This window comes from Ambystoma mexicanum, chromosome 5p, assembly GCF_040938575.1.
Source record: "Ambystoma mexicanum isolate Mex_15411 chromosome 5p, UKY_AmexF1_1, whole genome shotgun sequence".
In the NCBI taxonomy this organism is placed as follows: Eukaryota; Metazoa; Chordata; class Amphibia; order Caudata; family Ambystomatidae; genus Ambystoma; species Ambystoma mexicanum.
In genome coordinates, this window is record NC_090930.1 from 748,278,211 (window position 1) to 748,350,299 (window position 72,089).

The 72,089-nt window shown below is 44.5% G+C and overlaps 1 non-coding gene across 1 annotated transcript; it reads right to left on the bottom strand.

The window, feature by feature from the left end:
- Positions 1 to 47,346: 47,346 nt before the first annotated feature.
- On the bottom strand, positions 47,347 to 47,505 carry LOC138481816 (U1 spliceosomal RNA). The gene has a single exon (XR_011274426.1). It is a non-coding gene; the product is annotated as a U1 spliceosomal RNA (small nuclear RNA).
- Positions 47,506 to 72,089: the final 24,584 nt, after the last annotated feature.

Sequence of the window (72,089 nt, forward strand, 5' to 3'; positions counted from 1 at the left end):
GACATTCGAAGATGGAAGAACAGAGGACAAATGCAGTGATCAGTGTTATCACCAGACGGATGGGAAAACAGAGTGGTGATCTGCAGAACCTGGGTGTTCATTGGTTTTTACAAACCTGCCATTGACATAGTGCAGAATGGCTGCAAGCCATTGTGGCCAAGACTTGCTAAACTACTGACTTGGGTCCAAGATAGAGGAGGACCCTTGCAGATAGTGCCTTTGGAAAGTTCAAAGTTGTGCTTCAGAAATAATGGCACAAGAAAAGTTGGAGAGAATCAGAACTGTGGTCGAATCTTTGACGTTCCAGGAATGATACATGGTACAGCAGTTATGATTGATCATTATTGGGCTTGTGGATCCAGGGAATACATGAAGCTACCCAAGGATTGGGGAGGACGATGCTCATTAGTGAATGTCCATGTTCCAGCATTGGCGATTCCAAAAACGGACCTACACCTGGACAGTTTCGCAAATGCAGATGCTCACCTGAGGAGAAAGAGATCTGCAGAGCTGATAAAGAGGATGAAGAAGGAGAATTATTTCTCAGCTAAGTCAATAGAGGCTTTTGACTCCATTCCATATGAGCATAGGCTGTTTAGCTAGACCTCATCAGTGTTCACCTTAATTTTCATGCCGACAATCCAGGTTGGAGCAAATACAAAGTGACTTCAAATCACCAGATTGCTACAGACAATGAACACAACTATAAAGGGATTAAATGCAATCAGAGAGGAGATGAGAGTCATAAGACTGAGGACTCTTCAGTACAGATATGTTTTGGACATGATTACAGCAATGGATGGCGGTGTTTGTACAAAAATCGGAGAATCATGTTGCACACTATACCTTCTTATGACGACGACAATGGAACCCTGACAGAGGCCATAGACATTCTGACAAAGCTCCATGGTCAGATGATAGACGGATTAGAAGACATTGCTGATGACAGCTGGTTTGGGTCATCTTCTCTTGGATTCCACAATGGATGGCATACATGTTCAAGTTTCTTGGAACACTGATCGTGTTTGTGTTGCTTGGATTTTGTGTAATCAAGATAATCTCACAATGTAAGAAGACAGCAAAGAAATCCATAGGGATGAAGATCATGATCAATGTCGAATCAGAATGGAAATCCAGAGACCTGACAGATGAATAAATCAGAGACTTTGAGAAGGCCAGTATCCATGCACCTGAGGGGACAAAGTTCCTGTATCCAAGGAATCACAAGAAGTATGTAGGAAAATGGATCTACTGGAGTCCAAGTGGACAATGTAGTCTCATGACATGGAACAAAGATGAGCATGTTAAATCAGCTGGATGTCTGAAATGAGTCATAAAGATGTGGATCCCAAAGTAGCTGTTCATCAGACCTAAATGCCTGGATGTGAAGGATGATGAGAGAGTGGTTGATAAATCGCCCAGAGGGGGGAGTGTTGAGGAGGAGCCAAGTACCCCTACCTCAACCGTTCTGCCCCTTTTACCTGTATGTTGGAAACCAGAGTATGTGACATATACAGAACAGTTGAACCAACAAAGGGCAGAGTATGGACTTTGTGCGGTACAAGTGAAATTACCGACAGCAAAGAGACTCCTGGAGGCAAGGTTCCCATTGAGAAAACCCTACCTGCATACAAGAAAATATGATGGTCATTTGAATGAAATCCCAGAAGAAGCAGAGCCGATAAACGGCAAAGAAGAATGGTAAAGTCACCAACCATCACCAGTGTACATCACACAGAGCTGAGATGACGTTTATAGAAGAAATGCAGAGACCAGATAATGCAGATTTTCTATAAGCATCAAGAAAATATCAAGGATAAGTGATTTCTTGGGATCAAGGTGAAGAAGCTTATGCCACAGAAACAGATGAAAACATTGAGTCATTTTACATGTGTACAGATGCAAAAGAAATTCAAGCAGGTGAAGGAATCTTAAGGCTGGCTTTATAGTGAATAGATTGCTGCAAGCACCAATATATATATATACATATATATATATGGAAAAGTGAAGGATGGATGTTTCCACTACGCAATATAACAATGCTGGACAGTAGCAAGAAGGCCTCACTTCTCGTGTGTCGCAGTTAAAAAGCAAAAAAAAGTGAATCTCAACAGACGAGGCTGGATGAGCCAAGAAGCCAAGGTCTTATCAAACTGAAGTAAACTGACATTGGATACAAATCGTGTGAAAGAACAAAACTCCTGTTCAGAAGGCATGAACATAACAAGGAAGATGTCAGAGGTTTATTAAAAAATAGTATTAAATACACCAAAACACTCAATTCCATGGTCTCTAGTTCCATGGAAGCGTGAAGTTGGACGAAGACCTAAGCATGAAGGCGGACCGTGCTTCTCGCTCCCTAAATTTCTCAGAACTAAGAACACCATCAAGGCCGAGCTTCAAAGGCCTAATTGAAAGTAGACCACTGAGGTGATGACGGATTGATATGCTAATTGATGGTAAGCAATGGTTAAAGCAAGCTCACCAGCATCTGGATGGCCAGCCTATATGCTACTAGACGTAGATGAAAAAGTATTGACAGAGGTTAGAATGCCAACCAATTGTAGAGGGTCGTGTATGTAGGGGTCCTATAGTTGTGTAAACCAATGGGACGTTGTATTTAGTGATGTTCATAATGGTAATTTTTGGGTAGGGCTAACTTGCCCACCTGATGTTGAATAACCAATCACATATTCACACTTTTTTTGCCTAGTATGGATCGTATACGTAGATGTTCACTCAGAGCCAATCACCCATACTCGTAGGTTTTTGTAGTTTGCCACATAGGATGATGTTAGTACATACGTAGGTTAATGTCATTGATGACGAATTTTCCTTATAAGATCTCAGTTTTTAAAATGTTTGAGTAAGAGGATTGAGTGAGTTTATTGATGTTCGTTATGCTCCCTGTTTTAGATAATTGATATTAAAACAGTCTTCCTTTTGCCAACTACCTGGGTCATTTCGATTATTGATGTATGAATAAAAATCTGCATCCCCATTCCATCTCACAGGGTAACTGCTACTCGTCAAAGGTGCTGGCATATCCAGTTCATCCCCGTCTGCAAAGGACGAGAGCCTGTAGGGCTCCTTAAGTAGGGAAAAAGAGCAGCAACCAGAAAGGCACCAGGTGGGCGGGGCTTGCTAAGTGGGGAAAAAGAGCAGCAACCAGGAAGCACCAGGTGGGCGGGTCTTAGGCTAGGTGACCAAGACCAACTTGCACCTGCTCTCCATCTGCAAAGGAAAAGAGGCTGGAGGGCTCCTTAAATAGGGAAAAAGAGCGGCAACCAGGAAGGCACCAGGTAAGCGGGGCTTGCTAAGTGAGGAAAAAGAGTGGCAACCAGGGAGGCACCAGGTGGGCGGGGCTTGCTAAGTGGGGAAAAAGAGCAGCAACCAGGAAGGCACCAGGTGGGTGGGGCTTAGGCCAGGTGACCAAGACCCATTTGCATGTGCTCCCCATCTGCAAATGAAAAGAGGCTGGAGGGCTCCTTAAGTAGGGAAAAAGAGCAGTAACCAGGAAGGCAGCAGGTGGGAAGGGCTTGGTAAGTGGGAAAAAGAGAGGCATCCAGGAATGCACCAGGTGAGCGGGGCTTAGGGCAGGTGACCAAGACCCACTTGCACCTGCTCCCATCTACAACGGAAAAGATGCTGGAGTGCTCCTTAAGTAGGGAAAAAGAGCGGCAACCAGGAAAGTACCAGGTGGGTGGGGCTTGCTAAGTGGGAAAAAAGGAAGCCTCAGCAGTCTCATTTAATCCATTTGAACTCATACATGTACAAAATGTGCGTAGCGTGCCCTTTTCCTTTGTGTGCCTTCTATGGGTCTCGCAATTCCCCTGGCTGCCGCTCCTCTACTATAGGGAGTTCCCTTCAAAACAAAATAACAGAGAGCACTTTAATAAACTATGTTAAATGCTTGACCACATCTGTCTTGAGTCAAACATGACATGTTGTATTCAACATAAGGAAACAAATATATAGCAGTCTAGATGAATGTGCGCTGAGTAAAATAGTGCAAGTTCTGAATGATCACAGTGTCACTTCATACACAAATTGCTAAAGGTTCTGTAATTTCCACTTACCTTAAGAAACATACTCTGTTTTCCTAAATGCAGCCACTCTACTGGACGCCATCCCAGGTGTGTGTATAATGCCCAAAGCACTGGCTGTGCAATCATGTGATGATTACGGTGCATAGTAACAACTGGTGCGCTGAAAATTAATCTGCCTTCTACCAATGATTACCCTAATGGTTGCCGTTCGACGTGAGCCAAAAAGTAAAGCAAAAAAGGGAAGCAGAATGTGTCTTACAAGGTAAAATGCATATCTCTGAAAGTTGAAAAGATCCTTTCAAATATTTTTCAATTCGTATAACTGTACTCCATGATGCCGCTTCTGCCCCAAGTGCATATTGTGCCAGTTGTTTTGTCCAAGGGAATTTAACCTGATGCAGCAAACATCAAAACATTCAACTGGCAACATTCAAATGACAGTAGAGTGAATGCACATTCTATCTGTGGGCAAATGGCGTATGGAATATAATACCTGCCAAATAGCCGCTTACAAGGAGAAATGATGATGGTAATGGCTGGACCAATCAAAGGCACCCTAAAGGATGCCATTCAGCCCTAGAATTGAGACCATCATTCAATGCACCCAAATTGTGCATCCAATGTGGTTCCCTCAAATCTAATGCCCTTTCTAGGGATTATGCATCTACATCTTGTAATTTATCTACAAACCACCATGCAAACTCATCTGCGCTGTGTCCCATTGACATATAATGTTCAACTAAAGAGGTTGTGGGATTGTGGGTCCTTGACTGGGAAGTGTGCTCTGTAATTTGTGTGCGGATTTGTCTAGTTGTTTTACCCATGTATAGCTTTTCACACAGGCACTTAATAACATAAATCACGCTGTGACTTCTACAGTTACTGTGGAATCGAAATGTCAACTCATTGGTGTTGACTACCATGCTGTGCTGCATGATGGCAAATCTGCACACCGAATAACCCCCACATGGGTGGTGTCCCAAGATCGGTGGCATATCCCACATGGAGTGCAGATACCTCGCAATAAGTGTTTGTTTGTCTGCCTTGACTAACATTTGCTTTACATTTTTTCCTCTTTTGATTGCATATAGAGGGGGCTGCAGATTGTGTTTGGAGAATTGAACAATATTCCTATTTTTGGTATTGAGTTTATTGTTGCTCAAGGAGCAGAATGTACTAAAGACATCAGTTTAGCATCTTTCTCAGGAGTTGATGTCCTGTTTGCTTTTTCCAGAAGGTTTCCTCTGTGAAGGTGGTTAGCCCGCTCCCTGGTTTGCCTCAAGATGTGATGTGGATAGCCACGTGCTGAAAACCTATTTTCCATGCTGTCAGCTTCATTGTTGAATTCGTTTAGTCTAGTGTAACTGCGGCAAATTCGTAAGAATTGGCCGAATGGTATATTTTGTCTGAGCGCTTTCGGATGGTAGCTACTATGATGCAAAGTGGCATTTCGGTCCATTGATTTTCTAAATAGACCTGATTCCAGTTTACCTTCTGTTGAACTTAATCTAATAAGAGATGACAATATGATCCATGTAACTGGTACAGTGCAGATTTAGATTCTGGGCATTGATCCACAAAAGAAAAGCTTCAATATTGCCCAATCTCATGTCCCATATGTGAAACATGTAACCTATGTACCTTTTGTAACATTTAATGTCTGCTGATAAGGGATAACATACAGATCTTCAAATGTGGCCATACAAAAATTGGCCAAATTGGGGGCAAACACTGCCCCCATCGCCAAACCCTTTGTTTGTAGAAAGTAATTGCTTTTGAATCAGAAATAATTCTTGTTTAAAGCAATCTCAAGGAGGGCTACTTTGAACATGGTGTGAACCGTGTGTGGAGTCAGACGGGTATCTAAAAAGTCCTGACAAACTCGAACGGCTTCTCCATACAATGATTCTACATTCAAGGTGACTAAAAGTTCATGTTGAGAATCAAAATTCCACCCCTCAACCAGTACAATGATATCTCTGGAGTCTGCCAACAATGCCGGGGTGGTCATGACTAAGGGTTTAAAAAATATATTTGCCTATGGGTTCAAGTATTGAACCACATAGAGAAACAATCAGTTGACCAGGCGGGTTATTTCACATCTTTGTGAATTTTTGGAAAGATGCAAAACAAGCGATTCTACTTTTGATGAGATTCAAAAAAGTATATTCTTTGTCCGTTAAAACACCCAGCTCCTTGCCTTTTTTGGTGATGTCCAAAATCTGCAGCTCTATGGAGTGTAGCGAATGGTGTTGATACTTATCATCCCATGCTTAAAAAAGCATGGGTTGATAAGTATCAACACCATTCAGATTTATCAAAACCACAGCAAAAAAAGTATATGGCCCGTCAGATTGATTCTGCAAAGTTTGGTGAGGGATCGTGCAGGGCTGGGGGGCAAAGGTATGGGGAGGACCCAAAATGTGTGGTTTTTCCCATAGATGCAATGGAAAATAATTTGTTAATCCCTACAGACCAAACAGGAAGGATTTTCACCAAATTTGTGGCAGGAGCAACAGCTTGGTCCCAAAGGCATGCTTTTATACATTTTGTGTAAATCGGTCCAGTCATTTTTTTAATGGGCAAAAATTTGGTTAGAAAAAAGTTTGTGATATCTGGGTTTGGGGTGTGGACTCACTTCCCTGTTCGGTTTGTGGACGGGCCTCCAATTAGCCCAGAGGGCGGCCTGAGGTCCGCGGACATCGGACGCGCCCACTGATTGGATGGTGAAAAGCATGAGGTGCGTCAGATTTTTTGAAATGTCGCCTTGTTGGATTCACAGACAACCTCTGGTGCCTGCAGACAGCGCGTTAAAAACATATTAAAACACAACATTGCACTTTAAGGGACTGTTTATTAAAATCTATTTAATGTGTGATTTTATCAGTGATGTCATCATCATGCCCTGGGTGTTAGTCTTAGCAGTGCACAGTGGTGGCAGGAGTTATGGTTGCTTAGCTTACCATAACTGGTGAATTTTTGATGTTTTTCGATTTTACTTGTAACCATAACATCCTTTCAACAATGTTTTTTCATTGAATTTCATAGGATTTTTAATAGTTTTTAATAGTGCAACTTAAGCATAACATCCCTTTAACAAAGTTTTTTCAGTGAATGTGCACTGCTATATACTACATTTACTTAGACAAGAATCTAATGAATGTTGTGTATGTATTAATATCCAAATATGTATGCTTGCATCATAATATACTGTCTCTCTACTTGTGGTGTTACCCAGGGGTCAAACCTTTCTCCCTTGCTCTTCAACCACTACCTGGCACCTCATGCCCAATGCATTGCTGCTTTCTGCTCCAATTTTCAGTGTTATGTGGATGACACCCACCTCTCTTTCAGGCTCCCCTCAGCCACCTCTGTTCCTTCTCTCATACCAGACTGTCTGACCCCAATTCAGTAATGGTGTGCTGCCAACGATCTCTGCCTTGATGCCAGTAAAACTGAGATCCTCCTCATCAGGGCAACTGCTCCCTCCTTTCCTCTCTCTCTGTGGCCGCCCACTCTAGGTCCTCTTCCTGCTCCTTCCTGTGAGGCTAAGAACCTTGGTGTGATCTTCAAATCCGCCATTTCATTCTCTCCTCACATCTCCGAAATTTCTAAGAAGTCAAACTATCAGCTGCACCTCCTCAGAGGTATTCTTCCTTTTCTCGCTTTCCCCCAGAAGCTCACTGTCTCCAGAGACCTAGTCTTCTCTAGGCTGGACTACTGTAACAACCTCTTTCTAAATATCCCTGACTCTACTCTTCATTCTTTACAACTTATCCAGAACAGGACTGCGAGGCTTGTCCTTGGCCTCAAACCCAAGGATCGTATCTCTTCTGCTCTGAAATCTCTTCACTGGCTGCCTGTGGGTGCAAGTATCAACTTCAAGACCCTTTGCATCGTCCACAAGGCTTTCTGGGGCCTGGGACCGCACAGCCTCCAACTTTCTCTTCCTAAACATCTTCCTTCTGAAGCTCTCCGATCATCCACCTCCACCTCTTTGAGGGTCATACATTTCTCTAAGCAGAGAGGGGGAGGCAGATCTCTCTCCTCGGCTGGGGCCTATCTCTGGAACAGCCTCCCAGCCTCTCTCAAATTTGAGCAGAACCACCTCTGGTTCTGGAAGCAACTTGAGTCCTTCTTTTTCACTTCCACTTTCTCTCTCCCTCTCCCCTGCTGATGTCCCTGACTGCTCCATGTACTGGTCACTTGGCTACCCTATGAACTCGGGCACAGGCTCCTGCATGTCCAGTTGCCCTTGCACTGCCTCCGGGCTCCCTCAGCACTTAATGGTCTGTATCTGCAACCCTACAGTCTTTGTATTGTTGTTTATTCATTTATAGAGCGCACCAGGCCCGTAGGCATCTGGGCGCATTACAGATTTCGTAGTTAAATATCACATAGACATGAAAGAACATATACATACAGAACATTTTATGAAACAGCTATGTAAATATTTACAGTAGATATGTTACATTAATTACAGTTTCTTGCTTTGATATGATGTGCAAGGTTAGGTACAGGAATGCATGCACGTGAGGTCACAGGTCTTGGGAGTGCAGCCAACACTTCACATTAATCTTGAAAGAGTGGGAAGGGAGAAATGGCTCTTAATGAGCCAGTGATAGAGTTACATAATTGTGCAGCCAAGACTGGAAAGCTAGAGCCGCCTGTTTTTTTTTTAAGTTTCAAATTGGATATTCCGAGGCTATTGGATTGTGCTTTTCTGATAGGCCGTTCTGAGGTGTATTTGGTAAATCTGTCAGTGAGGTATACTGGAGCCTTGTTGGAGAGACATTTGTGAATAAGGTTAAGTGATTTGAACTTAATTCTGTTGTTTATGGAGAGCCAGTTGGTGGAGCGTCTCATGTGGGAGATATGCTGTGTTTTGAGGATGCCTAGAGCTGATCTTAAGGTGTTGTTTTGGAATGTCTGGAGTTTATTTGTATTGCGTTTACTGGTGCCCAAATAGAGGGCATTACAATAGTTCACCTTGGAGAGGATTACGGCCCTCACAATCGTTATACAGCTTTCTGTAGACAGGAAAGGTTTGCATGCATGAATCAATTTACACTTGTAGCTAGTAGCAGAGGCTGTGGCGTTGATTTGTTTACTGAGATTGAGTGCATAGTCCATGTAGAAGACTCATTAGAGACTTTAATCTTAATTCTGTCAATGATGACAGAGTTGTATTGGGGAGAGAGTTTAGTCAGCCTGTTAGGGGACCCCATGATTAAGAGCTCTGTCTTTTCAAACCATAGGTGGCCATCCATGTTTGTATAATTAAGTAGATTTTGTTAATCATGGATACATCTTTGTCATAGTCTCCTTGGATGGGGATGAGAATATGGGTGTCATCAGCATAGTTTGTGTATGAAACATCCAGATTGTCAAGTATGTCGAAAAGGGGCTTTGTAAATATATTATACAGGGTTCGGGAGACACAGGACTCTGCATGTAATAGTTACTGGGTCTGCTGCGGATGAAGGTGAGAAGACTCTCATGGATCTGTTATCCAGAAAGGAGCTTATCCATGTGGTGACTTCGGTGGAGAAGTGGGCGGCTGTTTTGAGGTGGTGCACAGGATATTATGGTCAACCAGGTCAAACACGACGAATAAGTCCAGAAGGATAAGAATGGAGGCTTCTCCTTTGTGTTTCCGGTTGTCTAGTGGGTTCTTCAGGTCAATGAGGGCAGTCTCTGTCCCATGTCTAGGCCTGAAACCTGATTGGCGAGTGCCCAATAGGTTGTTAATCTCAAGATAGGCTTGAATCTGAAGATATGAAGCTTTATCAAGGATTTTAAGAAGGAAGGGTACGGTTGTGATTGGTCTGTAGTTGATGGGAATGCTGGGGTCTAAGTTAGATTTTTTTTTTTTTTAAACTTCCGTTTTTATTGGCATTTTAAATTTTACAAATAAGCAAACAAGGAAAAAGAACAGTGGATCCCCCTCCCGCCCCACCCCTGGATTCCCCCCCTTCCCCGTGTCCAGTTCAGTGTATTCATCTTGGGAGACTCGCGGAGATGCCTCCGTCTCCCTTGTCATAGAGTTGTTGCGATGCATAACCACTACATCAGTTGGCTGGCTTCTGCCATTCCCCAGGTCCTGGGGCCCCAAGTTTGGTTGACCTTCAAAAGGGGGTCAATCCCCTCATCTCCAGGGTGGGGGGTCTCTCAATGGGTTCAGTGCACATCCCATCCCCAGGATTGCTGGACACCCGACCAGTCCGTGAGGAATGAGCTAGTTTTGTCATTTACCATGGCTGTCAATTTGTCCATCAAAAACATATTTTTGACCTTTTTCAGCCAGTCCTCCTTCGAGGGAGCCTCCGGACTTTTCCATTTTTGGGCCAGAGCCACTCTTCCAGCCCTTAACATAGTTTCCCACATCCTAGGGTATCGGTGCACCTCTGTGTCCTCTGGGGGGAGGCCCAACAGCATCGTCAGGGGATTAAGTGGTATGCGGACCTCAGTCACTTCCTCCATCCAGTCCCTCACTTGCTCCCAATATGTTTGAACCTTCGCACAGTGCCACCACATGTGGCCTCTGGTCCCTGTCTCCCCACACCCTCTCGGGCACCTTGGTGACACTCCCGGGAACATCTTGGATAATTTTGCGGGGTCTCTTTGCCATCCCTGCAGTATCTTAAAATTATGTTCCATGTCAGCGGTGAAAAGATTTCCGTGAAATGCAATTTTAAATATCCTAGCCCAATCATCCTCAGAGATTTCGGCACCTGCCAGGCCTTCCCAGAACAAGTGAAAACTCCTCCTGCCCTGAAGGTTGTACGTGTTTAGGACCCTGTACAAACTTGAAACCGCCCCCTTCCTGGAGGCCGCCAAATCGAGGAGCTTCTCAAAGGGGGTCAACTGTCTTCGCAGATTGGTGCCCCAAGATGGGTCACAGAGGATGCCCTTCAGGCGAAGGTATTCGAAGATAGATATTGAGTCACGACCCAGTGCCTCCCTGAGCTCCTCATAAGGTAAGAATTCACCGTCCCTGAACATCTGCCCCGCCCATTCCATCCCCCTATCTGACCAGATCTGGGAGTGTTTGAACCCTCTTCCTCCCAGGTTGATGGGGTGTCCCCAGAGGGATGAGATTGGAGACGGCCATGTGGTGAGGTGAACGGTCTGAGGGCCTTCCTTCCAAATGTCCCATAGGACTCCCAGGGTCGGGTGGGCCCGTAAACGCCCTGGTATTTCCCTGCGAGGCGTCCACCAGAGGTCGCGGACTTTGTGGGGATGGGCGTCCATGTCCTCCAGGTAGGACCAGTACGTTCTCAGCCCCTCTTTCATGTGCTCCAGGAGGACACGCAGTTGGGCAGCACAGAAGTAGAGGTGAAAGTCTGGCAGCCCGAATCCCCCCTCCTCCCTTGGTAGGGTCAGGACGACCCTTCCAGTTCTCGGGGTTTTGCCTTGCCACACGAAGTCACGGACCCCCGATTGTAGGTCTTTGAAGTTCTGTGCCGGGACCCTGGTCGGGAGTGCTGTGAATAGGTACAGGAGTCGTGGCAGGACATTCATTTTGACGGCCGTCATTCGGCCATACCACGAGAGAATCATTTTACCCCATCTCCTCAAGTCCGCGGTGATCTCTGTAATCATGGGACCGTAGTTGGCGGAGCCCAGATTCGACATATCTCTGGGGAGGAGAACCCCCAAGTACCGTATAGCGACCTTCTCCACCTTGATCCCGTGGAACCTATTCTGGGGGTCGAGCACCGGGTCTATTATTCGCATTGGGAGCAGGACTGATTTTGCAGTATTTATTTTTAGGCCCGAGAATCGACCAAATGCTGACACCAGGGCCAGGAGGGAAGGGAGGGAAGAACCCGGATCCACTAGGTAGGCTAAAATGTCATCCGCAAACAGGGAAAGCTTGAATTCTATCTCTCCCCTTCTTATTCCCCTAATGTTCGGGTGCGCTCTGACCGCAATTGCCAGGGCTTCCATGGTGAGGACATAGATCAGGGGGGAGAGTGGACACCCCTGCCTTGTTCCTCGGGAGAGGGGGAATGACCCAGACAGTGTCCCGTTTACCTGTACCCTCGCTGTGGGGGCTCTATAGAGTGCAGTTACCCAGCTCATGATGTGGGTCCCAAAGCCCATTCTTTGAAGGAGAAGCTCCATATAGCGCCACTCGACCCGGTCGAAGGCCTTCTCCGAGTCCAGTGAGAGGACGCAAGCGTCAAGTTCCGATGATTGGGCAAAGTGGAGCAGGTCTAGGGTCTTGCGGATGTTATCCGAGCCCTGCCTCCCGCTTATGAAGCCCACCTGGTCCCCGTGAATTAACTTCGGCATTATGCCTTCCAGCCTTTTCCCCACCACCTTGGCCAGGATCTTCACATCTACATTTAACAATGATATGGGCAGATAGGAGGAGCATTCCGAGGGGTCCTTCCCCTCCTTGGGCAAGACTGCTATCACGGCTCCCATCATAGACTCGGGGAGTATGCCCCCGTCCAGCACTTCGTTAAAGACCCTCACTAAGTATGGGATCAAAGAGGACCGGAACTTTTTGTAAAAAAAAACTGTGAAGCCATCTTCCCCGGGGGAGGTTCCCACCCTCATCCCAGAGATCACCTTGTCCACCTCATCCTCTGTGACCGGACCCTCTATCCCTTCTGCCATTTCTCTTGAGAGGGATGGAATCTGTATTGAGTCAAGGAAGGTGTCTATCTGGGCATCATCTCCATCATATTCTGAGGAGTAGAGAACTGTGTAATATTGGCGGAAAGCCTCACCGATATGGGGGGAGTCGTTGCCGAGAAGCCCCTGGGCGTCCCTCACCTCCCTCACCCTTCTATTCCTCTGGACCTCCCTCAACTTCCAGGCTAGGATCTGGTCCGCCCTGTCCCCCTTCTCATAGTATTTTTGTTTAGTTAGTTGGAGACACCTTTCTGTCTTATGTAGGAGCAGGTCTTTAAGCTGTAGCCTGCAGTCTTCGAGGGCGGCCATCTGTTCACCCGCTAATGGGCGCCCCGGAGAGCTCGCCGGTTGGAGGCGGGATATCCTATCTCTCAGAGCCTTCTCCTGTATCTCCCTCTCCCTTTTCTTCTGGGCCCCAAGTTTTATAAGGACCCCTCTCAGGGTAGCCTTGAAGGCGTCCCAAAGCGTGTGATTGGCTACCTCCCCGTTGTCGTTTAGGTCAAAGAACTCTGTTATGGAGTCCAAGACCTCCTGAGAGAGGACCTCATCCTTTAACAGAGCGTTGTTGCACTTCCAGCGCCCTCTGCGTTCCCTGCACCACCCCATTGTTATTGTGACTTTAACTAAATCATGGTCTGACCAGGGTACAGGGTCTATTCTGTAGCCTGACACATATGGACTGAGTGCCTCCTCTACCAGGACGTAGTCTATACGGGAGAAAGAGTTGTGTATAGCTGAATAATAGGTGAAGGAAGGGATTCCCCCTCTGGGAAGAGGAATTGTATCAGTTAGGCCCAGTTCCACGTTTACCCTCTGGAAAGATTGTGCCATAGCTTCTTCTGCAGCTCTGGGAGTAAGGGGGTCTACCCTTTTCCTATCCATAATCGGGTCGAGGACCATGTTGAAGTCCCCCCCTACCACTAGCGGACCTCGCACGAATAGTCTGATCCTATCTCTCACCGTTTCCCAAAATAAGGCCTGTCCTTCGTTGGGGCCATATACTACAGCCAGAGTGAGGGGGGAGCCCCGTAGGGTGCCCCGGACCAACAGGTATCTTCCCTCCGGGTCTTTTAGGATATCTGCCTTCTCGAACCCTGCATCTCTAGCTACCAAGATGGCCACCCCTCTCTTTTTGGTCCTATGGGAAGCGTGAAAGACCTCCTCGATCCCCCCCCCCCCCCCGCAACCGGGGCTCCTTTCCCCTTGCCCAGTGCGTTTCCTGTACAAACAGAAGGTCCAGTTTAGCCCTCCTAAACTCCCTGCAGATTAGGGATCTCTTCGATGGGGTATTCAGGCCCCGAACATTCAGGGTGCCCACCCCCAGGGCCGGCAGACCATCAGCCATTGTCTATGAATTCTATTCTAACGGATGGCTGCCTCGCAACAATTCTCCTTTCTAACTTCCCATGAATTGAATTATGGACACTTTTGACATGTTTCCCCAACTGACCCCCAAACCCCTTCCCGAACAAACAACCCCCAACTTGTTTCCATCCCCCCACCCCCTGTCCCGGCGTCCAGCCAGATAGTTCAGCCATCACTGGCGCTTTGGCCGGACCACCAGCCTGCCCCTCTCGGCCAGGCCATCGTTAACAGGCACATTATCATGAACCCCCCCCCTAGATCCCCTCCCCGATTTTGCTCACCCAACTTGCTTTGCGAGGGGATTCTAGTTTCCTCCTCTTCTCCTATCTTTTGCCGGGCTTCTCACCCTCAGGTAAACCCGTGCCCTCCGGGAACTCCAGAGGCCACGTTCACACTGGGACTGCCCAGCTACTGCCCCTCAGAGTCGTTCTGCTGTCCTTCTTTCCTTGGGGAGGGCGTATTCATTCTCCTGAATTTCCTCGCTCCTGACTTTTTCCGTCTTTCTCTCGGCGGGCCTGGGTCTCCAGCTCCGACCCTGGCCGGCCCCCGTGGCTCCCGACGGGGCACTGGATCAGAGACATAGTCCTGGATAGCCCCCTTAATATCTTCCTCCGAAATCAATGTCGTTCTCTGGCCCAGGTACTCGAATGTTAGGGAGAAGGGGAAGCCCCATCTGTATCGCACTCCTTTTTCCTTCAGCAACTGCGTGAGGGGGCGGCACATCCTCCGCTTGGCCAGGGTGTATGCTGAGAGGTCCTGGAAGATGGAGATCTGGGAGTTGTTGTATGTGATCTCCTGGGCCTTCCTGGAGGCCTCCAACACCCGCGTCTTCTCCAGGTAGTAATGGAACTGCACCAGAATCGACCGGGGGCCTCCTGCTCGACCTCCCGCTCTATGTACCCGATCGAATATGAGTTCAGTAGTCATCTCTTCTTCGAAGAGGAGGGCAATTATGTTACGCACCACACGGGTCAGCTCCCTCTCCGTCTCCCCCTCCGACTCCGGGACCCCAAAGATCCTGAGGTTGTTTCTCCGCTCCCTGTTCTCGAAATCGTCCATCTGTCTTGACCTCTCCTCCTCCCTTTTTTCCAGGGCAGCCAGCCTCATGTTTACCTCTACTTCAAGGGTGGCTGCTGAAGATTGGTTGGATTCGACCTGAAGGAGTCTGTCCTCAACTTTGTCGACCCGGTGGTCCATTTTTTCAAACTTTTGGGCAATGTCCGCCCGCATATCTCGGATCTCTTGCAGTATGGAGGCAAATCCCCGCTCCATTGCGGCCGTGGAGGGTGCTGGGGGTTCCAGATGGGCCATTCCCTCTCCGTGGGGTGGTTCTATAACGGGGGGGACCGAGTCTCGGTACTGATATTTTTGCAGGTTCTGCTGCCAGTCCATTAGGTTGGCCCCCCGGGCACACTGTCGGAAAAGTTACCTCACTTCCCAGTGGGCTCACCTCGCTGGACCGTTGGTGTCCCTCCGGCGGTGGGGCCCCTCAATCCTGCTGCGCGCCTTTATTCGGTCTTGGCGGTTGTCCCCGGGCAGGCACTCGCCCCACCAGCGTCAGGCGGGGGCCTCACTTCCCGGGCAGTCACCACAGCGCCTCCAGTGCACCTCGATTTTATTTCTAGAAGGTTGATTCCCCTCTAGAGTGGGGGGGTGCTATTGCCTCCGCTGGGTGGAATGCTGCTGTCTTTTCGTTGGGGGTCTCTCCTGGCAAGGTATGCCGTCCCCACCCCTTCCGAGCGGTCTTTCTGGTCCTTGACCGATGCCCCCCAGGCGGGCACTCACCCCACCAGCCTCAGGCGGGGGCCCCACACCCAGGGCGGCCACCGCAGTACCTCCCGTGCACCTCGTTTGTATTTTTGCCACACGATATTCCCCCTCGGTAATGGGTGGGGGGTGCTTTTGCGTCTGCAGGGTGGTGTGCTGGTGTTGTTTCGTTGGGGGTCCTCTCCTTCCCCCCCCTCCTGGGAGCTCTAGTTGCTCCTTGCAAGTTGCCCCCGGGTGGGCACACGCCCCGCCTGCCCACAGCGGGGGCCACACACCCGGGGGGGGCGAAAGCGGGTCCTGCCGAGCCCCTTAGGAGCCCACTGGAGTGGGGGGAGGGGCGCGTTGTGCGGCCACAGGGCGGCGGGTCGCAGCCCCCGATGAAACGGCGGGGGCCTCTGGTGTCCTGCCCACGTCCTGCGCAGGGTCTTGCTGGCGGTGAAGGGGAGCGGGGGGGGTTCAACGGGTCCGCCCCCCCTCCGTGTCTCGTACCTGTCAGGCCGCGGCTTCCCTTGGTGCTCCTGTTGTGGCGGGCGGGGCCACCCCCGGGACCGCTCCGGGCGGGAGTCCCCTCACCCCGAGGCGTCCCGGCTCGCGCCTCCTGAAGGGGGAGGTGAAGGCCAGCGCCGATGGGTCCGCTCGCTCCTCCCCAGGCTGTGCTCGCGGCCTCCTGCGACGATCCCGCCACAGCCGCCGCACTCGCGGAACTCCGTCGTCCGGCGGTCCCCGGACCCCGTTGCTTCGCCCCGCAGGGGCACTGGGGGGTCACCACATCGATCGACTCGCTTGTGCTCCGTGGGAGGGTCTCGGGGGGGGGGCTCAGACCCCATACCGACCCGGCCTTAGGAGGAGCTCGCAAATCAGGCTGCCATTGCCTGTGCGCCCCCTGGTGGCCTAAGTTAGATTTTTTTAGTGGGGTAGTACCCAGGCATCTTTGAGATTGGTGGGAAATTAGCATGATTTGAATGAGAAGTTGATGAATGTGGTGATTAAAGGAGCTAAGTCCTTAACGGCTTGCTTAATGATCGGTGCTGGACAAGTGTCCCCTAGACACTTGGATGGTTTGAGGGAGGTAATGATCTTTTCAACCTCAGGAGTTGAGATAGAGTTGAATTTGAATTGGTGACTAGGTTTGATTTGTTTATTGGTGGTATCTTGCAAGATGGCGTCTTGTGTTACTAAGGCAATCTTATGTAGTGTGGTTTTCTTAGCACTCATTTTCTCTTGGAGCGTGGTTATTTTATTGCAGAGGGCATCTTGGATATTGGTACACCAGGATTTGTTTTTGATGCATGAGTCCCTGGGAGTGATTGGGATTCCAATTCCCTTAGGATAGAGAAGATTTCTCTAGTGCTTAAGCTAGCTTTTTTGAATTCTTTCATTAAAAGTGTCTTTTTTAGTTTGAATGATTTCCTTTTTGTACCTATCGGCCAAGGAAATGATACAATACTTGTTCTGATCAGTCAGGTTATTTTTCCATCTAGCCTCAGCATATCTTTTCTCATTGCGCAGAGCTTTCAAGATGGGAGTAAACCACGAGTTCAGGTGAGCTGTAGGTTTCTCTTTGCTGAGTTTGAGTGGTGCAATGGAGTCAATAGCAGAGTTAATGGTATTATTGTACAAGTCAACTACGTCCGTTAGGTTAGTGGGTAGGTTCACAGAGCTGGTGATAGGCTGGATCAGGGGTCAGAGGTTGGGGACTGTTATGTTTTATTTATTTCTTGTTAGGGTAGGTGGGGCCATGGATCTAGCCAATTTAGTTTGAGGTCTGTCTTGAATGGTGAATGAGATGAAGTGATGATCAGTCCACACACATGATTCGGTATTCGTTATGCTGGATATGCAATTGATGTCTGCGATCCAATCCAGAGTGCGAAGTTTTGTGTGTGTAGGTCCATTGTTCCTGAGAGTGAGGCCTGCTTCTGTGATAGTATTAGCTAGGATGGTGTCATTGATATCACTGGGATCGTTCAGGCCTAGATTGAAGTCTCCAAGTATGATAGTTTGGCAGCCAGGTTTGGTGTTGGTGTTACAGAGGGTAGTTATGTCTTCTTCAAAGGTGCCTAGTGGACCTGGGGGTCAGTAAACAAGGTGCATGGAGATGGTCCGAGAGGCTGTAGATGTAGATTGACGGAAAGTAGTTCAGTGGAGAGCAGAGGTGTGGATTCAGTTGCTCTCATATCAAGGTTGGAATTCCAGATGAATGCTATGCCTCCTTTCGACGTTTCTCTGTCTCTTCTGATAATGGTGACATTTTGCAGGACAGCTAGGGAGAGGGCAGGGCCAGCTGCTTTGTGAAGCCATGTCTGTGTGACAGCAATGAAATCAAGCTAATTGGTTGTAATCATGTCAGCGATTTCTGTGGCATGGGCTACGAGATATCTGGCGTTGATGAGTGCTCCGCTACTTATATGGGATTCCATACTCCTGTTCTTAGTTTGATTTTTAGTGGAGGGGCGATAAGTGGTCAGGTTCCTGAATTAGTTTAGACTTGTGGTTGATAGTGCGTGGCTTTGGCTGTAGTTGGGTGTTCTCTATTGGGTATGAGGAGGGTTTGATAAGTCTGGAGCCTAGTCTGTGATTTCTCCAATTGGTGGAAAAAGGTTGGTTGGGCTTGGGCTTACTTGCGAAGCGTTGGATCCATTGGGCTGGCGATATTGGCTCTAGCATGTGTTGGGTGTCTTTGCTGGTTGAGAGTGTTTGCTTCAGTGTAGGAATGATAGGTGACAGGAAGTAGGTTGGCCTTATCTGGTTAGATGGTGGTAAAGGTTTATGCACAGTAAAGAGCCTGGAGGTTATTTTGGCCATGATGGTGGAAGTTGGCGAAGCAACGGAAGGCAACTTTGGCATTATGAGTGTACTTGTGATGTGGCTGAACACTAAGACAGTGATAATCATTGTTAGGATAAGATTCATGACTGATGTAGCGCAGTTAGTGTGCGCCAGTGATGGCGTTGTGGGATTAAAGGGAGGGGTTTCGAGCTATAGCTGTGGGATGGTTGTCATTGCTGTATAAGACAGCGATCTTATACCAGGCTGCGCTGTGAGACGGGCAGGGGTCTGTGTGTTTGGACTAGAATGACATAGTTAAGAGTGCGAGGCTAGAAGTTGTGATAGGCCTTTGCAATAGAAGCAACAGGCTACCTGGCTAGTTCTGCTTAAATTGTGGGCGGGCAAGGGGTGAATTCTTGACTGGCATTGAGGTAGGTCATGATAATGGGGTATGTCTTTAGAATGAGCCGCTGGAAGCGCTAAAGTGTAGAAATGGCTGTCAGGGACAGGTAGAGCTGTAGGTAGCCATTTAGTGGGTGGCAAGAGATTCTAGGCTGAACAAAGTGTAGCATGTGACACTCGGATGGGCAAATGTTAGGTGAGATCAGGGGCGGTGGACTATACAATAGGTATTAGGGTCACTCAGTCACACAGTTGACTCAAATGCAGTGGGGTACACACTAAGATATATGCACTGGCTACACCATTAATAATGGAATCATTCAGCCGTGGGGTACACGCTAACATATATTCACTGGCTACACCATTAATAATGGAATCATTCGGTTACGCAGTTGACTCAGATGCTGTGGGGTACACACTAAAATATGTGCACTGGCTACACCATTAATAATAGAATCATTCGGCTACACAGTTGACTCAAATGCAGTGGGATGCACAGTAAAATATATGCAATGGCAACACAATTGATAATAGAATCATTCAGCTGCGTAGTTGTAATGAATGCAGTGGGTACACAATGTAAAATATATGCACTGGCTACAAATTAAGGTAAAAAAGTATTGGGTTACACAGTTGATGTCTGTAGCGGAAGGGTAGCAGGCATGAGGTTATACGTCAGTACGCATATGCCATGAAAGTGGACAGGCATGTATGCAATTATAGAAACATTGAGTGGAGCGGACAAGACACATCAGCATTCCATTAGTGAGGGCAGATGCAAGCAGTGTCAAAAGGTGGCGAGCACGTATTAGAGTCAAAGTACCTTTTGAAGCGCCTGGATATCGGAATGCCTTAAGTGGGGCGGCAATGTCGAATATGCTGTTTCCAGATTGTGGGGGCTGTCTCACACGGGAGTGGGGTAAGGCAGAAGTATGGTTGTGGCTGCCGAAAGTGCAGACTCTGCAGCTGAGCCTCTGTGCTGTGAGTGAAGGCAGCGCCGGTATACGGGGCGCAGCGCAGTCAGAGGCTCTTCGCTAGTGACGGGCGAGCACTCAGAATTATCAGGATAGCATGGGTTGTTATGAATGGGGGGTACTTGCGAGGGAAGGATGAAAGGCTAGAGAGGCAGCGTGTCTGGACAGCGACCAGCGTACTGCCACGGACAGGCACAGGCAGGTCATTTTGCGCTGCCCTTCTGCGTAAAGCCCGGCTTCCGTCTACCAGTTTGAGGCAAGGGGCAGGTGTAGTGCAGCTCAGCCAATCCAAGCTAATGCTGCTGTTGGGAAAGGTTGTGATTCGAAATAGTGAAGGGAATTGCGGCCATTGACCGTGTTGCAAGTAATGGCGACTCAATGCAAAGGTTGATATTACTGTGGATGTGAGCTGCGCAACTTTATAATTTCTGCGTTGCGGTGCTCTATAGCGCAGATGAAGAATTATAGTTGAAGTAGGCAAAAATAAATTAAGCCCCACATCTCACCATCTTAAAACATGCCAAGTCATTTCAACTCAGCTTCCCTAAATTACTGACTGAGTTTCATCAGGGTCTAAATAAGTGGGCTAAATAGAAGTTCTCTTTCATGGGCAGGATCACCTGTAATAAAAGTAAAGACTAAAGTTAATTTTCAATGTTGTACATGTACTGCCCCTATAGCTAACTCTCATGCTTTCTTTTACATCAAACCCAGAGCAAGATAGCTAACTTCATATGGGAAGTCAAACCCCCATGCATTCCAACGAACATTGTACAGCACCTGTGTGACTAGGCATGGCTAGCAGATCTGGATGTAAAGAAAATGCACTTTCCAAGCCTAGCTGAAGTATGCAACTGGCCCCAGATGACAAGCTCTGTTGACCCCTTGAGAAGGAGTCGATCAGAATTTTGTAGTGTACTAGAAGTCCTATTAAAGACCGTTCTTCAATTCCTTCCTCAATGGCCACTGCCCCACTGTTGTAAAGTGCCAGCACGTTATAATGCCTCCACCTAAATATTGCAATTGACCCTACTTTATGGGCATTTAGTTTGACAAGGACTAGTTTGTGGGCAACTAGAACTATTCCTTTGAGCACTACTTCATAGAGTGATTAAGGCAGGGGCAAGATGTGTTCTCACCTTTTTGAGGATGTGTTGGAGAAGCTCTATTTGGTGGAGGAGCTGTTCTGGTGATATCCTAGTAGTATAGGATGATACCGTTCATCATCAAACTAGACTTGACAGGTTTCCATGCCCCTTTAAGGTTGGATATCTGGTTCCTATAATGTCATACCCGGGGCGTGGCTCCTTAGGGTTTCCCCCGGAAGTTATGATTGGGAAAAATCCCAACCCGGAAGTGATGTAGGCATGTTGAACAGGAACTTGGTCATTAGCGGGGGTGTCCCACTGGATTTGATATCATAGGGGTTAGCAGGAAGTCCTCCCCAAAGCCTGGAGTCCCTAGGGGGCCGGGACGGATGACAAAGAGCCAGTTGCTCTCACTGCGCTTGCAAATCGTCTCTGGTGCACTGTGTAGTGCTAAAAAACATGTGCTAAACCACCTTGGTCAGTGCATGTGTTAGCTGCCGTGCAGATGAAGGGTATATCTAATTTTAATTGGTCTTCTCTGTATTGGCAGGTGCAGGTTTAAAAACAAGGAAGAGCTTTCTTCAATGGGTTTCTCGATGGAGGTTGTTCACCTAAAAGATAAAAGGGACCCATGGGTATGTGGTCTGGGGGTCCTTTATCGGAATGAGTTGGACCTGTGCAGATGGTGCTATGCACTAGGTCTAGTCGTTCTGTAGCCGACCGGTTTCTATGGAGCACTGCAGGTGTGCCACATTCATCAGGGCTAGGTAGGGGGCAGCTAGATGTGTGCCCACTGTAATTTGTCTACAGCAGCGTAGTCTGCAATACTTGTAGATCTCTCCCCTCTCCGTGTGGTGTAAATGCTCTCCACGGGGTGGGGGGTTGAGGCAGCCGGAACCTGGAGCAAGAGTCTCGGGTGGTCCTGCGGGCCGCGCGCGTAGTGTTGCTTCGCCGAAGCAACACACAGTGCACCAGAGACAATTTGCAAGCGCAGTGAGAGCAACTGGCTCTTTGTAATCCGTCCCAGTCGAAAGAACTGTGTTTCTTTAGTGTGACTACGAGTTTGGGCAACACACAGTTCGATACCCCTGAAATAGTCCTCTTTGTTTTGCTTAGTCCCTAGGGGGCCCCCACCCCTCAAATCCCAGCACCACACTTCCAGATCTTTGTGAGTGACATCTGGGAATGCTACAGTGAAGGCACCTACAAAGACCCAGAAGTGTGGCATTGGGTTTTGAAGGGTGGGGGTCATGGAGATGTCTGAGCAGTGGCCATCTTTAGAGGTGGAACGTGTAGGGTGCATATATACAGATAAGTATTGTGGATGTACAAGCCTTTCCTGAAGCCTGGAGAAAAAAAAACAAAAAACTCAAAGACTTCAATACCGGGATTATGAAGCACTACAACTACTACTAAAAGGACAATACAGAGGCTGAGGATTTGAAAACCATTCAAAAATACTACAGCCCTGAAAATCCACCGGCACCAGCGCTATCCATCGATGGGGACCCTGGTGACGCAGCGGCTATAGATAAGAAGTGGGAATGCCTGCCTGGGATCGTCGATTCTGATGTAGATGACCCCCTACACCGATGTAGACTATGTAGATATGGATGAGTCTGTTAAGGCTCTTAAGGAGTCCTCATATTAGGATCTGAATGTTTTAGAGCAACTGTTTCCAGAGGCCGCAATGACCCCGGCGTTAGACACAGCATCCAATGAAGACAAGTTGTTTATGGATGTCACTAGAGCCTCTTTGCTGGAAGATGCTGTTCTGAAACATGTATTTTGGTAAGTAATGAAGTATGAAAGTGTGTGCGTGTGTGTGAAAAACTTGTGAAAACATATGCTCAAGAGTTAAACTTCTTTCTTTTTTGAATTGCAGAAAACACCAGATAAGCGTGACGGCATGGGGGGCCTGACCAACGCATTTAACGCTGTCAATTATTATTGCAAGTGCTGTTCAAAAAGGATCGAAAGTTGAGCATTCCCAGATGGTGATTAGTGTAAGAAATGCAATGCTATGAAACGTTTTGAAAGTTCTGATGAGGAAGATATGAAAATAGTCTTTTCGAGACTGTAACGGTTCAAGCTTTTGCGGCCTTCGGTTGTGAAAACATGTTTGAAGCGTGACTATTACCGCTGGTGTGAAGGGCATAAATGCGGATACCCTCAGCAGGATGCTCATGATTGTTTACTCCCAAATTATCAATCTCTAGCAATACGGGCGATATGTGCGATGTTGAAGTCATATAACATTTATCAGATGCTTAAAAGGGTTTATAAAACCATGGGCATGCGTGTACATGCGAGTGTGGGGGGGCTGCTAACAAAAACAATCCTGGAAATTCAAACGTGTCGCAAACCTGAATAAGAAATGAAATCTTTACGACTGGCAGGACCCGTGATTTTTAGAAACCATACAGTCTGTTTAATGCCGAGAGACTTTTCTCACCTGTACAGTCTTAGGAGTAACCCGCAGAGGTGTCTGGTACCGCGAAAGCTTGTTTTTTAAAAGATGAAAATACAATAAGCCTGCTCCTTATATGTGTACCGTTGTTTCTAGGGTAACGTTATAACTTTTATAAGCTATGCTGAAGGCAAGAATAGCTGTAAACAGCCTAGACCTGTTGTGGCATTTGTATGTACCAAGACTTCGATATGCGCGGATTTGTGAAAGTGCAATCTGTATACGTGACATCTGTAACATCATCAAAATGCTGGTGTGTGATGAATACGGTTCTGTATTCTGATACAACGTGGGTTCTTTATACCTGGGTCCTAGAACTGTGTTGAAACACCACATGGCTGAAATGTATGCAAGATTCCTACGCCTTAAAGGCCGTATTTTACAAGCCTCTGAACTATCTGAACTGTTAAATGCTACGAGTATCTGGTGTCTACAGAGTTACAAGCAGGGCAACCACATTGATGTGTATAGCTTGTTATATGATGCGTCCAATAAACTATCAGGGGTAGTAACGGTTCGGCATCCTGTACATGTATACCAACCAGTATAAAAAAATAAAATAAAACTTCATACGCCAACCTTGTGTCTGGTATTTTTTTGTAGTGTTTCAATGGATAACAACACACGTTCAAGATTGCATAAAAGCTATTATGATAAATGTGGTGTTGGGAGTTATGGGGATGTTGGTGCAGAGCTATTACGACATGGCTCTGGCCTGGAGATGTATACCGTCCATAAAATAGCTAGAAAACGTTTTGAAAGAAGAAGCGGAAGACACGCAGTGGTAAGCTGACCTGGCGGATGTTTCTAACCTTGAAAAGCAGCACAATGGTGAACGGTACATTCTGATGGTGATAGATGTTTTATCAAAATATCGTTTGCAGAGGCCTTGAGGGATAAGACTGGTGCAAGAGTGGCTGCGGCCTTCAAGCATATCTTCAGCAAGGGCCGCATACCTGTAAAATTACAAACTGATGCCGGTAAGGAATTTCTGAATAGGCCCCTCCAAAACCTTCTAAAGCAACACGGCGTGCATCATTTTATAACACATACGGCGGTTAAAGCGGTGGTTGTTGAACGTTTTAATAGAAAACGAAAAATCTAAACTATGGAGATATTTCACAGCCTATAATATGCAATGCTATTTGGGTATAGTACATACTTTTATCGATGTGTAGAATTACATTTACCACTGGTCTATTAAAATGCCTTTCAGGTCTGTAACCTCTGAAAACTCATTATCAGCGTGGCAAAACCTGTATGCCGGACGAATATCGGAGAAGGTCAAGAAAACAGCCTTCCGCTTAGGGGACCACATCCGAGTATTCAAGTTAAAAGGTGTCTTTACAAAAGGCTACCATCAGTCCTTTACCGATTAAATTTTCATGGTGGCAAAAGCTGCTGTGAAAAAGGGTGTATACATATATCAGCTGACTGATTATGCTGGTGAAGTTGTAAGTGGTAATCTCTACACAGAGGAGTTACAAAAGGTGGTCGACGATCCCCAGCATCTTTATAGGGTTGAGAAAATTATTCAGAGTAAAGGTAAGTGGTCTAAGAAACAGCACATGGTAAAATGGCAGGGATGGCCTGAGAAATTCAACAGTTGGGTCAATGCTGCATCTAATGCTGCATCTCTAGAGGATCTAAAGCTAGATACTAGATACTATCAACAAATCGATCGTGAGTCTCGAGCGCTATGCAGATACACAGATGTTTCTAAATAACTCACACCGGAAAGTATTTGTAAGATCTACCGATCTTACCGTGGAGTTTATACCTAGTGGGAAACTTTCGATGGTGTTGGGAAACGTTCAGCATATAAAAAATAATACAAAAAATACGGGAAAAACACGTGCAGATATTGATGGTGGCTTTTACAGCCTCATGATCTACAGCAATATAGTAGAATACCAAAGGGTTGGTGACTCATACGCCCCCCTGATGCGGATCGCCCAAGTCAAGGGTGAAAATAACGGCATTGTTTATATACAATACATGAAGCCTGATTATATTCCTGTTTCTAAGTGTCATTTTGACACGATCAACATACAGATAATGGACGATCAGAGTGATCTTTTCTCATTTAAATACGGGAAGGTCCTGGGGAAACTGCACGTGCACCCTAGACACGAGAGAGACATTTAGAACATGGTGATCATGGAGAATTACGGGGAGCCGCACGCTTATAGGGATTATTACCGCAGACAGGCCGGTTATGGAAATCAGCCCTACTTCCAAGGCGCACCTGGGGAGGGTCTAGGCAGTATTTTCAGAAGTCTTTTTCGGGGAGCGATGTCCTTCCTGCGCAAAGGGTTTGAATAAGCCAAGCCGCATATGAAAACAGCTGCTACAAACATTGCTAAGTATGTGGTGTCTACTGCAACAACCTCCATCACAAATCATTTCAACCAATCAGCACAAGAGGGCTCTGGTCTGGTTTACGAGGGTAAAAGCCCTGCAAAAAGAAAAAGGAGAGCTTCGCGCAGGCGGGGGCCTCCGAAGCCGCATAAATAACGAAGATCAACAACTAAAGCAGCTCAGAAGAGAAAACGCACGTCAAAGAACAGACGGGTCAAGTGAAATAAGAACAGACCCGCCATCAATATTTTCTAAAAGATGGCCTTTATCCACTGTGCCTCGGGGGAATGTGTGAAATCGGAACTAGATCTGTTTGTCGTGCCCCTGAATTACACCTTACTCTACCTAACCTGCAGAATATCAAAAGAGGACAGGGCAGCTATTGGAGTGGTGGCGAAGGTGGCCACAATTGCCTATCCAGTGGCCATCCTTTTCAACCAGGTGTACATCACTCTAGGTGATCGCATTATTACACAGAGTGACAATATGTACGCCTATAGAGCGTACATAGAAAGCATTCTGAGCTACAGCAATGACACTTTGGATACCCCGCTCACTGCAGGGCTTTTTTATAAGGACACGGTGGGGCATATGGAGGATTGTGCTCTAGATGGAAACAAGGGCTTTATAAAGAGATCATGTATGCTACACGCGGATCTGTTTTCCAGGAGAAGCTGATGGTGAATGGTGGTGTTCTGAAAATTAAACTCTCTCGAAATAAAGATGCTTTCTGTCTTAACAGTGATGATGAAGAAGCCTACAAACTGGTAATAGTAGTATCAGCGAGTTTATTCATTAAAAGGGTCAACGTGTCACCTACGGTCAGACTTGTGCATGCTGATGCTCTACAAGTATCTAACTCGAAATACCCTGTGGAGAGGACCTCCTTGAAAATCTTCAGTGTACCAGCGAGCAGCCGTATCACCAGTCAAGATATCTTATTCTTGGGACAGCTACCTAAAATAATTGTTATTGGCTTTGTGGCTAACACCGCTTTTTCAGGGGATTACGCGAACAATCCTTTTAATTTTAAACATTACAATATTAACTATGCTGCTCTTTTTAAGGATGGGGTCGTCATACCCCCCAAAGCCTACAGCCCTAGTTTTTAACAGAAAAATACAATTAGGGAGTATCTGGGGCTAGTCCCCATCAGCGGCAAGCACATGCGTGATAAAGGATTTGTGATACCGTGTGACGACTACGACAGTGGCTACACCTTGCTGGCTTTTGATTTGAGACCTGATAATGCATCATCAGGACATTATAATCTGATTATGAATGGTAATTTATGACTTGAGGTATGGTTTGCTGCAAATTTACCAAGTACTGTGAATCTCATTATTATGGCCCTATTTGACTCAGTCGTAGAACTCAACAATCAGCGGCAGGTGCTGTACGATATGTAATGGATACCTACCAGATCATGCATTTCCGGCGTAAAGACAAACATGCTGTGAAAACATTTCGAGGTGTGTATTTGTGTGATAACATTCCAAGGGATATACCTGGTGAGCTGCCCATCAGCTTTGTTGTGAACACCGATCCCCAGCATCAAGAAGGCACACATTGGATAGCTATGTTTATAGACACTGGTGCAATAACTGTTTTTGATAGTCTGGGATGTTGCCCAAACCACCCTATATATGACGGTGATCTCTTGGACTATGTTAAACATATAGCACCCATATTACATTATAATAGAGCCAAGGTGCAGCATTCTGAATCTGTGACATGTGGACAGCATGTTTGTTACTTTGTATCTAAAATGTCTGAGAAACAATCCCTGCGGTCTGGTATGCAAACTCTTAATCTCAGACAAAATGATCAGATGGTGGCAGATATTGTGAACAAGCGTAAATATCGCCGGCCACCTATAAATATATATAGTTTTTGTCAGAAATGTAAGTTTGTTAATAACCAGTAGATACGTGTATAGGGTTAAATAAAAACATCTTGTACTTTTAAATAACAGTGTCCTTCTTACTTGTGTACTGTTTAATAGTTAAAAAAAAACAAAATCTTGTGTTAGACATGCTTGAAATAGCTAGACGCAAAACGTGTGGTTGGTATAAATAATAATGGTATTTTATTACAAACAGAACCTTTGTTTATACAAGCAGTATGGGGTATAGATATAAAAGCATTTACATAAACACATATTTTATTACAAACAGCACATTTGTTTAATCACCAGGTCTGAGTATACTTATAAAAAAACAGATACATAAACCCATATATATATATACACACTACAATGGTTAAACATGGCTCTTAAAATTAAGAAAAAACACAGTTACACACTAAATCAGGCCTCGCGTTTGGGTTTCTTTTTCTTTTTTCTTCTCTTTAATGAAATATCTAAGGACTCAACATCCTCGGATTTTTCAATGTCTCGAGCAGTTTGCGATGCCCCATATTTCCCACTAAAGTGGCATGAATGTTTAAGTCCACAGCAGATTGCATGAACAGATCCCAGCCTCTAGGTGTTTTGTGTCTTCCAAAGGCCTGCGGGTTGGTAATGCTGTAAACTAAATCATGAATGTTTGAACCTTTGACAGTCGTGCCTTTATATACAAACTCCCCCTTTGCGTCCAGGGTACCAGCCACTATTCACCGGTCATCTTGTTCAACAATAGTTCAGCATTCCTACGATAGCTGGGGTTAATGGTGTTCAGGATTTCAGCTACCAGGGGATCAGAAACTGGGACTTGTGTTGCCGAGACTTGTGGACTCTTCAGGTGGCATGTACAATGTTAGTTTGTTCTTCTCATTGTCGGCTTGTCTAATATGTGTTAAGTATTTCTGGAGAATAGATGAATAGATGGTAACTTTGTCGTAGTCTGATAAATCATGACGTCGTAGGACATCTTGCATTTCAGAATCGATCCAAAGGGTTGCTGATTTTCGAATATCAGGCTCTTCCAGGTTATGGGTGCTCAGACCATCCAGCTGATGCTTGTCAACCAGACACATCTCCTGACTGTGCTCCATTAACCGCCCCCAGAAGCCTGGTGATCAGTGGCAATGCAAGGCCCCTAGGAGCGCTCCTATGAAACCTCCAAATTGTTTTAAAAGTTTTCCTTAAACTTTTAAGGAGGCCCGCTTTGGACCCAGTTTCTTGAGGATTAGCTTCTTCTTTTTTAAGACACCTAACTGCCAGCCGGATAGCGGAACGTTCCCCCTGACGGTATTGAAAGCAATCTCAGCTATAGCCGATACTAAATCATCAGAAGCCGAGCACAGAATGGCCTTGCGTTGTTGGGGCGGTGCCATTACTAGCATTCTAAGGATTGCGTAGTTTCGACATATACATGCCGTCATGATGGTTGGTTGTGGGTACTAATGAGGTCTGCTTTTCCCCTCACCGGGTTTTTCTAGAGGGCTTCTGTATGTAAACGACCAGTAAATCTGGATAGAAAAGACCTGTGTGGAATCGGTAGTCCTCTTAGGTGTTTGTCTTTAAATCCACCAATAAGTAGCCATAAGGTTTACGGGTAGTGTCTTCAAAGGCCTCCATGAAAAACCGGCTGTTACCTGGATACATCTGTCGCACTAGAACCGAGAGTTGTTGTTTATCTCTGGGGTACTTAAACAGAATGATATAACTGGCGTTTAGCATTATCGAACGGTGCCCTTGCCCTTGTAGAATACATTCTGTACAATGTAGCAGATACGAAGGTTCCGGTGATGTGAATACTGAATAAACGCTTTTTCCAATTCAGAGCTCTGACCGCCTTCCGATCTTGAGATCATCTACGATAATCATATTAACAAGGTTTGGTGGTAGCAACTGGCCGTCATTCAGAGTATCAGGTAACCCCTCCACAAACATCAGATGTGGTATTTTAGAGGCCAATTCATTTTACAAGTTCTGCAAGCACGAATAAAACCAGATGACATTATCCAGTGGGGCCGACATTGTGGTGTGGCATTTTCTAGGAGATGTTTAATAAAATAACTTTTACCACAGCTGAAAGGACCCGCTAGCATGCATGAAAAAGGGTGTTGAGGTCGAGTGTCCATCATGCCCAATGCTTCCTTTTCAGTAGCCGTAGGGTAATGTTTTGTAGTCATTTGTGAGCACCGTTTAATCAAACACTACCCTCAAAGTCTTCTGCAGTGTCTGGGTGATAATTTCCCAGCGCTTTTTCTCCCGCACTATGGATGGCTGCTTCCCCACAATAGCCTTGGTGATGTTTTTTAAAGTGTACTCACGCACTAACTCTTTCAAACTGTCAAAATTGATCTTCATGCTGTTGCTGATGTTCAAAGTGATGCCTTTTACTTTCATACAGACCGCCCCTGAGGATGTCCGATAGGAATATGTTTTGGGCCCTGCAGAAACAAACTCTATAATGTGCTCACAGAATTCACCTGTTAGATTACCCATATAATCACCAAGTGGGGGATTCTCCTGACCGGGAGCGATAACAAAAATGACGGAATCAGTGTCGTGGTATAGATAACGCTCCTGGAGAGCATCCATGATGGTATAAAGTTCCAGACAGGCATGAGCTGTTGTGAAACACGCAATAAATATGTTTATATTGTTGGAACACGTAGGATACTCCTGAGCGTATTTCCAACAGAGGCATGCCGTTTCCTCATCTATAAACTGCAGGCTTGAAATGTCATAACCTGCATCAAAAATAAAGGCTGTCAATGTGTGAGGATCGGTTATAATAGCGGTGTTTGGTAAATTTGTTCTCTGAGCAAACTTACCCCAAAACGGAATTTAAACATAGCTTGGCTATTTGCTGTCTGGAAGGGTCATTCTCGATGAATTCTGGTCTTAAACGGATACCCTGATGTGTGTAATAGTCATGTACTTCTGTCGGGAAGCGGGGTCATCACAACCCTCGGGGTATCCTGAATATTCTTGTTTGCTCCGCAGGAACATACGAACGTACTTGCAAAAGAGTTCTACCGTGATGTTCTCAAAGTGCCATGTTTCATGAATCTTCCCCAGACTGTATCCTTTCTGCAAGGCCACTTCTAATTCAACGGTGAACCAGGTACCTGTGATCGAGTGTTTCTCATCGATATGTGTGCATTTTTCAGTCTGTTTTGACTCTGCACAAGCCATACACAATGGGAACATGAGTTTACCAGAAATCCTCTGAGGTAGGACCAGAAAATAAAGCTTCTGGGGGTTACACTTGGCATTTGATCGGCCCAAAATACTGCTTAATATCCCCAAAATGTTCATAGATGATATGTGGGTGTCCTAAAGGGTAGGGTTTTGAATGGTTGACAAAGTAGTAGAGGCTGGTAAAGTCTAAATAGTGCATCTTCTCACCATGGGCTGTTTCGTGATAGAGCTTGATGGCATTAGTCCAACCTCCAAAAAGAGCATCATGTGGTTCGAGGGGTTCTGGTAAATTCTTTTGCTTGAGAAAAATCTTTAAATCGGAATCTTTTTTCAACACATCCCAAAGCGTAATAACGCGCCGAACCCTGGTCTCAAGAAAATTCTTTTTTAAAAGAGTTCTCCTGTAAAGATGATCATGCGTACATGCCGTCAGGGTGTTATAGTCATCTTTCTTATAACATTGTGGACACCAGTGATAAAAACACCTGTTAAACTCATAGGCCTGCTTCACCCCATTTAAAGAAGCATAGCCGTCTAGAAAATAGGCGCCAATCTTTTTCTCTCCTTCCCGCAGGGCATGCTTTATAGGTGCCTTGATCTGCTCAGACATATATATTAGCCACTGGATGGAGGGTGTGGAAAATCATTTTTGGCGTCCGTGATACATGTCTGGGGGTATGAGGGCTATTGTTTCAGACTTTAGAAACAGTTGCTTGTATATATGCATACACATGCTATCCAGGGTGATAAATGTAAAGGGATCTACATATGTAACACATTTTATCTTCATCTCTGTGCACCTTTCGGGTAATGTCTATGATGCCGTCTCGAAAACTGTTGCAGGCTGTTCTCAAAATATTGACATCTTCACAACAATAGGTTTTTAGCTCTCTCTTAAAATCAAAAACCTGTGTTCGGGCCTCCGTATACCATTTAAATACCTCCTTGTCATCAGGCATCATGTATTCTGACCCATAAGACTCCATAGGGGGGGATGTCTCCCACATAATTCTGATTCTGGACCATATTAAAGAAATGTGGGAAATACCCTTTCAACCCCGGGAAAACAAAAGCCTTAGGCAGTTTGCTTAATTTCATGGGCAGAAAATTCAAACTGTTGAAAAAGTGGATTTTAAGGTCTGGTACAGTGAGCAGCTTCAGCTTTGCACCCTGAGTTATCAGTTTGACGTCGACTCTCTCCTTAATCAATTGTTGTATTATGAAGAAGCCATCGTAGCCCTGACTCTTGTGAGCCAAAAAGCTATACCCCCCAGAATTTCATAGCCAGAAATGTGGAAATGAATCGACTGACTCAGTCAATTCCCCCGAATGCCCAGCTGTCCTCACGAGTGAGATGCTTAGCATATGTATAGTTGGGGATGTGTATGCCTGTCACTTGCATTCACTCCATATCAAAGATTATGTATTTATCGGTCTTGGCTACTTCTTTTGTGTGTCATGTAACACTGGTGTTCATCCAAGGAGACCCCTTCCACATCACACCAAGGGACTAGCCTCCCCTTGCAATTATGATTGATCTTTACAAAACGGCTGCAGGTTCTACAGTCTGTTTTAAGATGACATACGGTTGCACCTTGAGATGCTTTTTCAATGTGTTGTTGAAGAGAGTCTTTGGACCGGGCAAATGTTTTACACCGGGGGCATTTAAACTCTGATTCACTGGTCACCACGCAACCGTCTCTCTGACACATGTGACAGTGTAAGTGGCACCTGTGAGCTGCCTTATTACTGTATATGTGACAGCAATGCGGGCATACATTTTGAGCCCCTAGGAAACTCTGAAGGTGTAAGATTCCATAATAGTGCTGTTCGTGGTGTAAAATATATATAGTGGTCTTATTCACGTTGTCACCTGCCAGGAAGTATTTCTAAGCCTGTCCTCATTATAAAGGATTTTGATAGGTACGCCGAAGTGATCTTCAAATAAATGCAATTCATTAAAGACAACCATGATATCAGGGGGTATACCCAATACTCTGTGAACCTCCATAGCTCTTGACTGAATGTATCCATCCGTAACTGTTCTAGGCTCTAGCAGGCCTATAATGCTTGCAGCCATACATATGTTCAAGTCCCCGTAATTAAAATCCAAGAGCCATCGTTTCTTCTTGGACACGAGAAAGTAAAGTGTTTTCTTCAGGGGTATGTACGCCCCGCCCTCTCTACACCGGACAACCACCGACACAAGTCTCAAAGGCTCGGTTACGACCAGTTCCACCTTACTTATAGCTGGTCAAGTGGCACAGCGAGTACAGCGCTTGTTTTGACATCTGTGCAGAGCCTGCCGATGCAAGTTCGAATCCCAGCAAGGCCAAACTCAGCCTTTCATCCTTCCGAGGTCGATAAATGAGCGCCACACACTGTGGGTAATAATAAGCGGTGCTCAGATACATAAGGGTTCGTAGTGCTATATAAATGCACAATTATTATTATTTTGCAGCAGTTTTCCAATGTTTTCTAGAAACTGAAAAAAACATCAAAGGTCTGCCGAAACGACCGCGAAAAGAGGCCTGTTTAAAACAGTGCTGTCTAGACATATGTGGACAAAATCGTTAGGCCCAACCGCTTCTAGAATCTGGTAGATGAGCCTTTCAACAGCATCTGTGATCATCAATAAACATTGCCCGGTTGATCTTAACCATTCTAAATTTACAAAGCAGAACACCTCATAGTGTTCAACGCTTCGAAACTTTGGTAGATCCCTCTGGTATTTGCCCATAATCTGTAAGAAAACCGTGTCTGTTTCGTCCGGGGGTGGTGTGTTTTGGGGTTGCACCTCTAAATCTTTAAGGGCGCGCTGCATGATCATTATTTTAGCTTTCCTCAGGCGTTTCAGAAACATTTTCCGCTGCCTGCGAGTTTGAAGACATTTTAAATGGCGTGCCAGTAAATCTCTTACAGGTATGCTTTGTTTTTTAACTGGGTTTGAGGGGGTGTTTGTATCTTCCAACACTAGCTGTGGCATCTTGGGCACTGCATTTAAGTTGGTCTCGGCTGTATCCATCCTGGGGTCCACCCCTAATCTTAAAGGATCCAGGGGTTCTGCAAAATCAGCCTGTGCGGTGTATGATTTTGTAGCTGCCTTTTCTTTTTTTCAAGTTTGTTTTTAAGAGTTGGGGATGTGTTCTTTTTCATAATTATTTTTGGCAGGGGTTTTCACCCTATTTTTAGACTTCCCAGCAAAAAGGACGTGTTTGGCCTTAGACACGCGCTTACACATATCTGCTAGAGCTTTTTTACCAAACCGGTGTCTCAAGTTCCAGGCCTGGCGTCATAATCTAGAGTTGTTATGCGGTCCTGATAAGTGTTTTTCCTTTCTCAGTTTGTTTAAACCTGGGGGCCGAAAAAACTGTTAAACAACTCTATCCCTTTTAGAAGCATGTATATTTACAAAGCCGTTGGCTGTATTAAGATTCACACGCATTGGAGTATTTAAGGGCTGTATATTAGACTCTGTACAATAAATGACCGTTGTACATCGTTGTTTGTTTACATCGTTGGAGCCCCTGCAGGACAGATCAAGGGGTTTCGGGGGATAGCCTGTTTCACGGATGACAGAGGCGTTTACAAAGTTTTGAGACTCTATTTTTATGGGGGAATCTGAAATTATTATAATAGGATCTTCCTCTAGAACGACACTTGTACTAGGCTGAACCCCCACACGTTCTATATCTTCAGAATTACAAATAGATATCTCAGTGTTGGGGACCATAGGTGAGTATGCATGGGGGGATGTTATCTCTCCACAGCCAGGGGTCCACAGTATCTGATTACCAGAGCCTATGTGGGTGGGGATTGTTGGAGAGTACACATGAGGGGGTGTGATCTCGCCCCAACCGGGGGACCCTGTAGTGGACTATCAGAGCCTATGCGGTTGGGGATCGTTGGGGAGTCCAAATGAGGGGGTGTGATCGCACCACAGCTGGATGTCCACGGAGGCGGGCTAACTGCACATCTGTCTAAAAGGTTTTCGGAGCCCACTACCGGCAGAAAATATCCAGAGTTCCCTAAAGGCCAGTCCAACCCTGATAAACAAAAACAAAAATTAAAAATAAATAGTGCTGGTGCTTGGATATTTTCTGGTGGGCCTCTGCGGTCTGGGGCTCTTTTGTGGTATTTACAAATGTTCTCATAGTAAAAGCATTGGGCTTGCTGAAAATGTGTCATATGGGGACACTTTGAACATTATTTGCAGGGCCTCTTTTGGTCCCCAGTATTTTATTTTCAGGACCTCTTCTAGTTCCCACTCCGCAGAGGCCCAGAGTTGCTGCAGAACCCTGGGCCTCCAAATGTAATGCTGTTTTTGAATGGTCCGGCAGGGGTGGGCAGATGCTCCCCCCTGCAGGGCCCATCACCCTGATCAAAGGCCAAGGAAACCGAAGCCAGAGGGACAGGCCTTTACAGCCTGTCCCTCTGACTTCGCTTTGCTCTGCCATTGCCTTTGGGGATCTGTTAATGACCATGCTGATGGCCACACAGACTACCGCCTGTGAACTCATCAGTATGGCCATTAACAGCACGGGAGACTTTAGGGCTGTAAAATGCATTTAAAAGCTATGCCGGGTGCTATGTATTACAAAGGCACCCGCCTGGCTTTTAAATGCATATTGCAGACCAAGCGTCTCCCGTGTTGTAATAGGCATTTAAAAGCCCTTCGGATGCTATGTATTACAAAGGCTGGTCGTACTTTCAGATAGTACGGACATCTTTTGTAATACATAGCATTCCACTGATTTTTAAATACCTATTACAACACGAGCTTCTGACGTGTTGTAATAGGGTTTAAAAATCAGTCTGATGCAACCTGTTTAAGACACATGGTGGGGGGTGCCGTGTGTTTGGCCTGTGCTGCAGCAGCTGAGTTCAGGGGTAATTAGATCATTAAAGAAAAAAAAAGCTTACAGACTGCTTAAGCCGCTCATTGGGGGAGGCCATGTGTTTGGCCTGTTGCGGAGCCCCCCCAGGTTGGAGACATTAGTGCCCTAAAGAAACCAGCCGGGGGAGCTCATTAAAAGCCAAACACACTGTCAAAGGCCCTTAAAAAAAAGGCCGCCCATAATTTACATTTAAAGGACTAGCAGGCCTTGAGGGTGCCTATGTTGGAACGCACATTCTAATAGTGCAGCACCAACATAGGCACCCAAAGACCTTTTAGTCTTTTACATGTAAATTATGGGAAACGCTTACGCTGTGCTTTTAAATACAGCTTGTGGAGATCCTGGGCATCCAGAGACTCGGCAGGCTGTATTTAAAAAACACAGCATACCCCATGCCTCCCCACATGCATTGCCCACTGTTTAAAGTACTTGAACATAAAATAAAAAGAAAAGAGCCTCTTTATTTCAAGGGGCTCAACATAGCCCTTGAAATACAACAGCCTGGCAATTTTTGTTTTTAAATAAGAAAGTAAAACTGCCAGGCTGTCCCATTTCAAGGGTTACACATAAAACATACTTTAAACATAGAGTACCCCAGACCTTTATTTTCCCCCAGCCCATGACAAACAAACATGGGGGCCTACACATATGTATAGATGTTTAAACACAGAGGCATGTCAATAATTAAATATACAAATCTAGCACAGCCCCCAGTGAAAGGTCTGGATAGACATCCTGCAAATAATTAATAAAACAATTAGCATTGCATTTTTTTTACTTAAGTCTATCCCAGGCATATGCAGCCCCTTACTTGTGAGTTTGTCTGGCTAGGCATTTTCTCTGTCAGCGTCCGGATGGCTTCACACAAATTCACCGAAGACTCAAGAGAGCTTGTCTAAACGTTACCCAGAACTTATAGGCTTTTAAAATTGGTGGGCTTTTGCTGGCAGCTGCAAATTAACCCGGAAGATCAACACCTTTGGCCATTCAAGACACTGCACCCCTAGGGTTTTGCGACTAGAGCTGCCTGCCTTGTCGGTTCAAAATTCAAGCTGATGCATCACACCTGTCCCTCGGGGCTGAGCCACCCCACAGCACTTCCCCTCCTCCCCCAGAACTCCCTCCTCAAGCTGGGGAGAGGAAGTATGTAGCACTGAACTCAGCTGATGTACCACACTTGTCCCTCTGGGCATGAGCCCCCTATAGCACTTTGCCTCCTCCCACAGCATGTGGAGGGGGTCCTGGGGGAGGAACGGAAGTGCTGTGGGTTGGCGCAACCCCTGAGGGTCAGCTGTGATGCATCAGCTGAGTGTAGGGCTACATACTTCCTCTCTGGGCCTCTTCCTGTTCAATTCCAGCTACCACTTGGTTGGGCCCAACAGCTGCTTTTGAGCTCTCTATAGATAGAAGGCTGTCAGGGGTGTGGGGTGAACATGGCTTGCGCAGGCCAGTTTGCATGCCAGATCTGCAGCCTGAGTGCTTTCAAAAGGACAGAGACCTCCACTGTTGCCCCAGGCCCCACAACCTGACCCTTGCAGAGACCCTGGACCTTGCTTCACAAACTGGGTGGGCTCAGACCTATCATCCCAACATTGCTTATGAATATTATTTTATTTTTCAGAAATTAATAAAACATTTCTCTACACCCGAATATAAAAATATGAATATTAATATGTTGCTGTTAATATTAATAGTAATAGCAAAAATATTAACAGTAATATTAACATCAAAATATTGATATTAATATTAATATTTTTGCTAGTCATATGAATATCAAAATATTAATATTCATAGTTTCCCATATATATATTTCATTTGTTCTTCTAATTCTTACATGTAATCTTATAACTGTAGACACACGGCCACACTATACTAAATACACTCTTTCACACAACCGCCCCTGGTCAGTGACCAAAGTTTCAATATTATGTATACCTTGCTGCACCTGCCAGTCTCGTTGATGCTGTTTAATCAGAGATTCCCCGGACCCTCAGGATCAGCTTATACCTCCATCCCAAAACCCATCTATATATATACACCCTACAAGCCAGACCCCCTAAAGATAGCCGCTGCTCAAACATCAGCTCCATGACCCCCACTCTTCAAAGCCCAGCGGCACACTTCCGGTTCTTTGTGGGGGCATCTGGGGGAAAACCCGTTGTGGCCCCTAGGGACTCCAGGCTTTGGAGGGGCCTTCCTGCTAACCCCTATGATGTCACATCCGGCGGGACACCCCTGCTAAGGACCAAGTTCCTGTTAAACACACCTACATCGCTTCCGGGTTGGGATTTTACCCAGGCGGAACTACCGGGTGAACCCCTAGGGAGCCACACCCCAGATATGACATCATAGGGACCGGATATCCCGCCCTAAATGGGCGTGGAAACCTGTCAAGTCTAGTTTGATGATGAAAGGTATCATCTTATACTACTTATCCTTACTCATAGTTTAGGGGATGAGAGAAAATGTGATTTGTGCTTTTTTCTGGGGTGTGAAGGTGGCCAATAAGTACACACTTTGGAGAATGGTATTGTTGACAGTGTTTCCTGGAGTATCCACATAAAATAGTATGACTTGATATAATCTGAGAGAGTGAGATGTGATTTGTTCGTTGTGGCAGCCTGTCTTCGGTAACTGTAGCTTGAATTTAATAATGCCAGGCTTGCTTTCTTTAGTTCACTCAGTCGCATGATTTTTATAACGCTGCAGCATGCTTTTTTTTGGGGGGGGTTTCTCCAGTTGCTTCTTGGCTCAGATATGTTCACCCTATGGTTGCAGTTCACTTTTCTAGGCTTCTGAGATGTAGACGCTGCCCATGCCAACTTCTTTGCCGAAGTTCTTACTTTTTTAAAAGTGATTCAATTTGGTTTAGTATTCTCTTCAAGTTCAAAAATGTCTTTCTGCAATTGCGCATGCAAGTCCTACTACAGACTCATGATTATTTTATGGTTCCACTTCTGCTGGGGACTTGGCTGTCCTAGATGAGATGATAGAGCCAATCTGTCTTCCAGGCAAGAATACACAGATTTGCTGTTGCTGCAATCAAAATAGGAAAAACAAACCCACCAGCACCTAAATATATCTGGCGCTTCGAAACACTTCTGAAAAGTGCCTTAAAAATACACAAAAAAAAAAATAACTGCCTGTACACAGCATAGAGTGCTCCTTCCTCCGTGATTCTCTTTTTAATCACAGCCCTTCTCTGTGTACTTATGAGCACCCTCTGGCTGCACTTGTTGAGTTTACCTGCATTTCTCCCATTCCCTCTCCCCGGCACTTCTCCCCTCTCTCTTTCCTGCACTTGCGCGATCTGAATAACAAAAGGCCTAGTAAGATAGTTGTTTTATCCTCCCTTTGTTTCACCCTCCTCTTGTCGCGCCTAGAAACACTTGTGTACAGGCGTGTTAGAAATGTCATATGTCATATCTTATCATATCATACCTATTGTTCCTTCACCTATTCTATGAAGCTATTACAATTTAATCAAAGTATTGTTTACCAACACAGATCAAGCTGCATGGACCAGTGTTATTCTATTAACACAATATTTCTAAAGGCTTACAGGTATACTCCTAGCTCCTTGTCCTTATTTAGTACCATTGAAATAGCTTTACATTACAAAATCTTCCTTGCTTCCTTCTGTCGCGTCCATTTTTCTTTGTCTCCACCTTTTTCATTTAATACTATCCTTTCCAAAAAAGCATATCCCCGAAATGTCCTCTTTTTCATGTTTGTCTTTCCAATGCTGTCCCATTGAGAAGCTCTAATTTTTCATTTTCATTATTTGAATGAGTTCAGAAATTCATTCCTTCAACTTTCTTTTTGTGCTTCCGATATATATTTTATCACATATGCAAACAATAATATAGATCACAAAGATAGTGTTTCAATTAATAAATTGTGTGATATTGAACTTATTACAATTGGCATCTATAAATACTGTGTATCCATTGCATATTTACAAATACTGCACAGTCCACACTTGTGGAAGCGTGTCACTTATGTTTTTTTCCAAGTCTTTCCACTACATTTTTCTGACTTCATGAAATGGCTTGGAGAGATTATATTCTTCAAAGTCCTAGCCTTGTTAAACATTAACAAAGGTCTCTTGCCCAAAATATCTTTGATGTCTCCATCTAGTCTTACTACACGCCAATGTTTGCACAACCACTTGTAAAGAACCTTAGTCTGTGAATTATGTTTAGTAATTAATCTGATAGGTTGCATCCTTTCTATATCAACTTTATTTTCGGTACCAGGAAATCACTCCTCAACTTCTTCTCCACTTTGACTGCCATGCTTAACTGTCTCGCCGCGACTGGCCCATGCTTCAGCTCCAATGATGCTCCCAACTCACCTGGGACATCTTCGCTCGCTCCTGTTACCAGTTTCCCCCCATTTCCCCTCACCCTTTTTACTGCCGGCTACATTCCCAGCTGCAGACTGTTGGAGCTGGGACCTGAGTGCTAGCTGATCTCCTGAGCCTCTTCACCCGGTGTGGAGTATGACCACCCACCCTCACATTTGGCCTCCTTGCTTTCTGCCTCACTCTACCTCAGCTCCCCTCTACCCTATCCACATCAGTCCTAACTATCATGAGCCTGATTGCTGACACCTGAAACATCTACACACCCTATCTGCTTAGGTTCCATGCCGCCTAAGTCCTGTGGGTCCTGCCCCCAGCAGCACCCACCAATGTCCGCTGCTTATCTCCTTCGCATCCCCTCTCATGTGCTCCACAATTGGTAAGCCCCCTCAAACCCACGCTATTCCTCCCTACCTTTAATGAGACCACCCCACCACCCTTCCCTCATGGCCTGGCCCCCTGCCATGACAGCCATTCACCCCCTTTCCCAAATCAACTGATATTACCTCTTCTCCACCCTCTTATCTACCACTGAGTCTCGTAATACTCCAAAACTTGCGCACCAGAATGCCCATGTGCTCCCTTGACCTCAAAGGGCTCTCCTAACCTATATTAGCCAAACCCAGACTAGACAGGCTGTCCGGTCGAACCTCACAGCCACCTACACCACAACACCACACCACTACCTATGATTTAGCAGACAACCTAGCGCCTTCTACCCTTGTCACTCAAAACTGAGCACTCAGTTGCGCCCTCATCAATGTTAGATCGCTGGGTGCCCACACCATAGAGGTCCACAACCTTATCACTGACAACAGACATACTAGCCATGACAGAATCCTGGCTTCATAGTGCATCTGGCCCTATGTTCAGCCTAGCCATTCCTCCTACACCATCCACAGATTTGACAGCACCAATGCCATTGATGGCAGAGTTGCTCTCATTGCAAAATCTGACCTCCACTTTCGCTCCCTTCCATTGCCTCCTATCGAGGGTTATGAAACACTACTACTTAAACTCAAGACCAATCTCCAGACATCCTTACCATCCTCATTCTCTATTGACAACCTAATTCCTCCAACACACCCGATTCTGACATTCCCTTCCACATTACACCCTTTTTTAAACTAGTCACCAAATGCATAATCCTAGGTGGTTTCAACCTTGGGTTCAATGATGGTGCGGATCCTAAAGCTAACTCCTTGGTTCATGCGCTCCATGATATGAACTTCACACAACATGTCACTGCCCCCACCCACATAAAAGGGCAAACCCTTCATTGGCTATTGACAACTAACTCCACCATTGACATCTCACACATCAGTCTATCCCCCTGGTCCGATCACCATTTGGTTGAATTTAAATTGCTTCATACCAACCTTTTTCCCAACACCCAGAAACACACAGAAACTCTCACACAAAACCCTCAAGCCTATATTACTCACTCACCTTGAAGCACCGAATTCTGAGCTCACGTGCCCCTCTGCTCACGCAAACCACTACCACCAGAGTCTTCTCCCCACGCTAGACCAGCATGCCCCTCTGAAAAGCAAACAATTGAAACCCTTCAAACCTACCAACATCTGGTACTCTGATGAGTTGGTTTCAGTCCGCAGACAGAAAAGAGCTACTGAGCACCTACATCAGAAACATCTCACCCCTACCAATGCCACCCTCCTTACCACCGCCTCCAAGGCCTATAAGAGAACAATGTATGCTACCAAAGCCACCTCCTATGATAACAAAATCACTAATGCAAGTTCTAACACCAAGGAACTCTTCATTATCTTGTGAGAATTAGAAATTCTGAGCGCACCAACCTCCCAAGTAAAACCAGGCAAAGCTTGGTGCACCACCATTCAAACCACCCTTTCTACCAAAATCAACCTTCTCTGCAGCAAACTCATGTCCCAAAAAGCTCTACTAGCAGCCAAACTCACTCCTCAGATTTCCACTGTACCGCCTGATTTGAGATATCCGAACTCCCCATCACCCAAGAAACTGTCTTGTACACCATCCAGGCTCTTAAAACTTCCAGTTGCATGGGAGACACCTGCACTGCTTACATTATAAAGATCTGCACCCTCAGCATGACCCCCATCATCAAACAGTTTATCAACCCCTCCTTCAAATCCTTTGAAGTACCCATCAGCATCCCACTGCACTACCGCATTAGGGTACTGATACACAGCTCCTTCACAGATTCAGCACAGGCTCTGCTAGAGGATGTTCGCCTCCACCCTCAGCACCACTAGGCTTCAGGGTGCTCATGCTCTAATACCCACCTTCACGCAACTGGAAGGTCCCTCCTTGGACTGCCTACCACCTGGCCTCATGTCAGCTTCCTAGCCGACTACATTTTTGCTTACAGGGTGCAAGCTCCCTGTCTCTACTCTAAACTTGTGACAAAGTCCGGAGGATCCCTGCCCCCACCAGGGCCTCTCTTCCTTAACCAGGTACCTTCTACCCATTCGCCTGGAGTCCGTCCCTGGACCTCATTTTAACTTCCCGCCACGCAGCAACTCCACGCTTGCGAGCACTTCACAGTGCTCCCGGCTCTAGAGTGACTTGATTCTCATGGCCCTAGAAGAAGGCTCCCATCTTCGTAGCCGAAATGTCTGCAGCATCACTGCCCACACCTACTTGGGCTGACAACTATGTCTGCACTTATATTTCTAACATTATATTTTGACGTAGACCAAACACGAGGTCGAATTCTAGCCTGGCACAGGAGACCCTTGATCTAAGTCTCCAATTCACTAAATCTGTCACCCCCCGCTGAAAGAACCCTCTCTTGATCTGACAGTTCCCACTAACTACAGACCTATCATAACAGTATCTTTCCTGCTCAAAATTCTAGATTGTACTGCCTATCTCCAAACCCAACAATTCCTAGAACAGCATGTGCTCCTTGGTGTCAGACAATCCAGCTTCCAGACAAAACACAGTACCGAAACATCTCTCCTTGACCTTAAAATACAACTTGACAGTATCAGACACTGGCAACCTGGCCCTCTCTCTCTTTTTAGACATGTTGGCTGCTTTTGACTTGTTGGACCACCACCTACTCTGCCAAAACCTCTCCACTATCTTCCATTTCTCCCCCGATGTGGTCCGCTGGATCAAATCGTTTTAGCGACTGCTCATCCAGAATCTTCATTTATAACCACTCAGCTGAACCCATACCTATCCACTTTGGTTTTCTGCAGGGCTCCTATCTTTCCCCTACTCTCTATAATACCTATACTAAATCTCTTTTCGACATACTGGATGCACTGGGCATCACCTACACCAACTTTGCGGATGACAGACGGATTCTCATCCCTATTTTGGGTGACCACAGTAGTGACTCTGACAACATAAACAAAATCTTTTGCACTATCCAGAATTGGATGGCTACTCAATGAGATGACTGAGCTACTGTTTGTGGGCTCCCCTTCTCGCCTCAAATCCCTTGACCCCCTCCTTCTCCTTTTTCATCACTGATGGCACTGCTATCCCTGTCCTCAAACATGCCAAAACAGTGGGTGTTTACCTTGTTGTTGAACTATCCATGACCAGGCACATCAATGCCCTCTACTCTTCTTCAGCCCACACCGAAAAACTTTTCTCTCTAACTAGACAGATCCTAAGCCCCGACAGCTGTCTCACCCTCTCAAGAGCTATCATCATGAGTAAACCTGATTATTGGAATGTGCTGTTAACGTACGCTTCCAACTTGGAAAAGCTTCAGTTGCTACAAAACAAAGCCCTGCACGTGGCCACATTTCTGCAACTCGTCACAAGTTCCATTGGCCACCGATAAAAACGGAGATTGACCTCAAAACATTATCCATTGCACACCACTGCATCCACAATGAAAACCCCCAATGTCTGAAGAGTCACATTGCAAGGAAACATCACTGTTGCTCTCTCTGCTCCTCTAACCATCTCACCATCACAGTCCCACACTTCAAACAAGCCAGAGTGGAGGGGTGAGCTTCAGTACCACTGCCCCTTCTCTTTGGAACTCAATTCCTGTGCACCTAAGAAATTCATCTTCCAACCCATCATTCAATTGACTTTTGAAAACGTAGCTGTTCAATAAGTACGACTAACTTTACTTCAGATCTACTTGGCACATCATGAACTGATCGATGAGGCAGTACCCTGATTGTATGTTTTTTCTGTTACTGTCTTTCCATACAAACGCTGTGATACCTGTGGGTCTGGGCATTTAACAAATGTAAAAATAAACAAAATAAAATAAACTTCTTCTGTATCCACTATATCTTTCTTATAGACTCTTTGAAAAAAACTTTTTCTAATGATTTTCTTTTCATTCTGGTAATCCTCTTGTAACCAACAATTCCTTTTGGTGTGTTTCTAATCACAGACTGTTTGTGACAGCTTTTGCTATCCAATGTTGTGTAGGCCTCTGTATGTTTGTGGAATATTCTCATATGTAAGTGATCATTCTTGCTGAATATCTCTAGGTCTAAAAATGTTTCCTGGCTTAAATTTATTGTGTACTTGATCCAAATTGGTTAGCATTGAGGTACTGTGAAGGCATCATGAAACAAGACCCAGACAACCGATTCAAAGTTCAAAATGAAGTGTTTTATTTTAAAAAAATGCCAGATGGTAAGAAGCCTAACTTGACCTATGCTAAGGTGGTATTTCCCAACCTGAAGAAAACTAAGGTATGTCTGAGTCCAAATGTTCAATTTAAGACTCTGCCTGAGTCCAAAACCTATCCTTGCCCTCACAAATCAAATAAACAATGTGTAGGGATGACAGCAACCAAAGAAACAGTGTTCTGAGCTTTATCATCTTTCTTTCAGCTCCCTTCACCAACTATAAACCAGTTCCAGAAAAGGTCTGAAGATCACCTTTCTTAAATTCAAGGTTAAATAGTTCTAAACAAAATTCGGCGTACCCTTCACCAAGTTTTAGGCAACCCAATTTAAACACAAAAGGGTCTTGAGTCTCTGTGCTCAAGATAACAAATGAAGCTCCTTAACTCTCAGGGTTGCCTTTCCAAAGTCTTTCATCTTTTTATCATAAATAGGTGGGCATCTTGGCTACTTTCTCTATTTCCTTGGTCCATACTTATTTCCATAATTATTTCAAAACTATGCCAGTTCCTCAAGGAAGAACTCTACTGCCCCTGTGAACAGCTGTCTCTAGGTCATGCTAGTGTGCTGCCCATCTAATAGGGATAGCAGGGAGAGACATTTCCCTACATATGTGCTACACTAAAAGTATTATGCTAAATATTTCAGCTTGATTAGCTTGTGCATCAGTGCACCTAAGAACTGATATCTATTAAAAAATACACTCAAGAAAGGTACTAATTGCAACCTTTATTCTGCCTCTTCCTTGAGCCTTTATCCCCAAATGTTTATATAAAATCACCACTTGGGCATGCCACGATACCGTAGCACCCTATGTATTTGTATTTGTATTTATTATTTGTAGAGCGCAACCTTGCCCTGAGGCATCTGGGCACATAGTTAGAAGAAGGTGGTTACAGGCAGGCATAGCCTGTTCCCCTGGGGAACAGACTTTACAAGATGATGCAATAAAACTTTAAAAAATAACAGAGCTTAATGACATAACGGAGCAGGTTACACATAATTACTCCGGAAGCATATAAAATATACTAAAAGCTGATGTAAGGGATGCAAATGGTAAGAGGTGCTGAAATGGTTAAAGGTACGCGCCTATAGTGAAAGTGTAGTAGGCTCATCAAGCTTTTGAAGCCAGAGTTTGGTTTTGGTTTTGAAGGAGTGGAACGTAGGTTCTGATCTGAGTGTGGAAGGGGTGGTGTTCCAGAGTTTAGTAGCGAGGACTGGGAAACTTGATCCCCCAGCAGACTGCAGCTTAGATCTAGGTATGGAGAGTGTGTTGACATAGGCTGATCTCAGCAGTCAATTTGTGACATGCTGCAAGAAACGGCTAGTCAGATAAACTGGTGCCAGGTTGTTCTGAGCCTTGTAGGTTAAGGCTCAGGTTTTAAGCGAAATTCGCTACACGACAGGGAGCCAATGGAGGTTGCGTCTGATGTCAGAGATGTGAGATCTTCTAAAGATGTTGAGAGCTGCCCTGATGGCATTGTTTTGTGTAACTTGTAACCTGTCACTGTTTTTGACTGGTCCCATCGGTAGAGAGTGTTTCAATAGTCTATTTTTGCGATGATAAGTGTTCTAGCTAGAATGATGCAGTTCTCAGTGTTCAGCAAGGGTCTGCAGGCTGTGATGAGTTTACAAGTATACGCCGAAGCAGACGCTATGGCATTTGTTTGTCTAGTTAGAGATAAAGAAGCGTTGAGATAAACGCCTAGAGTTTTTGCTGCGTTCGACACTTTAATGATGTTGCCATCTATGGTGAATGATTTGTAGGCTGGGTCAAGTTTGGCTAATTTGGAGTGCGAACCAAGGATGAGTAACTCAGTTTTCTCATCATTGAGGCAAAGGCCATGATGAGCCATCCAAGCCTGGATGATAGAGTAGACATCATTAATTGCCTTTGCGTCAAGAGCAAAGTCACCAGAGATAGGGATGAGTATCTGGGTGTCGTCAGCATAGTTGGTATAAGAGACACCCAGATAGTCAAGTATGTCAAAGAGTGGCTTGTATAATGTGGGAGGGACACAAGATCCTTCAGGGACTCCACAAGGGACAGGGGCAGGTTCTGCTGAGGCTAGAGGAGAGAAGACCCTCATAGTTCTATTCACTAAAAAGGAAATGATCCAAGACGACGCTGAGTCCGAAAAGTGCTCAGCAATTTTGAGATGGTGGCAGAGAATTTTGTGATCCACTAAGTTGAATGCCGCAGACAGATCGAGCAAGAGGAGGGGTGCCAACTTGCCCTTATCTTTTACATCATCAATTTCAGTTTTTAAGTCAATCAGGGTGGTTTCTGTGCCATGTCTAGGACGGAAGCCAGATTGACGGAGAGCAAGTAGTTGGTTTGATTCGAGATAGTACTGAATTTGCAGGTATGCAGCGCGGTGCAGAATTTTTAGAAGGTATGGTACCGTAGTAATAGGCCTATAATTGGCGGGGTTGCTTGGGTCAAGGGAAGGTTTTTTATTTATTTTTTATTTTTTTCTATCGCAAACGCAGTCTCCCACTTCCAGAAATTATGCAGTCGAGTATCCCGCATTTGGGGACATTGCATGGGTCAGCACCTCCGGTGTGCAATGGATGAGCCTCACCCTGGGAGAACCATCTTAGTGATCATGGTGTCTCCCCTGCCAGGTAAGTATAAGGGAAGGTTTTTTGATAAATGGGATTACCCAAGCATCCTTAAGGTTATCTGGGACAATACCCGATCTGAAGGATGCATTTATAAAAGTAGTGATAAAAGGCGCAAGGTCATGCACAGCTTCCTTGATAATAGGTGCAGGGCAGGTATCACCTTGACAATTGGATGGTTTAAGCTTTTTGATAATATTTTCCACTTCCTCAATGGAAAGCGGAGAGAGGCTGAAAGGTTTTAGAGGGCGTGTGGGGACTGGGAGGTTAAACAAAGGTGTGTTCACAGTAAAATCGGTTAGGTTGCTCTTTTTAGGATTTATTTTCGTTTGCAGTAAGACAATTTTATCTAAGAGTGCCTTTTGAATATTCGTACACCAAACGGCATCAGGGGAACAAGTCACCAGAGGGGCAACAGGTGACTCTAGTTCCTTGAGGATCTTGAAAAGTTCCTTCGTTTTTGATTGGGCCTGCATGATACGTTTGTTGAAAACATTTTTTTGGGCTACAAGAATAGCAGCTTTATAAGTAGAAGAGGCCAGAGTTAGGTTGTTTTTGTTAACAGTGGAGGGTATTTTTTTCCAAAGGGACTCAGCCTTTCTTTTTTTCTTTGCGTAAGTCTCTAAGATGGGGGGTGAACCAGGAGTTCAGATGAGAATGGGTTTCTGCTTATGCAATTTTAGCGGTGCAATAGTATCGAGGGCTTTGAACATAGCCTGGTTGTAGATATCCACTAGAACTGTAGGGTCTGAGCTGATAGTCAGAGAGGTATTTAGTAGAGGAAGGATGATGGGACGAAGTTTCTCCGTCGAGATATCCTTCTTATTACGGGTTTGAGTGACAGGGGCTAGATTGGGTTTGCAGGTTTGAGGACTAGAGTTAATTGCAAAGGTTATTTTGTAGTGGTCTGACCAAAGGCAAGGAATCACAGAGATCAAGTTAAGCTTGTAGTTTAGGTCAGCAACCCAATCGAGAGTGCGGCCTTTGATATGAGTGGGCTCTTTGATGTGTTGGGTGAGGCCAAAGTCAGTTAGAATGTTTATGAGGTCCGTGGCTTTGGGATCATTCACATCTTGGTAGCCTAAATTAAAGTCGCCAAGTGGTAGGCCAGTACTCAGCAAAGTATCACTAGTGTTTCAAAAAGGATATCAGTGGTGTAGTCGGTTGACAGGTTTCAGTGGGCAAACTTGCTTATGCCACCTTCTTCAGGACCATACAATAGAGATCAACTCTACGTCATCTCCAAGAATATCTTTGGGTACCGCAGGGAGTTATTCACTGCCAACCGTAGCTTCCGCTGGACCTGGTCCTGAAGCAGGTGGCACCAGCATGTTAGCCCACCAAAACCGGTCGAGCAAGTGACGTGTATGAAATAAGCGGCATTTGGGGAGGAAAAACCTTTAACAAAAAAGTGACTAAATGGCTAGTGATAATAATCTAGAAATCAAACAATGATTTAAATAAACAAAACATCTAGCATGCAAGGTTTAATAGAAAACAGCCAAATAGGACCATTCATATTCTCCACCACAGAACAATGACAAGAATGTGGTGAAATATAAAACATATTACATAATCCTCATGGACAGCGGTGGCTCTCAAGTTCATGAAACAATTGCCTACCGCAAATCTTTTGTCTGAGGTGAATGCCTGCTTTATTTGGCCATGATCTAGGGTTTCACAGTGTTTTTTCTCCTGCACCTTCAAAGGAGAAAAGGAGACTCATCAATGTAAAGTTCATCAGGTCAAAATCTCTGCAGACGGCATCAGGTAAGGAACAAAAAATTCCCTTTTTAGTGTTTCCTACAGCCACAGGAGGCATCTAAGGGAAGTGTGGCTTGGATTATAGCAGGCAATAGAGTATTTCTAGGAGAGTCATCTGTGACAGGAGTGGCATGGAGCGGATTGAGCAATCATCGGTGCGCTGCAGGTTGAATCAGAATGCTCATAACGCAGTCTGTATTAAAAATCTTCACCTGTATTCCAAGCATCCTGATTGGCCGTGGCATGGTCTGTAAATGGCCCGTCTACTAATTAAACCTACTGCCTACACCCGTGGGCAGTAATAGCAAGTAATTGGCCTTTTATTTTGTTAATGCCCCCGCACAAAGCCAGAGCCATTTACAAGGGCAAAGAGCAATTATGTGGTTGTTAGTACTAGCATCTGCTGGAAAAGGAGACAGTCATCACAGAGCAGATGCGTCTTTTGTTTGCATGCCAAAACAATTCTAGAAATTGCAGACAAATACCAATAATTCATTCCTGCATTTCATGGATCTTAATTGGTAAGATACATCCAGCCAGAGTTCTATTCTGGGCGCCAATTCCAAGGAGAATTTTCTGAAATTTGATAAATCATCACATCGGAGAACAAACATTATGGTGGCAGTTGTGAGGTGCCCGTAGGAGAATAAAAACAAATAAAAACTATCCAAATCATGTACAAGGGTGAGAGATCTTTCCATATTAGATCCATATAAATGAATAGACAACAAAGTAAGATTTATCTTAAGTGTTGCTGACTACAACCTCAAGCCTGATTAAAGCAACATGACTAAGTAGTTACCAGTGAACAAATACTGATTTTTTTGTATGCTTATTTATTTTGTCTGCTTCTAGCTTGCTTGGATTTTCAAAAAAGCAGGAAGATATGGAATTGGAAAATATAACCAGAACACATCAATTCATTCTCCTTGGGTTTTCTATCAACAGGAAGTTCCAAATAATTCTCTTTGCCGTAATATGGAACATCTACATCATAACCATCTTCACCAATGTCCTGATCATCACCGTAATTTGGAGAACACGTTCTTTGCACAAACCCATGTATATATTCATAGGAACATTTTCTTTTTTGGAAATCTGGTACCCCACCGCCACTGTTCCTAGGTTTCTGTCAGATTTGCTCACAGGGAGAACATCTATACAGCGTATGGGTTGCATCACTCAGTTGTATTTTCATTTCTCTTTAGGAGCTACAGAAAATTTCCTTCTGATTACGATGGCCTTTGATCGCTATGTAGCCATCTGCAATCCCATGCATTATACCACTATCATGAACCATAGGATGTGTTCTAAACTGGCTCTGGGCTGCTGGGTAGGAGGTTTCCTGGCTTTGATTCCTACAGCCATTCAGATCTCAAACCTACACTTCTGTGGACCCAATGTGATTGACCATTACTACTGCGACTTTGCTCCACTGGTGACACTGTCCTGTTCCGACACGTACAGTACTGAGTTCTATTTCTTCATTCTAGTCTCTGTGGTGTTGCTCGGATGCTTCCTCATCATAATTGCATCCTATGTGCGCATCATGTGGACCATCTTTAGATTATCCACTTCTATTGGGAGGATGAAAGCCTTCTCCACCTGTGCCTCACACTTCACTGTGATATTAATATTCTACGGGACCACAATCTTCATGTTTGTGAAGCCAACAGGAAGGAGCTCGTTGCACATAAATAAGGTAGTTTCTGTTTTCCCCTCCGTGGTGACACCACTGTTGAACCCCATTATCTACACGCTGAGAAACAAGGAGATCATGGACACCCTGAGAAAAACTGTATGTTGTGTGGGAAGTTTCCACAGAATGTAAATATGTTAAATGAGACATGGACAGGTGAAGATATTGGAAGGAGGCCAATGTAGACTTTGATTATTCGCCAAGTCCTAACTCTCTGATCAAAATGGTCTTGCAGTGTGCTACCCCAATATGTGCATTTGCAAATTGCGTGATATCAAATGATATCAAAATAATCCAATGATATCAAATTAACAACACCTGAGTTATGAGTGTTTTCATAAATTATTGGTGAGGCACAATAGGAAACCTACATTCTCTTGTACAATACTGATCCATATACCAGTCCTTTGAGTGAGGGCGGGACAGAGGGAGGATAGATTAAAACATATTCAACTGTCCATTCTTTCAAAACCTATATGAGATGAACGTCTGAAGTTCCATTATTAATAAAGCACAGTATTATCTGTAATATATATATATATATATATATATATATATATATATATATTAAAAAGTGCCCCAACAAGTACATTCAATAGCAAACAATGTAAACAGATGACACAAAATGTGATATTGCCAAACTAATTTTAAAGTGGATTGTATATGCAACCCTTTTATATTTGATAATTAGCATTGCCAGCTTCTAAGCAAAGGAGATGTATTGAAGGCTTGAGTAATGTTTTCTAACCCTGTAAACCCTGACTACGCAACTGATTGCAGTACATTGTGTACTGGTGCTTGACGTGCTATGAAGCGCTACATTCCCTCCACCTGTCCAGTCGGGCCACAGGTCTCTCCGTGAGTATGATAGTTGTGTGCAAGTGTAGAATGTAAAATAAACATTGCAACAGCACTCATTCTATTTTTTTGGTTAAAACCATAAAGGCACAAAGCCAGAAACCATAATGTTGGTAATAATGTAAATTCAGAAAGTTTCCTTTTACATGACCAGGCAATAATGTAAGAGTTAAAACACAATAAACAAAACAAAAGTTGGGTTTGGAAATGCCGCTAACACTCTTTCCATGACATTTTTAAAGCATGCTACTGATGGGTCTGGAAGTAAGTATGAAAGGAAAACAGCAGGGCGACATTTCATAACAGCTGGGAATCTGAGAAGAGGTAGAATTGTGGGAAGGCGGACGTGATGGTACTTACTGAAAAAAGACTGTGAACTCTATGAAGAGGTAAAATCGTGTATCGGTGGCGAGGATGGTATTCATTACAAAGAAGAATGTGAGCTGTAAGAAGAGGTATGATTGTGTATGAGTGTCGTGGATTTAGATCAATCACTGGGCTAGAATTACGAGCCCTGGCTTTAATAGGGGAAGGAAACCCACCCCCGTCTTCAGAAAACGTCACTGTTCACCTGAATGAAACACCCTTTTGCGCTCAGACACACCTGCTAGAGTCATGAATGGAAGGAGGTTTACACCCCCCTTTAGGCACTCAAAGTATGGGATCCATGATTGCACGTACAATCCTTCCACATTTTGAGTATAGTGGCACCTCACGTGCTCACTATATTCTGCAGCTCACTTCACCCGCACGCATTTCAAATGGAGATAGTGAAGGAAACTATACATTGCTCTTTGAATCACAAATGACTACCAATGTTTATAAAAAGGATACATTTTCCGTCAGTCAGTCAGTAAAACTTTATTCAGCATAAAAAGAAATCAAAGTTAATAATCGTATAGAAGCTACTAGAAGAAAAGAGCAATATAGAAGTTATGTGCCATAAAGGGATACATGTTATTATACAACATTTAGTAGTTCTCTCTTCAATGAATCATGAACAATTCAGATCACATCAAATTAGCCTCTTACAGGGCAAGCCATACCTTTATCAAACCACATTCATGAGCAGAAACCATCTCCTCCGGAAACCAACTTAGGAACTGCTCAATTCCCTTTCACGTGGAAATGCCACACTTCTCTCTCATTAGAAAAAGCTAAAAGCTTAAAATTAAACAGCTCCAAATAGCTTCATTATCCATTTAGTTCACAGCAGGGGTGTTTCTAGGTCTGGAAAAGATTTGGGGTTACGTTAATGTCGGGACTCTCGGGACTCTAGGCTAGCTAGACCTTTGGTTGTAGCCCCTGAGATTCTATCCGGGGCTGCAACAAAAAGACCCCCGGGCTATAGCCCCCTAAGAACCCCTTAGCAACGCCTCTGGTTCACAGAAGCATCTTCAACTGCACTTCTCAGAATACAAGCCTGTATTAGAAAGACCACATTTACCGAATTTCAAATAAAACACACTCTCTAGTATATTCATTCATTCATATCTCTAGCAGAGAAAAACTAGCCTTCTAAATGCAACAATGACAGTTGAAACACATCATGTCATGGTGAATGGAGAAATAAATGACCATTGTTTTAGCATGAAATGCAAGAAGAAAAATACATGCTATCGGTGTGTTAAATACCTATCTGAAATAGAAATAGATGACCAGCAATGAACAAAGTTCTAAATCCGGTTATACCCAGTGACTTAAAGAGTAAGCCTCAAAATGAAGCAATACACCCCCTATCATTTGTCTGCCTGTTTTGACAGCTCTGTCAGGCAACATCTCCCAGCTTCCCTGATCTGATTTAGCCAGCCTCCCCCAATGGATCTACATAGGCTTCATGTAGGGCTCAGATGGGAATTCCCTACTAATTAACTTATGTGTCACTCGATGGTCCTTGCATCTGTCTATGTCAAACATATAGCACCTGGCCTTAAATCTTGCCTCATGTTCTGTGATGTAAGCAAACATTTTCCTCGATCCCCACCTCATCAGCAAAAGGTGTTCATAACGATGCTGTGGAGTCTACCCCCTGTATGCAGGCCAGGTGCCTAATTAGTCTGGTCCCTTTGTACTTTGCTTCAAGGACAAGATTCTCAGAGTGGCATATGTGCTAGGTCGAATCAGACTCTGGCTTGGGGCTCTGAAGTCTACTTACATCACTCAGCCATAGACCAGCCTAGTGCTGCCCTAGGCGAAATGGTTTGAGTTATTTCGTACAGTTTAAGAGGCCACGGAATTTCTCAAAGAAAAATTGCCTTCCACCACGCCTAATTCATCAGGAGACACCAATAGTTCAACACCTCAGAACGTTGACCTAATAACACAGCTTTCCTCATTAGTAGGAGCTGCATCTAATATTACTTGGCTAGCCGCTTGTTTGTCTTATATTATAGAAATGGCCAAAGTGACAAAGCAACCCTAGCCCATCGCAATTGAACATCATTTCTTGGAATTGTTGTGGCCTCAGAAACTTCAGGACGTGGCTGGGCTTAACTCCTCCTGATGATTATCCCAATGTCTTTCCTGCAGGAAACCATGTGTGCAAAGCATTTTGTTGGTGACGGATTTACTACCTTTTGTGCCCCAGCTGCGCAAGGTCCCGTTGCCCGACCATCAGGAGGGATTGCCATTCTAGTTAATAATGCATTCAATCACCACATCTGGGTGATTTCATATTCCCATAAAATTTTAGTGATTGAATGTTATCTTACAGACGAGACTGCATGTGTTCTTTTATTGGTATGTATCTATTACAACCCAGCCAACTTAACTTTGGAGGCCTTTTTCAACGTACTCGATGTGGTCCTTGTAGATACATATATTAATAATCCTGCTTTTCACATAATCATTGGCGGTGACCTGAATTCAGTGTGTTCAAGTGCCATTCCAACTTCTATGGGTAGCTTGAATCTGAACTATGATTCACCCTCGCTAAAGAGGGGTGAACATTGGCTTTGTTATCTGTTAGATTTGAACATTCACTATGTGAAGTTTAAGATGGCCCACCACTTGGGAACTTGGGCACTTGGGTAAGGGGCCAGGCTTCTTTTATTGATTATTTTTTTGTCTCAATAGGACTCCTATAAATGGTGCACTCGATAACCATTTTGACTTCCTCCCTAAATGATCATGCTCCGATCCTTCTTCAGGTGTATCTCAAGAGCATTCCTTTGGTTTGTGACCCCACACTGGGTTTAATTAAATCTGATCGTAATCGCACATCGGTGAAATGGCATCCTCGTCTGTGTAGGGAACTAACTTACATAGTAAACAGGGATGCTTGGAGAGTGCACAAAGTAAATTTAATGTCTTGCAATGCTTCATTAAGGGAGAAATGGAATTCCATGGTGATTCAAAAGCACATTCATGAAATAATGCATCGCCCTCTTGCTATACCCATTTCTCATCGGTTCATCTTTAATTCTGCAATTGCTGGTCTCAAACGTGGTAAAACCTGCAGTTTGAGGTACCTTATCCAGCAGAAATTAGGCGAACGGGCAGATTGTGAAGCCAAACATATTATCAGGTAGGTCAATGTTACCAACAGATTTGTCTGTAATATCCTCCTCTTTACTTAAATAATGGAGATCTCCTGGTTCCCCTTCCTCCTCACCTGATGTGGTAGAATAGTCCAGCTTCTTTCTTCGGGTGTGTTGAGCGTTTGGTTTCTTCTTTTTGAGCAGGTAGGGTCTGCCTCGAAAGGAAGCCACTGTGACACTAGGTCAGGGAATCCCCAGTGGCTCCCCCCCGCGACAGCCGGTAACGTCGCAAGGGGAAAAAGCTGGTTGGCATAAAAAAACCCTCTGGTCTTTATGTAGATAGGATGAATTGTAGGACGAGTGGATGGTGGCTTGGCGAGGATAGTAGGAGGCAGAATGCACACTGCCCGAGGAGGCAGAACTGGTACTAGAGTCGTCTAGTAGCATAGGTTGAAATGCGCCAAATAGAGGAGCGGACAAGAACACCGTCCAAACTGAACGCAGGCTGAGATCCAGGGAAGCAGTCCGATGGAAGGAAACAGGAATCGAGCCAGGAGGGAACAAACAGATGGGAAGGGAGAGAGAGAGCGAAAGAACAGAACAACGGGGAGAGGCTGCGAAACAAGGGGGGAAGAAGGTGAAATACCAGGAATGAAGGTGAGAAGTGAATAGAAAAATAGGAGCGGGCGGACCACCGCCAAGGGAAGTAGCACGGAGCGCAAGCAGCGAGGAAAATCCAACAGTTGCAACGTGCCGAGCCGCTGAGTGTAAGATGGTAAATACACTCGGCGGCGGCCATGTTGGAAAACACTAGACCGCTCCTCACGCTTTGAAGAAAACGTGGTGGAGCAGTGTAATGGCGGCCGTGTTTCCACTTCTTCACACTCGCCAGTCACCCATAGTCGTGACACATATGATCTGCCTAAAATATCGGAACCAAATCAAAGCACTAAAACATCAGCTTCATCTGAAGGCAAATCAACGGATGATGTGCCTTCTTGCAAAGTACGACACCCGTAACATCTGGGCTACTCTTAATGGGAAAAATGTTTTTGCTCAAGGTGATCTAGCAGCCTCTATTTCATCCTTATGTTGGCAACCGTACATCGGTGCTAAGTTCAACTTACCACACCACTTTTCGGCACATGATTCGGGGATTCGGTGTCAGAGATCTTCTGAGCAACTGTCCTTTTCGCTTGAGGAGATCATATTAGCCATACAGAGTTTAAAATTTGACCACTTTTGGGCTGCTATTCTCCTTATGAAATTTGAGAACATATTACGATAATTTTGCACGAATTGGGTCTCTCTTCGCTTGCATCTCAATGGTCTTGGCGTAAACTTGTTGGATACGTGAAAATATTGGTTCCACCTCGCAAATCGCTCTTTCAGGATCTCAACGAGATCATGAGAGAGGGAAAGTTGCCATCGATGGTAGCATTCATTGAGTGTATGAATACAATTTTTGTTGAAATCAACTCTTCCATCCATGATCTAGCATTGGGTCTAACAAACGTAAAATCCAAACTATATGAGTATGATTGAATACCAACCATTGAAACCAACAACTCATATTCAACATATTTGGAGTATGCATTGTTACCCAGAAAGAGAACTCAACTATTGCTTTACCTAACAAAATTTCCATGTGAAAAGGCACGATCAGCGTATCTTGGATTCAAGCTGAATCAATATCACACATTGCAACGTACCAGTAGTTGGTATAAATCCCCATTAGGTATTTGCAAGACGAACTGCCTTTTTTGCACAAACATTGCGCAGCAGGAATCCTTAAAACATCTAGTTGTATACTGTACATATTTTGAATCTGAGAGACGCAAATGCCTAGGCATCCATTACCCACAGGAAACGGATCTTGCTAGAATTACCTTTTGGGGAAGATACCTTTGGGGGAACAGCATTGGTCTTATTGTGGCCTTAACGTGAATGCTAGACAAAATCGATGAAGCCCTAATGAGTGCAGAAGAAACTGTTTGTTATGAGATCAATTTCTGTAATCTTGAGGATACCCTGTTTATAGGCTACCTTTTTCTGACCATCTAAATTTAGTCAGTTGGGATGAATTGAAATAATTCAAAGTCCATCTAGCAAAGAGGCTGCTTTGGGATGACCACACTATAAATGATCTAGGTGCACTCAAATTATTGAAAACATTGCTTATCTGTTTTTTGAGGTAGTTTGACTTTGTCAGAGCCGACAGGTAAGACACTGGATGAACTATTGGTTGATCTATTCTGGTTTAAGATATATCTATGTCTCTATTGATGGTTGATTGTTTTATATTTTATTGGTTGTTATTTAATAATGTATATGAATGAACTCTGTCATATGCAATAGCTGGATTTTATGTATGAGTCTCTGAATTGAGATATTTGGGTATAGAAACCAGTATCCTAAATATGTTTTTGTCAAATTTTAAATGTAGTGTAAAATAATCTTTGAATTGAAATTAAAATAAAAATGCCTTGCTTGCTCAGCTGTTTCCTTAGCTGCTATTTCTGCAAATAATCTAATTGCATTGAATTTGCTTGTGTTTCTTGCCGAAATAAAATGAAAGTAATAGGATTCTATGCCAAACCAAACGAATATGCTTGCCTGAATGTGTATAGGCCACAGTTTTCTAAATGATTACATCTATTCATAAATGTAAAGTAACATAAAAATTCAGAGTCTCTAAGAAGCAGCTATTCTAGGGCTTCAAGTTCCTAAAACACTTTGAAAACTTCAAGTGCCACAGTTTCCATTCTAAATATCATATGTCACACTACTGATCAAGTGTACAGTTTTTCACTAGCAAGCCTCGTCGTGTCTGGCCTATGCTAGGTTACATATGTAAGAGGGGTTTCCATCATAGGTCATACAAAATGTACAGTCAATTAACTAGGAGAGTCTTACAAGTTATTGTGGTTTCCAGTTGTCTGCACAGGTGTATACCCCTGTCTTGACTGACCAATAGCATTACTAGTTTTTGGTTTCCAGGTATTATCCTTTTGCACCACCTGGGATTTTTAATATTTTCAAATTGCTTTCTCTACTAAGTTTCCATTCATGCTTTCAAAGTTGATTTCAAATAATAGTTTTTCCACACATTTTTGTTTTCGAAATAATCAATTTTTTAATTCCACACTTTTTGTGCTTCTTACATATTTATTTTTCTCTCTCTTTCCCTCCCTTCACGTGTTTCGCCCCTTTTCTATAGAGGCTCATCAGATGAGAATCATTTGGTATTGCCAATGTGTTGCAAGATTTTTCAAAATTCAAATTTCATTCATTTTTTCCTTTTTTCCTTTCTCCTTCCCAAATGGATTTTTTCTTTTCTTACTGTCAATGATTTAAATGTTCTGTTTTAAGTTAAGGATCCGATTGTCCTTAGCGCTGTGCCGCCGATCCATGACATGGCTCGGTGGCACGGAACTGAGGACAGTTGGATCCTTAACATTAGAAACAGAACATTTACATCATTATGAGTAAGAAAAGAAAAATCTATTTGAAAGTGCGGTTTCCATCATGTCATGGTATCTCCAATTGCAGCCTTTCTGTTCCGTAAGGGCCGGCATGTTTAAAATACATGTCACAATGGTAATTATTAAAAAAACATGTTTTTTGGTGTAAGGAGAGGTAGAATTGTGTAACAGTGGATATGATGACATTTATTAGAAAAAAGATTTCCAGTTCTAAGAATAGATAGAATATTGTAACGTAGATTTGATTTAATTTACTGCAAAAAAGAATTAGAACTCTAAGAAGAGGTAGAATTGTGTAACATAGGATGTAATGGTACTTATTACAAAAAACTGTTTGAGCTATAGGAAGGGGTACATTGTGTAAGAGCTGATATGATGGTTTTACAAACAAAATAATTTGAGCTCTATGAAGAGTAGAATTGTGCAACAGTGAATATGAGGTATTTTCTTTGTCCAAAATAAGATGAATGCATTGCAGTCACTCTTCTCTCCCAAACTGGGACCATAAAGGGCACATACAAATGTCCTCTGTGGTGCCTGACCAGAATGCTGGTATATGGCCCAACGGTAAAGAGTTGAATTTAAAATGAGGACGCCGTCTTCTTGCTTTTGAGTCATATGCCCATGTTAATCATTGTTCTAGCTCCAACAGTGACCAAAGTTAAATGTGCTCTATAATTCTGTTTTTGCAAGTGATTTTGTTCTCTTTCAGTTCAACATTGTTCCTTCAATAATATTTGAGCAGATCTTCTATATGCTTTAGTTGTGTCACCTTGGGTCAGATTATAGAAACGTTGCATCATTGCAAGTGCAAATGTGCACATATTAGCACTGGGCTAAAGTGTGCCCTTGTGCAAAAAACATTGGGGTGATATTAGAAAACCTTTGCAACATGACCAGTGCAATTGTGCATGGTATTAGCACTAGACCGAAGTGTGCCCTTTGGCAAAAAACAACTCTTTCAATGCATTTTTACATCAGAGCAAAGTTTGCCCTACTGATAATACGGAATGGTATTAGCACTAGTGCAAAGTTTGCCCTGGTTCAAAAATGCCTTGAAAGTATACGGGCCTGATTTACAGAAGCATTTTATAATCGTGCAATCCCACTGAAAAAGGCTCTGTGAATCAGGCCCTATACTTTTTGCATTAGTGCAATGTTTGTGCTAGTGTTATTGCACGTGCGCCGGTGCAAAGTGTCTGTAATCTGTCCCCTGGATGTAAATGCCATTCTGAACAAAGTAATTTTTATATGGATTTTCTCAGCGGAATGCCTGTGAGTTATGGGTACTAGTAAGAATTGTCTTAATTTTCCAAGCCCTATGACTGTTCAGGGTGGAGAGTCAGAATAATGCAGGGGCGGCATTTCAATCCATCTGTCAAATTACTTTGGTCCAACTCTCGATGGGTGGCAAAGTTTAGAGAAGATGCTGGGAGAAGTAGTAAAGGTTTGAAGAAAAGAGTCCTCAGCGTTTTTTAAAGCTACTTGGGCACTCAAACCCCCCATAATGTTGAGCTAAGAAATGCAATGACCCTTGGCTTGGTTGATACATTCTCAAAACTTTTGTAAGGGACTTTTACCCAGGTAATAGGTGAGATTTAAAGTTGTCCCTTTTACCTGTTTCATGCCTGACAAATGTTTATTCACATACGACTACTACCAAATATGTAATGGTCTATATGCGTTCCAATAGGAAGTATTTCAGAAAGATAGGTTACTGTATGTTTCCATTTCAGCCCAACAAATCAAACATCAGATGTGCTCCCATGAATTGAGAGGTTATTGTCAGTGGGACTTTCCGTGAGCCCTGTGGTCAGGTCCATACTCTTGACACAGGCACTGTCAGTGATTCCCAAAAGCTCATCAGGCTCATCAGGCTCTCTAGGTGTTAGTATAGCAGAGCATGCCAAGTCTGACTTTCTAAAAGAGGAATGGGGTTGTTCACAGGTACAGTGCACACTTTTCAGTTACATCAAACGAGAGAATTTCTACACTTTATATTTTGTATGAAAATATAATCTTTATGAAAGAAAAGGTAAATAGAAAAATCACTAAGCTTACCAATAAGTTAACTTTGGAATCAAAAGCTGACACAGTGGATCAGGTATGTAAAACAGTTCCAATAGTATTTCGTATTAGAGAAAATGCAGTAACAGGTAAACAGCGCACTGTTCTAGCTTGTCTAGAAACTTTCAAGAGACAAAGGGAGACCATTCAAGGTATATCAAGATTGACTCATTTGATGGGAAAGAGTTACCATCTGCAACTTTGTCCCAAGGTGCAGTTTCCGGAGTTCCGGTTGAGCAAAGTCCACAGAAGACCCTTGTTTATGAAGAGTGGGCCCAAAGGGGAAGAAATAATTGAAGAAGGGGCTCACCGTCACCACCGGAGAGAAATATCCTGGGATCGAAAAAGCAGTTCTGCAGCAGGATGTTGACGATTTCCTGTGGTGTTTGCTATGCACATTGCTCAGTGACCACCGAAGTTTCCAGTGATGACACACCAGTGCAGCAGGGGACCATAGGATAATTAGGAAGTATGATTATTCACAATTTGGTGATTCCCAGGTTGAGGGTTAGAGCCAGAGAAGCAGAAAGGTGAGTCAGCTGATGTCAGTGGTCGTCACCTGATGCAGGTCATCCTCGGTCACATGATTCAGCTTCCAAGGATAGTTGTGGCTTGGAGGGACACTAAAGAAGAACTAATATTGTAGATAAGTTAAAGAAGTCAAAGTGGAGAAGATTCCTCCATGGAAGAAGGGCCCAGGTGTTAGTTCAGTGGAGAAGGTGCTAGAAAAAAAAACTGCACAGGCCCCTGGAACATACCCTTTGGGGAGACGGAACGAGGGTGCATGCCCAATGTCCTTGGGTGAAGATTCTCTGGTTGGTTCAGCACAGAGTCTTCAGAGTCCTGGCATTGACGTGGCACCCTCTTCTGGAACTGATGTGGTAGTCACAGTCCAGATCTTCAGGTAGACAAGTCCTTTGAGCAGGAGTTGTGATGCAGCTGTTCCCTGTGGATCAGTGGGATGAAGCACCGCAGTTGGTTCCTTCTGGTCTTCTGGTAAGGCAGAGCTTCACCATCAGATTCTTCAGTGGATTGAAGGATGCTGGTGCAGAACTTCTGGTCTTCTGGTAAGGCAGAGCTTCGCCATCAGATTCTTCAGTGGATTAAAGGATACGTGTGCAGAACGTCTGTCCTTCCTAGAGCAGCATTCCTTTTCAAGAATCACTCAAACCTACAAGGGTCAGCCAATGGCTGACCTTCCTTCCAAGCACAACCATGCATTGTCAGGCTGACTATTGCCCCAAAGCGTAGGATACTCCCGTGGCTCAAGATGACAATTTTTCACACACAAGGAGGGAGAAGCGTTAGTCATGTGACCCCAAAAGTCTTTAAGGAAAAACAAAGACAACCTTCATTTTGTGAAATGGAGGTGGGTCAAAAAGCATCAAGTCAGGGAAAATTGAATCTAGCATATGGAACCATTTTAAAAAGGCAAAAAAGACACCACAAGCCTAGCTACATGAGTAACAGAGAAAGGGCAACCTCTCTGGGACTCTATGTAGTGAATGTGGGGTATCACTGTCTTAGGAGTCATAAGGATTCTTAACCCAAAGTACATAGAACCAAGCTATTTTCTCAGACATGCTTCGGATTAAGATTGGTTTGGAGGAAAATGATGTCCAAAACCCAGAAAAGCCAGCATAATATTCAGTGGGCTACATCATCAGGCGTAAAGTGGGATTTCTACCTAGCAGTCATGAGCACACATACACTGATTGTAACTATACATTAACTCTTGCTTAGCAGATGGGGAATTTATCAGGATGCTGTCATCTGCATAGTTCAGAGCAGGTATTGGCACCCCTTTTCTTTTACTGATGGCCCATCTAGACTTTTCCGCACCAACTCCTCATAGAGTGTGTTTGTGTTGAGATGAAGGGAAAGGGTGACAGGGCACAGCCTTAATGAACACCTCTGGTAACCAGAAATGTCCCTGTGCATTCACCCCCAAACTAAAGCCCCCTCTGGCCTCTTTGTTGTAGTATAACATTTGTTTCATACAAAGTAAGTCTGCAGGGACTTTCAAGTATGTTAAAATCAGCTTAGCGTGTCGTAGGCTGAGTAAGGTCCGTACATGCTGCAGTTTGCATTACATGAAGCACGCTCATATACACTTATATATCTCCTTTGTAATAGCATCAATGCCCATTCTTTTACGTGGTGCTTAGGACACTAAACATGTACTATCATCACTGCTTCTAACGAAAAGTGGAAATCGTACCTTAAAGGAGCTGTACCAAAGGTGGCTTGGCCAACATTAGGTGAATTGCATTATAAATGCCAGAGAAGTGTTTGACCCAAAGTGGAGGAGTCACTTTAATGTCCTGCCATTTTTTGGATGCTGTATTATAACCACGTGCAAGAAGTTTAAAAAACGTTTTGATGCCGTTGTTTTCAGCTGCTTCCTCCATGCCTGCCCACGCTTTTTGGGCCCAATGCTTCTTGGCTTTAATATCATATGTCTATCAATGGGAGGAAATTAGTTCTGAATGTTTGTCAGGAATTTTAAGAGCAGCCTGCATGGATTTCTTTGCTGTCATGCATTCATCATTAAAGCAACCCTGTGCTAACTTTACTTTAGCCTGTTTGTGCTATCAGATAGGCAGATAGAAATGTGGCCATATGTAGTCCACAAAAAACAGAATTCCAGACGGGCATGTTCCAAATTGAGGCTAATGTCCATTTCTGACTGGTCTGGGTAGCAACACTTCTGAGTGGCACTTTGAGAACTACAAAGATCCAATAAATGTTTGTCTTGCAGTTAGTCAGTACACTTTAACGAACAGCCCCAAAACTGACTCTACGGTCTGTTTGTTTTAGTCCACAACCTACAATAAGATGGGGAAGGGGACTGTTTTCACACCTAATACCTTCATGTCTTTAATGAAGGACCAGTCGGAACATTTCACTATGGAATAGTCAACACTGGATGAAAATCCCATCTTGCGGAAAGTGATAGGACCAGGGTTATCAGACATTGTTCCGCCATTTGTAGAGCTTAGCCCACACTCATTGAAAAATAAGAGAACTCACACAATATCACATCCAGCATCCTTTATGAAAACTTCAGACATAGACCAGCTTGCTTCCTAATAGAAATCAAGGAGGCCTGCAGGGGGAGAGCATTACTGGTTTTGCATTAAAGTCACCTCCAAGGATCCTAGCCATGTTTTTCCTCAGGTTTGGGTCTTGTGACAATATCAGTGAAGATTTCACTATACATAAAATAGAAAATAACAGGGATAATGATGTTTTCTTCTCAGTGGCATTATAATAATCTGCCAGCACCAATTCTTGCTTGGAGGAATTTTCTGGTTTCACCACTTGTAATAATGTATGTTCCCTGGTTAGGTCTTTGACCCGAAAATGTAGAGTAACAGCCACCCAGTTTCACAGGCCACAAGAAAGTCTTCCCTTCTTGTACTTACCCGCCACCTTTACGCAAGTAGGGAAGCCACTGAGAAGGGGTAAGCTAAGGACAGGGTTTCCTGTATCATGATCATGTTGAACCTTTTGTTGTTATCTAGGCCTCCTATCTTCCATGACGGAATGCTACATATCCCGAGGTAGATCTTCTTATTAATGCTTACTCACGGTTTAGTTGTACTCTGGGTTACCATGGCAATAGCACACTCTGCTTATCAATCAATCATTTAATTGACTCGTTGGAGTCTTTCACAGATCCTTCAGTATATTTAATCCACAAAAACACATGAGTGTAGGGTGTTCCTGTAAACTGCTATTCTGTCCTCTGAAAGAAGACATCCACCGTACCAAGAGAAGGACAATCTTTGCCAGGAATGTAACTGTAAATTAAATGTAACATGTATTGCAGGCTGTCATGATCATTTCAAATTTCATGGTGTTGTTTCAAAGTTCAAACCACGGATCCGTAATCACGCGTGTGCATTCTTTACACATGATGCATTCTGCACAATGCAGCAGCTTGTAATAGGTGCTAAAAGCTTTAAGTGCATCTAAGAGCTAGTCTCATTTTGGGTGATAAATACAGCATTGGACTGACTGTACTTTGTTCCATATTGGGATACAATGTGGTGATACAGTTGTGATTGCTGTAGTTTTACACCTAGTGGTATGTACCCACGGTGGTATGTACATCTTGCAGTATCCTTGAGGAGTAGACTTTAATTGGTGATGGTACATTCCCCATCTTTAATGGGAATTAAGATATAAAGGAGGGGGTAAATTGCCGGCAGTATTTGTACCTGTTACCGGCCCTGTAAAATAGCCTTTAAAGTACTGTGACTTCCTGTTTAGGGGCTGCAGCTAAATACAACGACAATTGAAACCACTCGTGTTCTTGAAAGTGTTCATCTTGTAGCTGATTTCAACCCATCGTGTTGGTGACCTGTTCTACTGGCACAAGAAGAAAGCTTGTCTAAAATGAGTTGTCATTTTTCAATTTCTACTTATCATTTCTGTTCCCGTAACTGTGTAGTGCTGGACTGATCAGTTGTTTTGCATGTGCATATTTTCCTTTCTTTCAGAATTACTGGCCCACCATCCATTCTAAGTTCATTTGGAACAGAACATGACACCAAGCATGTTTTAGTTTCTTCAGGTCAAGAGCTAGACTCTAAGGGCCTGATTATTGGAAAGAGGCACATTTATCCCACAAAGCCTGCGCATCGAAACTAATTTGCACGCCACTGCGGAAATAAGAAAATATGCGCGCTGTGCGTATTCACAGAATTTCCCACGCAAAGCAACCCTATGCTCAAGGAGCGGCTGCAACGCCAATGGCATGCCCCGACGCAAACCACACAGCAACCTTAGTGCCTACCTCTGCCCGACCATCCAGCATCTGGGAGAAACTGCATGTGATCACTCTGTAACTTGTGTGCACCCTGAAAGTTACAAGCACCTCTTAACTTGTAAGTTACGAGCATCACCTTGTTACTTACAGGTTACGAGGTGATGCTCGCAATTCGTAAGTTACGAGGTGATGCTCGTAACTTGGGTGCACCCCGCAATTGTACCTACTATCACCCGTATGATCAGTGTTTTGCATGCTCATTACATCCTGTGGGCCTTTGGACTTTACGCCTGCTATCATGTGCCGAATCGGTTCTGGGATTTGCATGTGCTTTTTTGTGGCCCGACGTTCCGAGTTCATATCCATGAATACGGTTATATTTGCATGACTATCGGCGTGCCATTACTTGGCCATGTATCGTCCCTCAACATGCCCACATTTTTGCAAGTTCTTCCTCATTCTGCCTGTTCCACTCCTATTTTGGTTGATCTGTTGGCTCGGCCCACACTCTGCGTGGAGTCTCGTACGCAAGGTGCTCGTCGGCTTGTAGAGATGTGCCATGCCTGTGCGATCTCATGCTAGTCCCAGGATAGTCCTGCGCAGTCGGTTTAATGAATCAGCAAATGGGGATTTGTGTGCAGAGTAGCACGCAAATCCCCAATTTTACAAACTCATATTTCCATTAATCGGCCCCTAAGACTTTTGAAGTTTAGCAACATGGTTGCACATGGTAATATGAGTGCCTGGCAAAAGGGGTTTAAAACTGATTTGGCATTTTACGATTCAATTCTGTTTCCACCCAAAAACATTTCACACAGTATTACACCTCCGTTCAAACACAGGGATTGGAGGACATTGTAGTGGTACCTTTGGTGCAATTAATTGAAGTTACACTTAAGCAATAAACTTTGACAGGCAGGGGCATTACCAAGGTCAACTAATGCATGGTCTGAGTTACCTAACGTTAGTCCTGGAGCATTACCAGACCTGGTAATACCCCCGCCCAAGGGCTTTATTGCTAATAGCATCACAGTTTTCTTTTACCACAATCCTAATAGTTGGTTTTTCAGGTTGCAAAATGGTGTATTTGCAGTTTCTGAACTTGGAAAAACTATAAAAGAAGATGACCCTCCAGGAGTAGGGAACTGCGCGCAGTCCCTTCTTCCTTTCCATGGTAGGAATTACTGCAACAAGGATGTGCCGGTGCTGGCGAGGGACTAGGAAGCTGCAGGTAAGTGGGGAAGTGTTGAGGGCGGGTGAGGGATGTGCAAATTGTGGGTGGGGATTGAGGAGAAGGGGATGTGGGGAAGCACAGGGATCTTCAGGAATTAATGTGATGAATCCTGCAGAGTCATCAATTTTTCCCCAGTGATGATATCCTCCCACATGGCCAGGAGATGTCATCCGCTACCTGATCCTGACCCTGTGGGTGGTATTATGAGGAAAGATCATGTGGGAGGGGACATCTATCTGGAGAAGTGTTGACTCAACTAGGAGAGACAAAGTATTCTTGCCTCCTTTTAAAGAAAATACTATAGCATCTAAAATGATGATGGCATATTGTCAATCTGAGCAGAATACCATTACAGATAATCTCCTCTTGACAGCTCCTGTCCCTGATGTTTTCGATTTAAACCAACATCCAAAACAATATAACTTTAAAAGGTCTCGATTTCCTACGGACTTCAACAAAGCCTCAAGTACTGAGATGAGGAAGAGGAAGAAGGAGTTAATGTGGATTGAAGGAAACCCCAAGCTAAACGTGCAGATAAGTTGTTACAATGGAAATCAGTAGCGTGGGTTATTTAAACATGGTGAACACCGTGAATTGAGAGGAAGAGAAGAGAGATGCAGATCAGGCGAAGAGGGCAAAGTTGGAAGCAGAACGGAAGGCAGCAGCAGATGCATAGAAACAGCAATGTGAAACGGGTCCGAAACACCATTAGACATCGATGAGTCTGCCCATAGGTGATGGGGACCCCAAGCCATGCTGACAGGTGCATGACTAATTGAAAACTTAGTTTGAATACCAACCAAGTAAATTAGAAAGACATCATTCACACAAATCCTCATATAAGAGAAGTCAATATGGGGAAGGTTGGAGTAAACGTTATCACCAGCAATGAAGAAGTTGAAAGGAAAAATCTGTACACGTATGAGATGTCAATTTGGGGAAAACTGGAATGTATCACCACAAGCAAATGAATACTAGTGAAGAAGTTAACAAACAGAACTTGAACAAGTCTCCCTATATGAGGTATCAATGTGGGGTGAAGTTCGAACAAGTAATACTTAAAGCCAATGAAGTATAAACAGTAAATTAATACAACTGTGCAATACTTAGGGAAAGATAACATTGTAATCAGCTCTGGTGAAAGAAGCACATCAGGCAGTGAGACCTTGGAAGAAAGATACCTGGCAGGAGAGTATACAAGGGATCTACAAACCCAGAAGGGGATTCCTGGCAGGGGAGTATACCAGATAATTCATATAAAACATATGAAAGTAAAAGAAATTGTGAAAAGATTCCTGGCAGGAGAGTGCAGCAGGAATCTACTAGATTCTAGAGAATCTACTGAAGGATACATGGCCTGAGAGTATACCAGGAGATCACTCAAAGAAGTTGTTGTGTAGAAGGGACAATGTTGCCATCTTCAAAGAGTTGTTGTGTAAAAGAGATACTTTTGATATTCTTCCAAAAGACACGATTTGCCATTCCTAAGAAAGTGTAGTTTGTAAGAGACATGTCTGTTACTCTTGTGAGAAACCTGAGGCCATCCTCACACCCCCCCCCTTGGATCCTCTGCACAGGTGGCCAGGGAAAGGCCATCGCTTTTGGATCCTGACCCTTGGGATGGAGAAGCGAGGGAGGATCACCTGGGTGGAGGGTTCTTGGGGAGAGGGTAGGGGATGTCCTCAGGTGAGACCAGGTATTTTCCATTTCCATGCCGTGAGGAACCCCTAATCCCAGAAGCTTTTGTGAGATATTGTTGTCCCCTTCCTCTTGCTCAAATAACTTCAGGAGAAGAGACAAACATGAAAAACCTAGAAGGTGGGTGAGAAAAAGTGGGGTGTCCGTGGGCGAGACATGGTATCCCCCTTTCCCTAGTGACAACCATCCCAACTCTTCCCCAACCTTCATGGGCTATGATAAGCCAGCTCCCCTAATTTCTGCACAATTGACACTTGACAGTTCTCATCCGAATAAGAGGCAACTAAAATAAATGAAGACTAGGCCCTTTTACCACTCTAGTACTGGGACGAGGAAGATGCCTGCTAAGAGTAGTGAAGGTCAGACATGTCACTTTAATGATGGTCAGACAAGGCTGATTGGACATCCACACCTGCAGCCTGTTAAAGGGCTAGAGGTGTATGAATGGAGCCCAACCCAGTGACAGAGAGAGATGACAGGAAAAGGACCAGGCGCATGCAGCAAAGGAACCTACAACGTGGTGTGAGAGGTGTGACTCCCTGGAGCAGACAAGGAAATGTGACGGAAGCAATGCAGGAAGGCTCTCCCTTTCCTTTCTACCCAAAGTGCTCATTCCTCTGTGGTGGCGGACCACCCCAGTAGTGACTTAGGGGCAGGAACTGGAGCCCTGAAGCTAGAGGAAGAAGGCTGTGTGATCTGCACTGAAGCACAAATTCCTAAAAGCGACCAGCGAGTTTCTAGTGCTTGTGAAACCCGGCGTGCGTGTGAACTCTTTATTTCTTGAATACTGTTGTATCAGAGGGATTGCGTGATTCGGATACAGCATGTTTACGTATGTCTCTGATGTTAAGATGGATTTCTGAACTCTGACCCGGTGGGCAGAGGTTCACAAGCCCAGCCTAGTTTCTGGGAACAGGGTAACCTTCTGGACAAACCAGACCAATTAAGGTAGCATTGGCAGCGGTCAAGACTAGTCTCTGGAGGGTTGAGAGTGACTGAATGACCTCAATGAGCACACAGAGTAAAGGACACCTAAAAATCACTCCCAGTCAGGTGTATATATATTAAAAATACAAATACATTATTCAAGGCCTTTGAGTTTCAACACAATAGTTATTAACAGTAACACTTTTAAACCAACACAATCCTACTAAAATACATATATACAAGACCAAGTGGCCTAAAGGGTTAATGCACGAAATGGGTCCACAACCTGGAAAGGGAAGGAAGCAGGTAGTGCAAAGAATCTTTTGGCAGTTCTGCAGTAATCACAATTCTAGCTCATGGTGCCAAACCTTCCAGCGGGTCACCAGCACGTCACCAGCGGTTGCTCGACTCGGCTTCTTAGTTTCAGGATGCTTGGATCCTATCCTTTGATCAGTGAGAACTCCAGAGATGGATATGGTATGGGTGTTTGGAGCCTTCTCTTATCCAGAATCTCCTTTGCACCAAAACAAAGATGACACAATGGGAGATGTGCTCACATACAGGCAAACCATACGTGGACCAATCACGAACCACGGTGGTCCCTGTCATTCACAGCACACCAGACTCTCTGACACCCAGGATGTGTATTGGAAACAGACAGTCCAACCCACATCCTGGAAGCAAACACACAAGGCGTGCAGAAGCCCGTGAAAGCTTGGTGTTTCGGGGGAGATTGCATGCCCAAATAAGGACTGACCCGGGTCGGCTCGACCTGGGGAAGGTGAAAAGCCAAGATGTCTAAAGGACAGGACAGAGAACCTCGTGGCATGGCCATTTTGGAGCCAGGCCACCTTTCTGTGCCAAACGCGGTAAACGGGGTTTGCATGGCAAGAAGGGTTAAAAATACATGAAAAGATAAGCTGCCACCAGCCCTGTCCAAGGCACATATGCACACTTCTCCTAAAAAATCCTTTGAGGGTGTCTAGGGCCTTTAGAAATGATAGGAAGATCCAAGTGTACTGTACTGTAAGGTACATTGTGCACTTGTAACATTTTGCAGAAAAGTTGCAACATTGGAATGGACTAAGGGAAACAAAGTCTCCCAGTACCGACTGTCTTTAAGGGTATGTCAGTTTCCCCATAAAAAAGTGAGCGAAAAGCCCAGGGGAGTGCAGCAGAAGGCTGTGCTCCACTGACAAAGTCGAACTATGGCGTAAAACAGCAACAAAAATGTGGGGGGTATACAACTGGAAAAACTTCACATAAATGGGAATCATTCCTAACATTTGATCCCTTTCATTTTCAATGATCCTGGCAGGGGAGTATACCAGATAATTCATATGAAAGTAAAAGAAATTGTGAAAAGATACCTGGCAGGAGAGTACAGCAGGAATCTACTAGATTCTAAAGAATCTACTGGAGGATACATGGCCGGAGAGTATACCAGGAGATCCCTCAAAGAAGTTGTTGTGTAGAAGGGACAATGTTGCCATCCTGAAAGAGTTGTTGTGTAAAAGAGACACTTTTGATATTCTTCCAAAAGACACGTTTTGCCATTCCTAAGAAAGTGTAGTGTGTAAGAGACATGTCTGTTACTCTTGTGAGAAACCTGATGAGGGCATCCTCACATCTCCCCCCCCCCTTGGATCCTCTGCACAGGTGGCTAGGGAAAGGCCATCGCTTTTGGATCCTGACCCTTGGGATGGAGAAGCGAGGGAGGATCACCTGGGTGGAGGGTTCTTGGGGAGAGGGAAGGAGATGTCCTCAGGTGAGACCAGGTATTTTCCATTTCCACGCCGTGAGCAACCCCTAATCCCAGAAGCTTTTGTGGGATATTGTTGTCCCATTCCTCTTGTTCAAAATAACTTCAGGTGAAGAGGCAAACATGAAAAACCTAGAAGGTGGGTGAGAAAAAGTGGGGTGTCCGTGGGCGAGACATGGTATCCCCCTTTCCCTAGTGACAACCATCCCAACTCTTCCCCAACCTTCATGGGCTATGATAAGCCAGCTCCCCTAATTTCTCCACAATTGACACTTGACAGTTCTCGGCCGAATAAGAGGCAACTAAAATAAATGAAGACTAGGCCCTTTTACCACTCTAGTACTGGGACGAGGAAGATGCCTGCTAAGAGTAGTGAAGGTCAGACATGTCACTTTAATGATGGTCAGACAAGGCTGATTGGTCATCCACACCTGCAGCCTGTTAAAGGGCTAAAGGTGTATGAATGGAGCCCAACCCAGTGACAGAGAGAGATGACAGGAAAAGGACCAGACACATGCAGCAAAGGAACCTACAACGTGGTGTGGGAGGTGTGATTCCCTGGAGCAGACTGGGAAATGTGACGGAAGCAATGCAGGAAGGCTCTCCCTTTCCTTTCTACCCGAAGTGCTCATTCCTCTGTGGTGGCGGACTAACCCAGTAGTGACTTAGGGGCAGGAACTGGAGCCCTGACACTAGAGGAAGAAGGCTGTGTGATCTGCACTGAAGCAGAAATTCCTAAAAGCGACCAGCGAGTTTCTAGTGCTTGAGAAACCCGGCGTGCGTGTGAACTCTTTATTTCTTGAATACTGTTGTATCAGAGGGATTGCGTGACTCGGATCCACAGC